Source organism: Ambystoma mexicanum, chromosome 6q, assembly GCF_040938575.1.
Source record: "Ambystoma mexicanum isolate Mex_15411 chromosome 6q, UKY_AmexF1_1, whole genome shotgun sequence".
In the NCBI taxonomy this organism is placed as follows: Eukaryota; Metazoa; Chordata; class Amphibia; order Caudata; family Ambystomatidae; genus Ambystoma; species Ambystoma mexicanum.
Genome location: NC_090937.1, coordinates 660,411,088 through 660,483,176, shown reverse-complemented (window position 1 = coordinate 660,483,176; position 72,089 = coordinate 660,411,088).

The following is a 72,089-nucleotide window of genomic DNA, read 5'->3' as shown; positions in this document are numbered from 1 at the left end:
TTGCAGCCAGAGGCAAGCAGAAACAAGGCATCCAGCCAAGGATAAGTGGAGATGGGAAAGTTCCAGTTACGAAGGCAATGAGCCACCTGCAGTAAATCAGACTAAAATCCTCATAATTACAGGAAGAAGAGCTTCATTTCGTGGTCTTGATACACGTGACCCAGTCAAATGGGACAATGCCCATTCAACCAAGGTAGATGGAGAGGACTGCTCCCATCGAACCAGAGGGGAAAGGTTACAAGTGTTGCCCACGAACCGCCAACTGAATGCACTCTCACAGGCTTAGTTGATCAGAGATGGCAATATTAGGGAACATATCGCACCTCCATGTTCATTCTCATTGCCTTGAAAAGTTACACACAGTCTGGTAAACGTCCAGGGTCCCAGGGCTGGGAGGGCACATTCTGCCCAATCCAGAGTCACCTTTCATGTGGGGATATAATTTGTTGGAAGGACCAATGGTCTCTCTGCAACCCTTCAAAATTGCATATTGGCACTAGTAGAGGTGGTCCGAGGAGGAGCCACCAGATACAGCTATCCAATGGTAGAATGAACCCCTATTGCTCCTTTATGTAGCTCACCCAAACTGACCAATTTTAATGTCTGATAGGTTTCTGGATGGAACCTTTACTTGTGACATCACACATGATAAAACCGGGTTACACATGCTCAGAAGATGAGAGCTCAGAGGATACTTGTTTGTCTGGTGTGATCCCTGTCATTTTTGTCTGCTAATAAAAGACAGCAACTTTGCCCTATGGCTGAGTCTTCTGTTCTTGTGGCTGGGAGTCTTTTATGGGCCCAATTGTTCTCTGCTGATAGTTGGGGTGACTGCTAGAGAGCCCCGGCCACACCTATACAACGTGGTAGTAGAGGACGGTCGCTAGGATCTTTCAGCGAGAAACCGCCCTGTCCCGCTGCATGCCCGAGGGGCTGTGTGGCATCCCACGGGAATCGATGCTTAATACCACACATGGAAAAAAAAGAGGTTGACAGGAGGCGCCTTTGGAGGGAATTCCTGTTCGCTTCCACTGGGACGCCTATCAGACCGGACGACAGCGTGGCAGGTTGTGGGAGAGTCGGTGTCCGAGAGGATTCAGGAGACCCCGGAGTGTAAGTATAGACTCAGCTATACAGCAAATGTGGGAGGGAATGTCCACTTGGTGTTTTCTATTGAAGTTTTTGTTTGATGTAAGGATACCTGTTCATTAAGGGGTCAGTTTGGGCGGTCAGTTTGGGCGGTCAGCTTAGCTTGCGGGTGAACTTTTTTTTGTTGAAAAAAGAGAAAAAATAAATAACGGTTTCCCTGTGAGTTAGGCAATTTAGCTTGGTTCATGGTTGATTATATAATGGATTACCTGGTTATAGGTGTTAGGGGAAGAAGCTTTCTTATATCGCAGAAGGTGGTTTCCTGATTTATCTCTCTAATAAGGTGATGCTATAGAAGATGGACCACATGATTTAATGGTTTACCCTGTTAGGCAGGCAAGAATACAGCTATGTGTATGTGTTACGTTGTGTTTGTCATTGTGTTTTGGGTAGTTCATAAGTGCACATATTTGTTGAAAGATCAAATTTATTCCTCTACGATATTGGTGTAGTCACCTGTGAGGTTGGTTAATAGGACTTGAAGTATACAGAAAGCAGTGGAAATTAGTGGGTCTTTTTGCCAATTGTGTTTAAGAACCAATGTTGTGCATTGGGGTGCAACTTGAGAAGCACACAAGTGGAGTTCTGATTTGAGCCTACAGTGTGGACAGCCGCAGAGGAGGGGTGCGCAGAGCACACCTGCTTTTATTGTTCTGAGAGGGAGGGGGCTAAGGAAAAGATCTATTGCACTGTGGTGATTTAATGGAAGAGTATTTTGGAGAAAGTGCTGAATTTATGAATTATAAAAGTGCAAGGTAAAATTGGATGTGTTGAAATCCCGATTTAAGGTCAAGTAAGCATTGATAATGTTAAGGACTTGTGGATGGGACCTCACAGCATTTGTCCAGATATTTAGCAGAGACATTTGGGCCCATCAAAGACTCCTCACCGCACGAATGGAAGACTCAGCCATGGGGCAAAATATACTGTCTTTATTATCCAGAACAGAGAGGGATCGCACAGATAAAAACAATTCTCCAGCATTCTCAGCTTCTGAGCCTGTGTCACACTGTTTTATACAAGGATGAGATCAGAAAATCAGTTCCATCCAAAAAACCTACAGAGTTTCCTCGTAGGTCAGTTTGGGCTAACTACATATATGAAATCTATATTTTAGTAACTTTACTGGCTCTCCATATCAGGTGGCTCTGCCTAATACTACCCCTAAATTTTACAAACTACAATGTTTCAGGATCACAGGAAGACCATTGGCCCGTGCAACATTTTATACCATCTCACAAATGAAGCTTCTGGATTGGCTAAAGCGGGGTCCTCCCAGGCCTGGGACCCTGTCTGGTCACAGAGCTGAATGTACCTTTTCAAGGTGATGGGAAGGAACATGGAGGGCTGTGTGTTCCCTATTGTTACCACTGTCTGTTCACCTAAGCCTGAGAAAGTGTCTGCAGGTTGCAGTTTTGGTGGGCAATACTTGTATAGTTCTACTCTGTCCCGCTGGGAACAGCTTCTCCTCCCACCACCAGTAAATGAGCTTTGGTCGGTTCTGCAGGTTCACATGTGAGAGGAACACAAAACTGAGCCACAAAAAGTTTAATGAGCCCTTCTGTCTACAATTATGAGGATTGTATCAGAATTATTGCAGGTGGCTTGCTGCCTCAGGAACCAGGAACTTTCCACCCACCACTGTCTTTGAGCTGTGAACACAAGCTTTGTGCCTCATGCTGCAGGGATCATGTCTCCCTTTCCATGTATCGGAGGCCTATCTTTCCTACTGGATTCACTTCAGTCACCCTATAGGTTCCCTATTTGTCTTCATGGCCTCTTGTAGTTGGCTGCAAAAGCATATTCAAGCTCGGTCCATGTACATTCTCCATCTTGAAGTTTCACTTTGGTGAAAGAAAGGAAAGGTTCTTAGCATTATGTAAATATTACCGTCCTCTACCAACAGGAGCAAGCCATTAATATCACTGTATACCAGCGTGTTTTTCATGTCTACAAGCAATAAACCAGTGCATGTTTGTGTAGCTTCTTGAAAGGATGCATATTTGCTTCATGACTGATGCGCCTATGTCGTGATGTCCCTAATGACATCATCGATAGCTGGCTTTATTGTCAGTCGACCTGGTCCATTAATGAGACCTCTGTCTCCTAGAAAGCATCAACTGGATACAGTTGAAATGGCTGTCTGAGAGAATATCTCTTGTCATATTCATCATAAATTGGTGCAGTCAGTTACCAGCCAAAAAGCCAGTTATACCTTTCTTTCTTCATTTTGCGAGTCGACAATCACATAGGGATCATAAGGGCCTTTCCTGGGACCCTCTCTTCAATCCCCTGTCTGGTCGACTTGTCAACCATACATCCAGCCTTATTCAGCTTCATCTTTGGGAGCCAGATCTTTGTCACTCCCCCTAGGTGTCTGTAGTATCTTGCATGATCATCCAAGTTTTATGTCACGTAAATGCAGTCTCTTCCAGGGTTGCACAATAACACAAAAGGGGGCCCTAATTGTCAGTAAACAGGGTTTGCTCTTACTTGTCAGGTTTATAACACACAAGAAGGCACAACACATCTGTACATAAGTGCTCTGCAAAAACACTTCTTCTCAATCATCCTGTGGTCATAGGATGAACCAAAAGCTACAACCACTCAGAAGGACACAAGTATAGAACAATTTTCTATCTATAACTACCTAGGGATAAACTAATAGTAGGAAGCTCTGATGTGCCGCTTATCTAAAAGTAGATAGGACAAGAAAGAAAAGCCCTAATCAACTTATCAGGTTGTTCGCTATAATCTCACTAATGTGGTGAGAGAATTACCAAACATTCCCTCCTAGACCACTATCTTTCATTCACGTCAAATTTGTCATGCCTTCCGGACATACCCCTGGACCAGGAACAATTTCTCCATACAAGATGAGTTACGCCCACAGAACCAGTAGACCTTTTTACTCAAAATGGAGGTTGTTCGATACATTGCCCGGAAAACGACGTCTGCATTTTTCACGTCGTTAATTTTCACGTGACTTAGGTCCGTCACGTGTATCACGGCAGTGCGTACATAAGCAGCGTGGAAACTCCATTCGCTGCTTCTGATTAAGTCAATTTTGGCGTTTGTAGCTGAACCCCGGACCTGCGTTCTCGCATTCCTGTCAGCAAACTTCTTTGGCCTAATTTGAGCTTGTTTTCCTCCACACGCTAATTCCTGGGTTGCGTGTATCCTGTTCGCGTGCCAAATCTCCACGCGGACGCTGTCTGCAAGCGCGGCTGTCCTGAGCTGCGTGAATCCTGTTTGCGTGCCAAATCTCCACGCGGACGCTGTCTGCAAGCGCGGCTGTCCTGAGCTGCGTAAATCCCGTTCGCGTGTCAAATCTCCACGCGGACGCTGTCTGCAAGCGCGGCTGTCCTGAGCTGCGTGAATCCTGTTCGCGTGCCAAATCTCCACGCAGACGCTGTCTGCAAGCGCGGCTGTCCTGAGCTGCGTGAATCCTGTTCGCGTGCCAAATCCCCACGCGGACGCTGTCTGCAAGCGCGGCTGTCCTGAGCTGCGTGAATCCAGTTGGCGTGCCAAATCTCCACGCGGACGCTGTCTGCAAGCGCGGCTGTCCTGAGCTGCGTGAATCCTGTTCGCGTGCCAAATCTCCACGCAGACGCTGTCTGCAAGCACGGCTGTCCTGAGCTGCGTGAATCCTGTTCACGTGCCAAATCCCCACGCGGACGCTGTCTGCAAGCGCGGCTGTCCTGAGCTGCGTGAATCCAGTTGGCGTGCCAAATCTCCACGTGGACGCTGTCTGCTAGCGCGGCTCTCCAGAGCTGCGTGAATCCTGTTCGTGTGTCTAATTCTTCACGCGGAAACGCTGTCTACAGGCGCGGCTGGCTTGGCTGCGTGTATGCTGTCGCGTGCAATCCTGTACCTGTTTTTCTGAACTTCTTCGAACTTTTGGTACCTGTGATAGTCAACAGGTGAGATTCTTATTTTGTTCTTTGTGGGAAAGGAAGTATTTCATGAACTATTGGAAGGTGAATGTGCACAGTACATTGGACGCTACCCTGTGGTGCACCAACCCGGTATCTAGCGAGAGCCTCGTGCTGTTCGGGATAAGTCTCCCTTACTAATCTTCCCTTCCTTTGTCGTTTGTTCAACTCTTGGAACTCTTCAAGATATTGTCCTGGAATTCTTCAGTTTAGCCTTAAGGTCAGTGTTTGAATTAATCCCAATTCTGTGTTTCTGAGTATTTAATTTGGGATAGTGTCTTATGATACTTATCTATTTTAGGCTTACTTCCTGTACAATTCCCACGCCCTTTCCAGTGATCCATCTCTCTGCCTGTTTTATTCAGTCAGAGAGTTGTATCATTTGGAAGGTCTAATTTGACCTGCCTTCAATCAAGTCGTGTGAAGATAGGATCCGGAAAAGCCCTACCAAATTGTATCCTTTTTTTGGTTACTGTATCCTTTTCAGTTGATACTTTGGTGATTTATGACAAAATTAAATTAAAGGAAAGAAAGAAAGAAAGAGGAACACCTATGGCATACGGTCAGCAATCTATTTCAGGGTACACACAATTTATTATCCTATAGACTTACTGACATTTCCTAGGTTCTCTCTAGTTAAAAAAATTAGTGGCTGTATGATATTTGTATGAAAAAGACATTGTACATAATCTAGGTGTGTATAAATGATTTGCCCTAACTCTCTTGCTCTAGAGCATGTGAGTCTTGTTTGTAACTCTCCTTCTTGTCTTCCCTTGGTGGGGTATTTGGCTCTTCCCTTTGCCTGAAATGGCCCTCTTCTTCTTCGTGGCTGTGAGAGGTCTCTGCCCAACAAGGTTTCATATCCCCAATACTAGACATCAAAGAAGCTACATATTCATACATCTCAGTACAGAAAACATTGGACACAGAGTTTGCATTAGTTAAAGCCCTCGTGCAAGGAGCCAAAGGGAGTCGCATGCGCCATCCAGTTACCACCTTGTGTGGCGTTAAATGGTGGTCGGACCCAGGCTGGCTCCGCGATGCGAACCAGGCGAAGGGCAGGCAATAGAGCCAACTCTTACTTAGAGTTGCTCTTATTTTAGCCATTATTTATTTCAATAGGCTGTTTAGGCATTCACACACCCCATTTGCTTGTGGGTGATAAGCATAGGAAAACGTAGGCTGTATCTCCAGTAAAGTTGTAATGTGCTGGAATACTTCATTAACACAGTGAGGACCATTGTCAGATTGCAGGACCTCACACTGCCCCCCTGGTTCCCAGCGTGGGAAAACCTCTCTAACCAGGAACCTTGCAGCTCCAAGAGCATCGGGTGTGAACAAAGACCGGCCTTGATCCAACGGGAAAATGGGCACACAACCATGATTAAATAGCGGTAGCCCTAACATACTTGAATCACATTGCTTTAATCTACATTTAGATGTTGGAAAGGACCTAGTGGACGAGGCATGGCTCCTCTCACTACCCGCAAGGTATGCCCCACAATGAAATGTTTACAGGTAATACGATTCTCTACAAAGGCGGCTACATATTCCACCAAATTGGGACAAAACCACTCTTCCCCAATGTGAGCAGCTAGTACATCCTTCCCCATGTGGGTTTGATGGTGTAGTTGGATGAGTGCAGTATGTAATAATGATAGTGTAATCACCAACTTGCCTGTACTCTCCTGTCACCAAAGGGCTTCTGATGAAGATATGGAGCATCCCCTTCCCACCCATAATTCCTTTTCTTCCATTGGTGCACTTCACTGTAATTCCATTATCCGTGTCACTGGCTGCGTGCTATGCCTTTCCTGTAACACCAATGTACGCACACAAATATGTGTGTGGGGTGAGGTATCAAAGTTGGAAATATCAAAAAAATATGCTGTATGCTTTTCTTCTGTGTCTGCAGCTTTGTTGTCCCTGGAGACGGCGCCCTCCCCTCACATGTGGGTCTGGCACTTCACGACCGCTATGTCTGCTGGGAGTTGAAACGCCCCTATCAGTCTGCCCAAAAGTTGCGCGTGCTGCACTGGCATGCCTTCAGCTTTTCGGAAGCCCCTCCTCTGCCATCGTGACAACCCAGAGTGTACTGTAGACATCACATAGGTGGAGTCCGAAAACACTGTCACTTCCTGGTCATTGCTCTGCTCTAATGCCACTATGAAAGCCACTAACTCTGCCATTTGCGCTGAACAATGCAACGGCAACTGTGCACTTGCTACTACTTCAGCTGTCCCGTCTGCCTTTATTTTCACTACTGCCGTCCCGTGAGTCTCTCCCCCTTGGTCTGGTCTGTCGTTGAAGAACCTTCAATCTAAAGCATTTCCCCTCTCAAGTGGCTTTTCTACCACTTTTTGAAGGTCGGCATGCTGCTCCATGTATGTGGTGCAATCGTGCATGTAGTCTCCCTCCTCTATTGGTTTGGCTAAAAATGTCACTGGGTTCCCGGTCCTGCATCTTATTATCTTTATAGCTGGATTTGGGAGCATTATCTTGTACCCTGAAGCCCTGTGTGGTCAGAGTATTCTTGGGTGTTTGGGTATTGCAAAGAGAGCATGCTCCACATTAAGAGTGGTGGTACACCCCATTGTGATACTCACTGAATTCTCTGCTGCAAATGCAGCAGCAGCCAGTGCTTGCTCGCAAGGGTAATGTCCCCTCATTACTGGATCTAATTTCCCACTATAGTATGCCAAAGTAGCCTTCTGTGTGAGTACCACAGTCATCACTACTCCATTGGAGTGTGAAAACAAATGAAGTTTGCCCTGATAATCTGGAATCCCAAACACAGGAGTTGTGCATATTGCTTTCTTTAGATCCTCAAATGCATCTGTCATCTCTTATGTCCATTGTAGTGTGCCCACCCCTCTTTGTGCTTCTTTGAGTGCGCTTAAAAAAGGTATTGTGTATGTGCTGTAGTCAAACAGCCAAGCTCTGCAATCATTACAGAGACATACAAACTGTTGCATCTATCTCACTGTTGTAGGTGTCGGCATCGTATGGTTTGCCTCCACCCTTTCTGGTATCATTCTCCACACTTCCTGAGATATTACCTGCCCAATAAACAGCACCTCCTTCTGGCAATACTATAATTTTGCCTTATCTACCTTGTACACCTTCTCTGCAAATACTGTCAACATGTGCGCTGAGTCATTTCTGCACTGCATTTCTGACTTGCTGCAGATCAAAATGTTGTCTACATACTGTATGTTGGTACGTTCCAATTGTACGTTGCCTAGGTCCATCTGGAGGACTTTATTGAATATGGAAGGTGACTCACATTACCCTTGTGGGAACCTTGTGTGTTTACACTTCCATTTTCTATATAGGAAGGAAGTAAAGTCATGTGGCTCTATGTGAAGTGGTCTAGAGAAGAAAGCATTCTTCAAATCTATTACCGTGAAGTGGGTAACTTACATCGGAATGCTACACAAAATTGTCGCTGGATTTGGACCTAAAGGAAATTCTGCCTCAACAATCTTGTTTAAAGGGTGCAAGTCCTGTATAAAATGCCATGACCCCCTGTTGCTTTTTCACAGGGTACAATGCACAATGATTCTGATGGCACTAGAATGTCTTATTTCACTAATGCTGCAATTGTCTCATAGATGCCGTCATCTGCCTCTCTTGACAAGGGATACTGTTTTGCCCTAGGTAAAATTGACATTGGGTCACTTCTCAAAATCTTACTTGAGAACCGGTGATGGTAATTTCTGTACCATAGCCATTCTCTGTGGTACTTTCCTGTAGTGCATTCTCACCCAATATGTAATGCTAATGCCAAACACCACTTCGTGATCTGATTAATTGTCCTGCAACAGTTTTTTTCAGTCACGTCAGTCAACCTGTACCCTTCCACCACTGCAATCACTGTCCTCCAGGATCGTCCTGTGTCATCTGTCCCATGTAATGTTATTGATATGATATGATATGATCGTTTATTTATATAGCGCCTATACACAATGTGTTTCAAAGCGCTTCAAGGCAAGGGAGGGAACAAGGGAAAACACAATGACATTCTTACAGGCCATGAACAGTAAGGATGTGAAATTAACTATCGTACTCGGCCTGACGACATTTTAGATGGTTCAAGAGCTAAGACATAGATAAGGAAGGGAGGGGGAGAGTGGGAAAAAAATGGAAACAGACAGGCGACTACCGTACTAGGCCTGACGACATTTCTGGTAGATCCAGAGAAAAACAAAAGGTGTGGGAGAGGGGTGCAGAAAGGGAGGGGTGGACTAAAACAAGTGACTATCATACTAGTCCTGACGACATTTCAGATAGTGCTGGAGGGAAGTGGGGAGGAAAAAAACAGTAATGGGAGGGTGGAGGAAACAGACGAGGTTGCTATCATATTAGGTCCAGGGACAATTCTGATAGAGTAAGTGCATCGAAGAAAGTAAGGAGAGGAGATAGGAAAAGGGAGAAGGGAAAGGAGGAGAGAACAGAGAGTAAGCAGTCAAAAAGAGTGAAGATGCAAGAGTGGAGAGTGAATACAATTGCAGAAGTCCGTAGTAACACATAATGTTGCAAGCCAGGATACAAGAGGAAGATGGGAACAGCATGATTCAGAGCCACCATGAGTAGAAGATGCAAAGGAAGTCCAGCATGAGACTTGAGAAAGAGTGACACACCATGAATGAATGAAGTCCATAAAAGTCAAATCCAGCATTGGCCACAAGACGGTGATGGTGAAACCACAATGTATCAGGACAGACTCCTGCAGAAGTAGGCTGGAGGAAGTTGAGGGGGAGCAGGGTATAAGAATCAAGCAAAACAGGCAACACCTGTGTGCGAGAAGGGGGGGCACAAGGGAACATCACAGGGGGACCAGAGGAGGTGGGGATGGCCTGTGGTGACAGAGGGGGTAACACATGTTGGTGCATGCTTACCTGCTGTCTGAGCAGGGGGTCAGGCCCTGGGTCCTCCTGGTCCAAACAGGAATTGCCCTTTTCTTCGTTTGCTCTTCACTGCAGACGCCTGGGCGAGAGACGCCCTTGATCTAATAGTTAAGAGCATGAAGGAAGAGGCAGGGCTAAGAAGGTGGGTGGTGCTTAGACCAGGTGAACTAGATCCACTTGCACCTGCTCCCCATCTGCAAAGGAAAAGAGGCTGGAGGGCTCTTTAAGTAGGGAAACAGAACGGCAAGCAGTAAGGCACCAGGTGGGCGGGGCTTGCTAAGTGGTGAAAAAGAGCGTCAAGCAGTAAGGCACCAGGTGGACGGGGCTTTCTAAGTGGTGAAAAAGAGTGGCAGGCAGGAAGGCACCAGGTGGGCAGGGCTTAGGCCAGGTGACCTCGATCCACTTGCACCTGCTCCCCAACTGCAAAGGAAAAGAGGCTGGATTGCTCCTTAAGTAGGGAAACAGAGCGGCAAGCAGGAAGGCACCAGGTGGGCGGGGCTTGCTAAGTGATGAAAAAGAGCGGCAAGCAGGAAGGCACAAGGTGGGCGGGGCTTGCTAAGTGGTGAAAAAGAGCAGCAAGCAGTAAGGCACCAGGAGGGTGGGGCTTGGTAAGTGGTGAAAAAGAGTGGGAAGCAGGAAGGCACCAGGTGGGTGGGGCTCGCTAAGTGGTGAAAAAGAGTGGCAGGCAGGAAGGCACCAGGTGGGCAGGGCTTAGGCCAGGTGACCTAGATCCACTTGAACCTGCTCCCCATCTGCAAAGGAAAAGAGGCTGGAGGGCTCCTTAAGTAGGGAAACAGAGCGGCAAGCAGGAAGGCACCAGGTGGGCGGGGCTTGCTAAGTGGTGAAAAAGAGCAGCAAGTAGGAAGGCACCAGGTGGGCGGGGCTTGCTAAGTGGTGAAAAGGAGCGGCAAGCAGGAAGGCACAAGGTGGGCGGGGCTTGCTAAGTGGTGAAAAAGAGCAGCAAGCAGTAAGGCACCAGGTGGGTGGGGCTTGGTAAGTGGTGAAAAAGTGGGAAGCAGGAAGGCACCAGGTGGGTGGGGCTTGCTAAGTGGTGAAAAAGAGTGGCAGGCAGGAAGGCACCAGGTGGGCAGGGCTTAGGCCAGGTGACCTAGATCCACTTGAACCTGCTCCCCATCTGTTTTTACCCACTATTACCGCCTCAAGTTCTATTGGAACCACTTTCCCTTCAGGCTCATCTAATGGAACTTCTGGCCTGACTATATACTCATTTGGTAATTGCCATAACTTTCCCTGAATCCCTGGAAGTAAAAGCTATCAATACTTCCACCCTGTTTTGGACAGTTTAATGTCTGCTGGCACCCACCCTCTGTACAGTATGCCCACAATATACCTAGATAATCTCCCTCACATTCATGTAATTCATTCATGGTGTCGAACATGAATGCCCCTACCGTGTTGAAAAAGAGCAATTCAGGTACCTCGGCATACAGATCACGAATAATCTAACGGACTATTTGCCCAAAAACGTACACCCAATAACGGTGAGGTTCAAAGAAGTCGTCCGACACTGGATGTCCCTATCACTAACATTACTAGGATGCGCAGCACTTTTCAAGATTATGGCTCTCCCCCGCTTTCTTTATATATTACAAAACGCTCCGTTACCTATAGCGACTAGTGAATTTAACCCACGTCGAGCACTCACCACCCTCCAAAGATCCGTATGGGAGGGTGGGATTGGACTCCCCCGGCTACAAACCTACTATTGGCCCAGACAAATGGCAATAGTGAATGACAAAATTCATGGGGACACCACACTGTTGCACAACAGAACACAAGACTCAAATTCACAAGAAAGGCCCATCATGAAATACCTCTACCGCAAAAAGGACTGGCTAGCTGCACCGTCCACGTTGACACACATAACCCAAGTATGAACGGATACACATAAACACTTAGGTTGGGATAAAAAGCTAACCCTGGTACAACCACTGTGGGGCAATAAACACCTCCCAGAAGTGAACAAACTACCTAAATGGCCCTCTTGGTCACAACTAGGCATAACGAAAATTGGAGATGTTGTGAGGGAAAACAAGATAATACCATTCGCAGACCTAGTCACCACCTTTGAACTCCCTCCAAATGAGCAGTATCACTACGTGCAACTTAACCATGCCCTGCAGGCCCACCTCCCTGACATGACTGATATGCCTGATTATACCCTCTAGAACGCAACCTATTCCCAGAAATTATCAAACACAAAGTCAAGTCAACTATGTACAGTGCCATAACCTCTTTTGCCACCAATGAACTGAATGGGAGAGGGATGTGGGCTCCTTCATTCACATGCTGTGGGAATGTATTCTTATTCAGCAATACTGGCAGCAGTGCTGCGATGAACTGTCACGGGGAATGGGCAAAGTGATTTACAGAAACCCAAAACAGTTGTTTTTGGGGATAGAGGAAGATAGTGAACTGTTACGATATAAAAAATTGTTTATATCCACCACCACTGCATTGATCAAGAGGAACATAGCGCAACTTTGGGGTTCTGAGACGACACCGAGCTATGCGCAATGGACCACAGATGTGGACATTTGTATTGCAATGGAAAAAAGATTTATACTGCTAGGGGGTGTCCCGAAAAAAGCCCAGAGAATATGGCAGAAGTGGGAAGATGCACACTGAGGGGAGGTTTATACCAGCAGACCGAACTGTCGCCTGAGGTCATGTGAAGGGAATCAAGTTTATGAGACAATGGTGTAGTGAAATGTAACTAGACGTGTTAAGGGACCATATTAAGCTGTAGCCATGGTGTGAAGTCGATGTTTGGTGGGTAGGAGAAGAAATTGTTACCCCGTAGTGTGAGGTTGTATGTTTTTATGTTATTGGGAAACCATAAAATGTTAAATAAAAAAAAATCAATCACCCCCACTTACTTCCGAATGGGAGTCAATCCGATGGAGTCTGCGAGTGTTGGTGTCCCAGCATCCTGCTGTGCTGCTTGTGGTGGCTGCATGTGTCTCTGCATCTGTGGTGCAGTTGGTGCATGTGGGTATGACTGTATGGGTCCTTGCATTTGTGGTGTTGTGTCATAGGCTGAAATGCTTGCGTGTACAAGTCTTAGGTCTGTGCCTGTTGCTGTGTTTGGCTCAGGCATAATAGACAGTCTGTTCTGCCTGGTATGTGGGTTGGCACGACATTCCCCCATTCTGTTGCATCCCACCTCTACTCCTACACTCTCAAGAAATGTGCACTATCTATCTGCACACCTACCACTTTGGTTGTCCCCCCCTGGTCTCTGATAGCCCCTCTGAAGCCCTTCTGGTGCTTGCTGTACTTGAAGTTCATACCCTCTTCTCTGGGTGCTTCTCCACCCCCTCTAAACCTTTGGTGCATGTCTCCTCGCCCCGGTGGCAGTATGTACTGCGCACGCGGCATACCTGCTCCTTCCCCGCTGGTAAACATCGCTCCTTCCATTGTGTATTTTGATAAATCTTTTCTACACTAGTTTTGCTTCCTCCTGCTTTCTATCTGCAGGCTTTTTTCTTGCGTGTCTTGCATTAGCCCACAATAGTGTACTATAATAAGCTACATTTCTGACCAAGGTTTGGCCTCCATCCGCACTAGTTTCTTAAGCTGCTTTTGCACCTGTTCAGGTTACCCTTGACACCATATATCATAAAATAATCTCAGTTTTGTCCCACGGTTCACACGTCTCCAACTTCCATTTCTCTTGAATAACTTGAATATATTGAATGGGATCCTCGTCCCCCCTCATCTCACGTGCCATAATCGCGCTAATGTCCAAGGTATCTGGGTACTGTATCCTTAGTGCGTGCCACACAACTGCTCGACAGTTTTTGAACGGCAAACCATCATGTGCCATGTTCTCTACTGTTACTACTACGGGGTAACCGCTCCTTTTCCACATATTGTCTGCTACCTCCACGAGAATTGCTAAAAGCAAACTCTTCCTGTCACCCACTGCCAATGTTGTCCCTGCTGTCAGTCTCTCTAGCACCTAATACCACTTCACAACCCCAGCAGTCTACAACGGTAACTTACAACTAAAATTGTCTTTGTCCATCTGCTGCCAGAGTATATATTGAGGTCACCCTCCTACCTTCTCTAATAGTGGACACTGTGTCAGTCATATCCCTCTGCCTTGTTTTCTAATGTCTTTGGTGGTGGGAAACACCCTTGTCATTTCTCCTTTCCTCCACCCCGGCAGATCCATAAGCCTTAGCACATATGGGGTAATATTGCCTGTGCTGCACAATATACCTTTAGGACGCTGCAGCCGTTTCCCCCGTCTCCCCTTAGTCTGTCCATGTCTTTGTCGTCTTCCCATACTATGTCCATATCTGGACTTTTCCCTCGTGAGCAGAGAGAGTGTCTCTCCTCTTCATCATCCTCACTTCCCAAAAAATCATCATCTGACCCTGTGCCCCCATTGGTACTGTCACTGTCCTCCTCAAAGCTAAGCCTCCTCAATACTGCATCTCCCTACTGCTTTCCTCCTTTTTGGCCTGTACTTCTGCGTTCCCCCCATTAAGGAATCAACCTCATCTCTGTCTTTCCAATGGGGTAGTCGTGCTGCTTTTCCGACTTCTGTCTCGTTCTCTCCGCCCTTGTGATTCCTCTTCCTTGTTGTCCCTTAGACGTGCTAAATCCCCCTTAATTTCTGCTGCACTTAGAGAGCGGCCCTCTTCTTCTCTGTGCCGTTGCTCCCTAAGGAGTCATTCGACTTCTAACTTACTTTTGTCATTCATTATTTTCACTTTCCTTGCTTTCTCTTCTTTTGCCTTTCTTCTTGCTATATCCTCAAGCTCTCTCTTTCTTCTCGTTTCGTTTTCCTCTCACTCTCGTGCTTCTGCTTTCTGTTTCTCTCTGTGCATCCTTTCATTCTGTTCCGTCTCTTCCCTTTCCCATCTTTCTACTTCCTCCATTATTTCACCTCTTCTGTGTACTTGTTACTTGCGACTTCCATGTTCGCGCACGCTGTCTCTCCTACAACCTTCCCGTCCAGCTTAAGCAATATCTGTCCGCCTACCCATTCATTCGGCACTATTTGCTCTTGCCCCTCAATGCTTCCCCCTTTTCCTTGGTCATTTTCTTTCAACCTCGCCTGGATCTTGCTGCGCTCCTTGCATTCACCGCCTGCGTTCTGCGCTCCGTAGTCGATGCTGGAGGTGCAAAGGTGGGATGGGTCTACCCTGTTGCTGCTTTTAACTCCCTCGTGGGACATAATCCCTGTGTTCCAGCTGCTGCTCCTTCGTTCTCTATTTGAGATGGAGGGGGTTGGCGAGGGCGACTCACTTTCTGCCTCTCGTTGACGCAGCATCCATTGTTGCTTGCCAGGTCCCCTTCCTCGTCTTGAAACATTTTCCACAACTCTAGTATGGCCATCCATTTGCTTAACATTTTCCCTTTGTAAGTTTCTTGTATGTACGTGTGTAATTGTTGCTACACACATTTGGAAAAGCTCCTCTCTTTAAGCCAGGTCTTTACCAATTCGCCCTCTGTGCCGCAAGTCAATTCTGTGCTATATTTACGGATGTTGTCCTTATATCATGGTAGGGACTTGCATGTGTGCTGTAGGGGTCTGTCCCTCATGATTGTACCTGAATACATCATATATCAATACTTACTTAACATCAAATCAGGATTTTGACACATCCACCTTTTAAGATGCACTTAATTTTCTCACCTCTATATCATATAACAAGTACCACTTATGATCATTAAATCACCACATTAACCTCAGCCTCTTCGGCTTTCGACCAATGCCATGAGTGGGCTCCGTGCACCGCCCTTCTACAGCTCTCCGCCCCAAAGGCTCAACTGACAACTCTGTTCACATGCTTTTTCCACGCTCCGCCCCAAATGTGCAGCCATTGTTTCAAAACTTGATTATAGCTTTCATCCACTTAAAAGCTCTGCACCTCTCATGCACCTTAAGTCCTACACAACAACCTCACTGGTGACATCACCTTTACAATGAGGAAGAAATTGCTGATGCCTGTCCTTCCAATATGTCCACCTATTCACTCCCAAACACAATGACAGACCTGACAGAACATGAATGACATATACGCTGCCCCTTCCTGCCTAACATCAGGGAAAACCAATAATTCACGTGATCCCCCTGTACCTATAGTGTCCCCTTATAGACAAAACATATCTCTGCAAGACCTAACCAGGAGAGCACCTTCCGTGATACAAGCTAGCTTCATCTGCTAAGCCCTATACACAGAATGAACCCACAGGAATTCTGATATTTACATATCTTTTGTCATCCGTATCCTTAAGTTAATCATCTAAGCTGACTGCCCAAACTGATCGCCGCAAAGCCGAATGTTCCCTAGCCGAGAACAAAAGTTCAGCAACACTCCTTACCAAACCAAAACTCCAACATGAACATCCAGTGGAAACTTAACACACCCACCCCTTTTTGCCATTTAGCTGAGTCTATACTTACACTCGATGGTCCTCTGACGTCGTTCAGGCTCCGACTCTCCCCCAACCTGCCACTCTGCCTTTCCGGTCTGCTGGGCGTTCCACAGAAAGCGGGCAGGAATTTCTCTGTGTCTGGGGTTGTTGTTGGTACTCTTGTTCAGAAAAGAATTGCCATAGCATTTTGGTGCAGGTCTGCCCATGTGGACAGGACAAAGACTGATGTTCAAATGGATATTTCTCTTCTTTGAAAGGTAAAGTGAGCTACAGTGTGGCTGCGGTCTATCAAGTGGGTACTTTCCCAAAGAACAGGTCCTTTAGTCGTGTTCGTTCTCGCAGAAGGGCGACTATGATTATTTTTTGATTGTTTAAGGGACTTAGGTTTATAGTCACCCTAGGTTTCCTGGTGTCATCCAGACGCGGGCCCTTTACTCACTGTGCACTGCCTGGGGTTGTGGTTGGTACTCTTGTTCAGAAGAGAATTGCCTTAGAATTTCGGTGCTGGACTGCCCATGTGGGCGGGACAATAACTGATGTGCAAATGGATATTAACCTCCTGTGAAATGTACAATGAGCTAAAGTGTGGTTGCAGACTTCCGTGTGGGTACCTTCCCAAGGAACATGTAATTTAGCCATGTTCGTTCTTGCAGAGTGACGCCTATAACTATTTTTTGATTGTTTAAGGGACTTAGGTTTAGTCAGTCTAAGTTTCCTAGTGGTCATCCAGACGTGGACCCCTTGCTCACTGTTCTCAGAGAGGCACAGCTCTACCTCACTGATGGATCCCAACACGGCTGAAACACGTGTCTGGGGATGCTGTTGGTACTCCAGTTCAGAAGAGAATTGCCATTGCATTTCGGTGCTGGAATGCCCATTTGAGAGGGAAAAAGACTGATGTGCAAATGGATATTTCCCTGTTGTGAAAGTTACAGTGAGCTAAAGTGTGGCTACGGACTCTCGAGCGGGTACTTTCCAAAGAACAGGTCATTTAGCCGTGTTTTTTCTTGCAGAGGGGCACCTATGACAATTTTGTGAAGAATTTATTTTTTATGGGTGCTCCCAAGGCCAGAGTGCAGAAAACAAAAGCACAACTGTTAGTAGGAATGCAGGTTTTGAAGGGGCATTAACTGTTGGCAGATCGCGCAGTGCAATGCTACCCATTTTTTTTTAAAAAAGTTTTAAAAACATGCCCAAGAGATTCCGGACATTGGATAAGAACTCAAGTCTCCAGCATTCCAAAACCAATCACTTACCACTTGAGGCTGTGCTTCTGAGAGTAGCTTTTGGGCATATATATCTTTCTTCTGCATGCCCCTGTGAGCATACCCATTTGCATTATGAAACATGTTCACTGAAGAAAATGAGGATAGAACATCTGGCCCCCGCTCCACCAAATACCAGCTAACTGCAGTGGCCTAGAGGTTCACTGAAGAAAATGAGGATAGAACATCTGGCCCCCGCTCCACCAAATACCAGCTAACTGCAGTGGCCTAGAGGTTAAGTGCTTGTGTTACAGGGCTCGAGTCCTGCTTTCGGCACATAATCTCCTTGTACAGTTGTGGGAACCCACACTCCTTCTAAAAGGTTCTGTGGGTATGAAAAGAACGCAGAAAGGCAGGACTGTGGAGGAGAGGAAGTGCAGGGTAACAAAGTGTGGGGCAGGCTGAAGAGGGAGGTGTTAACCACAGATGCGGTCATAAAATAAAGACAAGAACCAGCAGGTGATATACAGTGTGATTTATTGGAACTCCACGCGTTAACTGACTCCTCCAACTTCCCCCATGGCAGAACGTCACTTCCCTTAAAGGGGCAGCCCACTGTAACAACACCCCCAGACAAATGTCCTTGCAACCGTATTACTGAAATGTCCTTGCAACAACATCTCTAAGCTATTTGCTAACACTTAACACTCCTCCACTAACCTTGGAGGTTTCTTGATTGTCTTTTGGGACCATCCTCGGGACCCTGGGTTGTGGTCGCTACCAACCTCCAAGGAGAGGCTTGGTTGGCGAAGAGCTTGTGGCTCGAGGGGGACCCACTCTTCATCACAAGAGTCGATCTCTTCTGGCTCTGGGTCGACAGGTGGTGGCATTTCCTACGCTTCCTTTGTAACATGTTTGAATAGCGAACTGTTCTTCGTCACCTCCTTTTCGTCATTTGCAGCTGTTACCATTGTCCCTTTCACTGCTATGACTTGAAGCGGATTCGGAGAGAATAAGGGGTCCGTCTTTTTGTGCACAGCTTGTTGCACCCACACCTCATCTCCAATGTGGAAATCTTTTAGTTGGGCTCTCCTTCGCTTGTCGGCTTGTTATCGGCTTGTTCTCGAGCCTTCTCTTTCCTCGCTTCACCTCAGCGGATGACTTCCTGGTCTGGTTTTGGCCTCAACGCCGGATTGTTGACGATCCTGATTCTAACTCGGTATTTGACCATGAGTTCGGCTGGAGTTTTATTGGTTGCTTCGTGGGGCGTATTTCGATAGACTCTCAGCATTCTGCACAAGGCTTGGTGGGGGTCAGACCCTTCTAGGCATGCTCTTTGCATGGTCTTTCTGATGGAGGTCCTGAACCTTTCTGCCATGCCATTGGCCTGGGGCCACCTGGGGGTTACTTTTTGATGTCGAAACCCCATGTGCTTGGCAAATACTCCAAATTCATGCCCACTGTTGACTTTACTCTTTTCATGATAGGAAACCAGGAATGTTCATCAATCAGTAGAAGTAAGTAATCTCCTGATTCCGTTGGTCCATAGAAGTCTATCGCGACCCGTTCCCACAGGCGATCGGGAATTGTTGCTGTTCTAAGTGGCAGTGGAAGTTCTGGTTTAGCGGTGCATTGGTATGCTGTGCAGTTTCGTACCCACCGGACGACCATGTCGTCCATGAAGGGGAACCAAACGTGGCACCGTAGCTGTCTGTTCGTATTTTCCGCTCCTCTGTGGCCTTCATGAGCTGTTTTAATGACCTCTGCTCGTAGTGTGTTGGGAATAACTATCTTGCAGCCCCTTAGCAAAATGGAGTTGACCTGAACTGCAAATTCAGTGTGCACTCTGGCCAGTCTTTCGAGCTCATCTCGGCTTGTCCCTGGGTGTGTTTGTACTGATCTCCTGAAGTCTTTCCATTTGTCCTTTCCTGTCAGACTAATGGCTAGAGCCATCGATGGATCTGCCCCTGAAGCTGCAGCCACCGTTTCGATAGAGATGGCTGGGGGCAGGGCGTTGGCTGTGACGTAGCTAATGTATTCTGAGTCTCCAGTCCTCTGAGCCGGGACACTGACAGGGTGGCGCGAGAGGTAGTCTGCCGGGTTGTTCTCACCCCCCGGTCTGTGGATGATGTCGAAGTTGTATTCTTGCAAGTGGATTCCCCACCGCTCGATTCAACCAAATAGAGACAGGAGGGCCTGATGATCAGTAATCAGAGTAAACTTTTTCCCATTGATGAAATGGTGAAAATGTTTGCAGGCCCAGATGGCTGCCAGGCTCTCCTTTTCTGCTTGGGAATAAGCAGACTCTGGGGGGCCCAAGGCTCTGCTGGCATATGCAACTACATGACGTGGATGTGTGTCCTGGCCACTGATCTGGGCGAGGATCGCACTTAGGCCCACCGGGCTGGCCTCTATGATGATTTCAGTGTGCCAATCCGGTCAAAGTAGGCTAGTTTCCTGGCTCCCGCAAGGGAGTGTTTGATGTAATTGAATGCGCCCTGGCACTCGTCGGTCCACTGGAATGGGACGTCTTTTTGCAACAGCCGTCTAAGAGGTTCGGTGATGGTTACAAATTGCGGTATGTAGCGGGCACAATATCCAGCCATGCCCAGGAACGATCGGATTTCTGCTGCTTGGCAGGGTTTCTCAAGATGGAGGAGGTTGAGACTTTGTCGGGGTCAGGGGTTATCCCTTTCGCCGAAAAAATGTGTCAGAAAAACCTAATTATTATTATTGAGTTTAGCTCTGCTGAACCGACATTTGTCTACGTTTAGGGTCAGACCTGCTTCTTGTAACGCACAGCAGGTAGCTCTGAGGGCGTCATCATGTTCGCGACAGGTCTTCCCAAGCACGAGAATGTCATTGCTATAATTAAGCGTTCCTTTGATAGGCCTTATTAATTGCCGCACTGTTTCATGGAATATTTCAGCAGCTGAGGAGATTCCAAAGTTAAGTCTTTTGTATTGGAATAGCCATTCATATGAGGCAAACGTGGTGAGTGGGCTTGAGTCCGGATGGAGCACAAGCTGGTGGTAACCTTGATTGAGGTCCAGCTTTGAGAACAGGACTGCTTTGTTTAGTTGGACTATCATGTCCTCGATCTTCGGACCTGGGTTCCGTTTCCGTTGTATGGCTGTGTTAGCCACTCTCATGTCCACACATAGCCTGAGCCGCCCCTCTTCTTTAGGTACAATTACAAGAGAGGATAGCCATGTCGTGGGGCCCGTTGCGGGTTCAATAATGTCATCTCTCTGAAGTTGGTTCAGTTCCTTCGAGACTGCTTCTTGTAGGTGAAACCCGACCCTCTGTGGGTGTTGAGGGACTGGGCGGACCGCAGGGTCTATATGTAACTTGATTGGTGGGCTTTTCAGTCTGCCTAAGCCATGACAGATGTCCGGAAACTCTTTGATGATGTTGTCTTTTGTGAGAGCAGCAGCATTAGGGACTCTCTGGTCTATGTTGCATATTTGAGCTTGACGCAGACTTTGCGGTTCAGTCGAGTTGATGAGGTCACTGTCTCGCACCAGTATGTTGATCAAGCCGAGGTGTGACGCAGTTTTATAGCTCAGTAGACATCGTACTTTTGTGGGGCTTCTAATGACATGGATGATGGTGGTTGTCAACTTGCCATCGAATGTGAGGTGTCTTCTGAATGATCCTATGCTGCATAAAGGCATATCGGCACCCCATTGGTATATTTTGGACGCAGTCTGAGCCAGCAGGGGTTTGCTCTGGAGTTGTTGGAACTCTTTCTCACACATGATGTTTACCGTTGCCCCAGAGTCTATTAGAAAGCAAAATTGTTGGTTCCAGATCTCCATTTGAATCTTGGGTGCTTCACGTGCCACTTCTTCATGCAATGTAAGATTTGCAAATTCATCATGGTTGTGGGAGTCATATTGACTTCCATCATATTCTGTGTAGCCTTGCGAGACTGTGTACGAGACTTGCCTGGGCGGCGGTGGACCATCGTACTCGTCTTGCAGTTGTGGTTCGGCTTCTAGAGTTTCGTATTGCGGATAGTCATCTTCCGGATATACTTCTTCCACCACTCTCACGTATCTACGTGGTCCCAGCTGGAATGGGCGGGTTTGGTATGGTTGATTTGGAGTGGGTCGTTGAGGTGGTCTGTAAGATGGGGCGGTGGACATTCGGGGCATCGGGAATGGCCTTCCTTCTCTGCACAGGATTTGGAAGTGTCCCTCTCTGCCACAATTTCCGCATTTTTGTGTGAGGGCAGGGCATGAGCCCACATGTGGGAATGCCATTCCACATCTGTAGCATTGCCTCTGCAATTTTGGAGTCGCTGTGGTACTTGATCCGCTGTTCCTTTCGCCACTCTTGCCGTTGGCCGCTTGGATTGCCGCAATGATGTTACTCTTATCTTGTTTGATGGCCGCCGTACCGGACATGTGCGTTACCTGCTTGTCCACTCTCTCTCGAGTATACGTGCCATCTCACTCACCTCCTCAATGGTGATGGGCTTTTTAAGTAGCTGTTTTTTCAGTGCTGGTGAAACACATCCCTCAATTACTCTCAACCGGATGGCTTCGTCCAGTGAAAACGCATCAAACTGGCAATGGGCACCCTTTATCCTGAGTCTTGTGATGAATTCATCGACTCTTTCTTCGATACGTTGCGTGCACTGGTTAAAAAAGTACCTTTCATAATCCCTGTTGGGGGCGATAACAAGCCGTTTGTTTAGGGCCGTTATTAAGCTTGCAAAGTCAGTGAGTTCTGACGGAGGAATAGTTTTGATTAGCGTTTTTATCTTATTCCCTGCCGTGTTAGTGAACATGCTGCGCAGGCGTGGGGAGGTTTCTTCTCCAGCTGCATCTATGAAATTATTGAAGTCCTCTAGCCATTCCACCCATCTTACCTTTGTCGGCCTGAAGGGTCATGGAGAAGGGGGGAGGCATGCGCCATGCTGTGGCAGTTGATCTTGTGACTAGCGGCACTGGTGGCGCACTCTGGCCTGCTTGGTCATCTGACGTGCTCATGGTGGGCTTGGGTGTGTGCCTGGCGGGCTGTGGAGCGGGTGTCGCTTGTGGATTGGGCACTAGTGAGTTCTGCGCAGGTTTTGCAGGTTTGTGCGGTCATGCAGTCTCTGGATGGCAATTTGGGGTGACCCACCTGTGGGAGGCTTTGTATCCTTGAGGGTGCTGAAGGCCGTGTTGTGGGTGGTGTTCCTTGGTTGTGCAGCCCGTGTTTCAGGGTCTTTTGTGTTGTATGGCTGCTTGAATGGCGTCACGTGTCTTCCTACAGACGTTCTTGGTGGGTTGTTTCCCCATATATATATTTAAGTTATTTGTTTTGTTTTTTTTTTGGCGGCCGTGGCGGGCTACACATCCTCTGGTGCCCGGAGTATGTACGCTGAGAGGGAGGGCTTCAGTTTCCTGCTCTGAGAGGAAGGAGGGTCGACAGCCCAATGGGTTAATGCACCTACTGCAGCCTCCTATGTGTAGCCTGCAGGCGACAAAGTCAGATGCTGGTGAGATGCTGATACAGGTTTGCTTGCTATGCAGGGGCCGGTGGTCACCTCACAGCGCCTCGAAAAGGTGTCCTGTTTGAGTCCCAGTGCAAATATCGTATCAACCATGACCCGTAGATTACACTTTTTCCCCTCGTATTTCCAGACAGTTGGGGCCAGAGAGACAAGCTTTTGTATGGGTGTTCCCAAGGCAAGAGTGCAGAAAACAAAGGCACAACTGTTAGTAGGAATGCAGGTATTGAAGGGGCATTAACTGTTGGCTGATCGTGCAGGGCAATGTATACACATTTTCAATAAAAACATTTCTTTTAAAAAAGTGCCAAGGAGATACCAAACATTGGATTAGAACTCAGGTCTACAGCATCCCAAGACCAAGCACTTAGCATTTGAGCCACTGATGGATGTGCTTCTGAGAGTAGATTTTGGGCTTATATATCTTTCTTTTGCATGCCCCTATGAGTATACCCATGTGCATTGAGAAACATGTTCACTGAAGCCAACAAGGATAGAACATCTGGCCCCCCGCTCCACTACATGCCAGCTAAGTGCAGTGGCCTAAAGGTTAAGTGCTTGCATTACAGCACTGGGGTGCCTGGGTTCGGGTCCTGCTTTCGGCACATAATCTCCTTGTACAGTTGTGAGAACCCAAACTCCTCCTAAAAGGTACAGTGGGTATGTTTTTTTTAATGCTTTGTAGCGCAACAGCCTCAGCTTACACACCTTCCAGGCTCTCGAATAGTCTCTCAACCCTCAAATCAATACATTCTATACATTCCCTTCCATTCACTATCACATTTTACATTCCGATAGAAGCTTCTTCCAGCTATTCATTCCACCGAAGCGACTTTACCTTATCATCACTCCACTACCTAATGACATTGTACGTGTTCCTAGATACAACACATCCCCTTTCCTTCACCTGAACACAGGACAGACCTGTGTAGGGACATGTGGCAAATACCTTTTATTTTCCATACCTCAACTTTCTTCTCTCATTCACACTCAGCAACTTGGCCACTCTCTCTTTGCTCCAGGCTTCTTCATTTTTTAACTTCACTGAGTTTCCCAAATCTTCCTTGACTACCATTGACTACCATTCATCTTGAATAATTAGATAATCCATACTGAACATGCCTTCCCAGTTTCACTTGCAGTACCGCTACTTTCGGCATAGGAATGACTTGAACACAAGAAAAGAGGTGCCTGGTAAAGGGAGAGTGGAAGAACGCAGAGAGGTGGGACTGAGGAAGTGCAGGGTAAAGGAGGAGGTGGGAGGTGGGGCAGGCTAAAGGGAGAAGATGGGCTGGATGAATGGGTCCCTGTGGAGAGAAGGAAGGGCTGGGTGAGTGGGGGTAGGTCTAGAAGGGCATGGCATGGGTTCCCTGGTGGGGGGGGGGGGTGGAAGAAAACAGAGAGGTGGGACTGTGGAGGAGAGTATGTGCAGGGTAAACAAAGGTGGGGCAGGCTAAAGAGGGAGGTAGCACTGGAAGGAAAAAAAATGTCAGCCCATTGTGGAGTCCATTCCACCCTCTTTCCCTCCTCAATGCCCCCTATCCCCACATTAGGACCCTTTTTACACCCCCCCACAATTCAGGGTCCTCCTCCCCCAGAGACACCTCCCTGTCTGCCCCCAGGCCTCCTTTCTCCTACATCCCTAGGCCCCTCTTGACCTATCCCCCACTCCTCTCCCCAGGTACCCTTTCATCTGGCCCTACCTCCCCCTTTACCCTGCACTTCCTGGCCTCCACAGTCCCACCTCTCTGCTGTCTTCCACCCTCTCTTTACCAGGTACCCCTTTTCATACCCACTGAACCTTTTAGAAGGAGTTTGGGTTCCCACAACTGTACAAGGCGATTATGTGCCGAAAGCAGGACTCGAAGCGCTGTAACCCAAGCACTTAACCTCTAAGCCACTGCAGTTAGCGGGAGTTTGGTGGAGCGGGGGGGCCAGATGTTCTATCCTCGTTGGCTTCAATGAACATGTTCCACAATGCAAATGGGTATGTTCACAGGGGCATGCAGAAGAAAGATATATACGCCCAAAAGCTTCTATTAGAAGCACAGCCACCAGTGGCTCAAGTGGTAAGTGATTGGTCTTGGAATGCTTGAGACCTGAGTTCTAATCCAATGTTGGGGATGTTTAAAAAAATATATGTTTTTATTGAAAAATGGAGATGCATTGCCCTGCGCGATCAGCCAACAGCTAGCGCCCCTTCAATACCTGCGTTGCCACTAACAGTTGTTCCTTTTCTTTCTGCACTTTGGCCTTGGTAACACCCATACAAAAGCTTGTCTCTCTGGCCCCAACTGACTGAAAAAAACGAGGGGAAAAAGTGCAATCTACGGGTCACGGTTGATACGATATTAGCACTGGGACTCAAACAGGACACCTTCTCGAGGTGCTGCGAGGTGACCACCGGCCCCTGCATAACAAGTAAACCTGTATCAGCATCTCACCAGCATCTGACTTTGTCGCCTGCAGGCTACACATAGGAGGCTGCAGTAGGTGCATTAACCCATTGGGCTGTCGACCCTCCTTCCTCTGAGAGCAGGAAACTGAATTTCCATGTGTAACGCTCACCTGGCTCCCACGGAGGCGCTGGTCTGGTCTGGGTTGCTGTGGCCTCTTCAAGCGTGATGCACAGAATTTGGACCACCGATTGAACAGGACCCCCAAATCTTGCTTGTCTGGCCCGTAGGAATATACTTCTTCAGATGAGAAAGGGGATTAACTGTCTGCTGAATAGTGTGCTTGCTCCCCCCTTTCCCCCTTCGTTCTTCTCTGACTTCCTCCAAAACCCCCGGTTTAAGCTCACCTTATCCATCCTGCTTCTGGTGCAGGGACGCGCGTTCGTCCAGTTACTTCACTGGTTTTCAGAATGGCGCGGCACATCCGCTTGACTTTTCTGAGCGATACGCCGTAAGTATGAAGATGCAAAAGTTCAAGTGTGAGCCTCCTTTTATGTTGTTTTTTCTGTCCTTTATTTCAGATGCAGAACAAAGGCGATGCGTTGAGGGGTTAAATTGCCGGTGGTAAAATCAGGTGAGTTAGTGATGAGGGCGACCCCTCTAAATGTCTTTATAATTCCCCAGTAATGTCTTTTGTCCTTTCCCCATAGGGGCCGGGTTGCGGTACCTGCCAAAGATGCGGCGCCGACCCGAGAAGTGGAATGGTTCACCAAGAAAAGCCGGTAAGTAATATGGCTGAAAATTCGCAGGAGCAGACACGGTGAGCGTTCAGCTGCTGGGATGCAGAACAACGCGAAGCACGTGTGGCTGTCCGGGCGTGGCTTAAATAGCTTTGGAATAAATTCCAGGTGAGTATTCTTCCACAGCCCCACCCAAGTAACAAAATAGTTCCTTCAGAAAAATAGTCCCTCCTAAGCCTCATTTGGCTTGGTTCTTCATGCAGCATGGTCTGCATCAGGTGAGTGTGCAGCATGGTCTGCTTCAGGTAAGTGCACCAAACACTTCCCCTTATGAGCCTGGCGCCTATGGCACCAGGACTGATGTCCAACATGAGCCTGGCGCCAACGGCGCCAGGACAGAGTCCAAAGAGCCCCTATAAAGGGCCGCTGGGCTTTTACCCGGGGGCGTGATGCCTGCTCCCGGGGGTGCTGGGCCTGGCCTGGTGCTCCTGGGGTAGGCATCATGACAGCACTCCCCCCCAAGGTCGTTTCCCCAGGAGGTTTCGGTTTGTTCGGTAAATTCCGATGGAACCTTTTTACTAGCCGCGGTGCATGTACGTGGTCGCTGGGTTCCCAAGATCTTTCCTGAGGCCCGTACCCCTTCCAATCAATTAGATAGAAAAGTTTTGATTTTGAGATCTTAGAGTCCAAAATGTTCTTCACCTCGAATTCAGGCTCCCCATCTATCTGGATTGGTTCTGGTGGCTTTATTAATCTGGTTCCTGGTTGCACTGGTTTCAAAAGCGACACATGAAAAACGGGGTGAATCCGCATGTTAGCTGGTAGATCTAGCTTGACTGCCACTGGGTTAATTATAGCTTTGATCAAGTAAGGGCCTAAATACCTTGGATTAAAAGTCCGAGGTCCCTTAAGCGATAAGTGTTTGGTAGCCAACCATACTTGATCCCCTATTTGGTATGGAGGCGCCTCCTTTCGATGCAGATCTGCATTCTTTTTGTATTTCCCTTTCGCATGTTGTAAGTGTGCAGTAGCATCCTTGAAGGCTTGAGTAATCGTAGAATGCAAATGGTCCACTGCGGGCATTTTGAGGCTCAAAGGTGAGTCCAAGTCTGAAGTACGAGGGTGATGTCCATATAGGGTATAAAAGGGGCTCTGACCAGTTCCAGAGTGTATCGAGTTATTGTATGCATATTCAGCCACCCACAAAATATCCTTCCAATTACCCTCCGATTGGTGCAACATACATCGTAGATATTGTTCAAGGGTCTGGTTTGTTCTCTCCGTCTGACCATCGGTCTGTGGGTGGTGGCTGGTTGAGAGTCTTACGTCGATTTGTGCCAGTTGACAACACTTTTTCCAAAAATGAGAAATAAACTGGCTTCCCCGATCGGAGATTAGTATGGACGGGAATCCATGCAGACGGATGATATTTTCGAGGAATTCCTTGGCAAGAACAAAAGCTGAAGGTAATCCTTTCAACGGAATAAAATGGGCCATCTTGGAAAATAAATCCACCACAACCAGAATAGTATTGTATCCATTACAAGAGGGCAGGTCCGTGATAAAATCTAGTGACAAGGTGTGCCAAGGTGCTGGTGGAATGTCTAAGGGTTGAAGAAGACCGGCGGGTTTTGTTTTTTGACCTTTGTTTTGGGCGCAAACTCCACAGGACATCACGAAAGATTTAATATCCTTTCGCCAGGACGGCCACCAGAATTGTCGTTTAATTTTTTCCTCTGTTTTGGCAATGCCAGGATGTCCTTCCATCAGAGTATCGTGATGACGGGAAATAACCAGTTCTTGCAATTCCTTTTCTGGCAAAAATAAACGTCCTTGGAAGTAAGGTAAGCCATCGTTGATTTAAAAGGCAGACCCCCTTTTGATCCAATCCTGCAAGGCTGAAGAGTCCAGGAATAGTTTTACCCGTGCTTAAATGTCTTCAAGAGTTTGTAAAGTGGTTATCCCCAAGATTCTTTGTTCGGGAATTATCGGCACAGGTTCTGAGTTTGTGTCCATTTCTCCCATTCCAATTTGAGATAGCGCGTCCGCTTTGCCATTCTTACAGTCGGGACGGTAGGTGATTACAAAATCGAACTCCGCAAAGAATAAAGCCCATCGGAGCTGTCGTGAAGACTGAGCCTTGGCAGTTTTTAAATATTGTAAATTTCGGTGATCAGTGATCACGGTGATGGTATGCCTGGTGCCAAGAAGATAATGCCGCCAAGCCTTAAAGGCGGACTTAATGGCTAATAATTCCTTATCGGTGATTGCATAATTTATCTCCGGCGGCGAGAACTTTCTGGACCAAAATGCTACGGGGTGCAGTTGGTTGGTTTCGGGGTCTCTCTGAGACAGGACAGCTCCCATGACTAAGCTGGATGCGTAGGTTTCGACTATATATGGGAGATCAGGACGCGGGTGTTTCAAAATAGGTGCGGATGTAAATTTAGCTTTTAATTCCTGAAAGGCCTGTTCAGCTTCCTCGGTCCATTCAAAACGTTTATTCTTCCGCGAGAGTGCAGTGATGGGTTGCACCACCCGTGAAAATTCTGGGATAAACCAACGATAAAAATTGGCAAAACCAAGCATGCTTTGGACACCTTTCACCGAACTAGGTGATGGACATTTGAGGATGGCATCCACTTTCCGTGAGTCCATTCGGACCCCTTTAGGTGTCAGGATAAATCCAAGAAACTCTACCTCGGTGGTATGGAAAACGCATTTTTCCAGCTTTGCAAACAGTTTGTGCTGGCGCAATTTCTCAAGGACGGCCCTGACATGTTTTCTGTGATCAGATTCCGAAGAGGAGTACACCAGAATGTCATCGATATACACGACAACACAGACATCGATGAGTTCCCGAAGGACATCGTTCATGAAGTATTGGAAGGCAGCAGGCGCGTTGCACAACCCGAAAGGCATCACCTGGTATTCGAATAGTCCATATTTTGTACGGAAGGCCGTTTTCCATTCGTCGCCTTCTTTTACTCGTACCAGATGATAAGCCCCCCGGAGATCTAACTTGGTGTATATGCAAGCGTCCTTCACCTGGTCAAGAAGTTCAGGGATCAAAGGCAGAGGGTAACGATTTTTAACAGTTATCTGGTTCAATGCGCGGTAATCGATACAAGTTCTAAGGTCACCTTCTTTTTTTGGCACGAAGAACAAAGCGGAGGATACCGGAGACTTTGACGGGCGAATGAAACCATTGGCTAGGTATTGATCTAAATATTGTCTGAAATGCAGAATCTCCGGCTCAGTAAGGGCATAAATCCTGCTACAAGGGGGTTGTGCACCGGGCACCAGATCGATTTGGCAGTCGTACGATCTGTCAGGAGGTAATGTGTTGGCCTGTTCTTTTTGGAAGACGTCCTGAAAGTCTTGGTATTCCGGAGGTAGTTGCATGGAGACAGAGGTTACTGATGCTAGACTGATCTTCAGATTTTCTGGGTAGCAGGTTCGTGCAAACTCCGGAAAGGTTATTCTCTTCGCTCGCCAATCAATTCGAGGATTATGTGTCTCTAACCAAGGGATTCCGAGAATAACCTGAAACTGTGGAGCCTTGATTACATCAAACACAACTGCCTCCCGATGGCTGTCCGGACCAACAAGTGTCACCTCAGCTGTGGAATGTGTTACCGGTCCCGAGGCAATTTCGGTTCCATCAACTGTGGTGATGACATCTTTGCTGGTTTTAGGACGCAGGGGAAGGTTAATCCTGGAGACCAATTCACGATCCACGTAGTTTCCTATAGCCCCACTATCGATGTATGCTTTTATTGCATGCAACCGCTTAGGCTGTTCCGGATCTACGAGGGCCATTGGCACAGTGAAATGTGAGGTCTGAGAGTTCGTTTTCAAGCTCGGCAAGCGGACCCCTACGCTTGTCGGCCGAGGTCGTTTCCCGATACAGAGGTTTCATGGATTTTATCAGCGGCTCCTACCACCTGCCTGGGCAGCCTTGACGGGCAATCTCGTAGAAAGTGTCCAGAGGATCCACAAAAAAGACATAAGTGCATCTGCCATCTTCTTTCACGTTCCTTTTGCGTTAAAGGTCCTTTAACTCCTCCGATTTGCATTGGCTCAGAGGCTTCAGTCCCCTTGAGGTTAGCGTGGGTCTTGACTAACACCCGGGTCTCAAACTTGGACCGATCTGCTTTTCTGTTTTGCAGTCTGTGATCCAATTGGACCACTAAGTCTATATAGTCTGAGCATTCTTGGGGCGGATTTACAACTTGGGCCAGGACATCTTTAAGTTCTCCGCGTAGACCTCGATAAAATAACGTGATTCTTTTATCCTCTGGCCACCCAGTTTCCACAATTAGTCTTTTAAAGGTTGCAATGTAGGAAAGGAGGTCTTGATTGCCCTGTTGCAGAGATAGATGTTCGTCATCTAGAGCCTGCCCCTGGGAGTGACGAGCAAATAACCTTTCCATGCTTGCTTGAAATCCTTGAAAATCACGAAGAATCGGGTCATCTTGAGTTACCAGTGGAACTGAGCAATCGGCAGCACTGCCGCTGAGATATGACAATACAAAGGCTACCTTGGTCTGGTCATTAGGGAAGGCCCCAGGTCTGCACAGGAAATGCAAACGACACTGATTCATGAATACGGCGAATCGTTTGGGGTCCCCAGCAAAGCGTGCGGGTGGGGCCAGCGGCATGTTTCCAGGTAGATTAATCTGCACCGGGTTACTGGAAAGCATAGGAGCGGGGTTCCCTCCGGAACCGGGTAAAGGAGTTTGTCCAGCTTGACCTTGCAAAAGCTGTCTAGCCAGGTTATCAGCTCTTTCCTTTGTTACAATCACTTCCCTCCTGAGAGCATTAGTCTCTTGACGAGCGGCGTGTACTTCGGCCCGTAATTCCCCCAGTAGTTGGGCCAACTGGTCAGTCTCGGAAGTTTCCATAGCGCCTGGGTGGGAATTTGTAGGAAGGCTTCGCGTTCTGTAACGCTCACCTGACTCCCACGGAGGCGCTGGTCTGGTCTGGGTTGCTGTGGCCTCTTCAAGCGTGATGCACAGAATTTGGACCACCGATTGAACAGGACCCCCAAATCTTGCTTGTCTGGCCCGTAGGAATATACTTCTTCAGATGAGAAAGGGGATTAACTGTCTGCTGAATAGTGTGCTTGCTCCCCCCTTTCCCCCTTCGTTCTCCTCTGACTTCCTCCAAAACCCCCGGTTTAAGCTCACCTTATGGTTTGGAAGGATGAACTCTCCATCCTGCTTCTGGTGCAGGGACGCGCGTTCGTCCAGTTACTTCACTGGTTTTCAGAATGGCGCTGGCACATCCGCTTGACTTTTCTGAGCGATACGCCGTAAGTATGAAGATGCAAAAGTTCAAGTGTGAGCCTCCTTTTATGTTGTTTTTTCTGTCCTTTATTTCAGATGCAGAACAAAGGCGATGCGTTGAGGGGTTAAATTGCCGGTGGTAAAATCAGGTGAGTTAGTGATGAGGGCGACCCCTCTAAATGTCTTTATAATTCCCCAGTAATGTCTTTTGTCCTTTCCCCATAGGGGCCGGGTTGCGGTACCTGCCAAAGATGCGGCGCCGACCCGAGAAGTGGAATGGTTCACCAAGAAAAGCCGGTAAGTAATATGGCTGAAAATTCGCAGGAGCAGACACGGTGAGCGTTCAGCTGCTGGGATGCAGAACAACGTGAAGCACGTGTGGCTGTCCGGGCGTGGCTTAAATAGCTTTGGAAGAAATTCCAGGTGAGTATTCTTCCACAGCCCCACCCAAGTAACAAAATAGTTCCTTCAGAAAAATAGTCCCTCCTAAGTCTCATTTGGCTTGGTTCTTCATGCAGCATGGTCTGCATCAGGTGAGTGTGCAGCATGGTCTGCTTCAGGTAAGTGCACCAAACACTTCCCCTTATGAGCCTGGCGCCTATGGCACCAGGACTGATGTCCAACATGAGCCTGGCGCCAACGGCGCCAGGACAGAGTCCAAAGAGCCCCTATAAAGGGCCGCTGGGCTTTTACCCGGGGGTGTGATGCCTGCTCCCGGGGGTGCTGGGCCTGGCCTGGTGCTCCGGGGTAGGCATCATGACAGCACTCCCCCCCAAGGTCGTTTCCCCAGGAGGTTTCGGTTTGTTCGGTAAATTCCGATGGAACCTTTTTACTAGCCGCGGTACATGTACGTGGTCGCTGGGTTCCCAAGATCTTTCCTGAGGCCCGTACCCCTTCCAATCAATTAGATAGAAAAGTTTTGATTTTGAGATCTTAGAGTCCAAAATGTTCTTCACCTCGAATTCAGGCTCCCCATCTATCTGGATTGGTTCTGGTGGCTTTATTAATCGGGTTCCTGGTTGCACTGGTTTCAAAAGCGACACATGAAAAACGGGGTGAATCCGCATGTTAGCTGGTAGATCTAGCTTGACTGCCACTGGGTTAATTATAGCTTTGATCAAGTAAGGGCCTAAATACCTTGGATTAAAAGTCCGAGGTCCCTTGAGCGATAAGTGTTTGGTAGCCAACCATACTTGATCCCCTATTTGGTATGGAGGCGCCTCCTTTCGATGCAGAGCTGCATTCTTTTTGTATTTCCCTTTCGCATGTTGTAAGTGTGCAGTAGCATCCTTGAAGGCTTGAGTAATCGTAGAATGCAAATGGTCCACTGCGGGCATTTCGAGGCTCAAAGGTGAGTCCAAGTCTGAAGTACGAGGGTGATGTCCATATAGGGTATAAAAGGGGCTCTGACCAGTTCCAGAGTGTATCGAGTTATTGTATGCATATTCAGCCACCCACAAAATATCCTTCCAATTACCCTCCGATTGGTGCAACATACATCGTAGATATTGTTCAAGGGTCTGGTTCGTTCTCTCCGTCTGACCATCGGTCTGTGGGTGGTGGCTGGTTGAGAGTCTTACGTCGATTTGTGCCAGTTGACAACACTTTTTCCAAAAATGAGAAATAAACTGGCTTCCCCGATCGGAGATTAGTATGGACGGGAATCCATGCAGACGGATGATATTTTCGAGGAATTCCTTGGCAAGAACAAAAGCTGAAGGTAATCCTTTCAACGGAATAAAATGGGCCATCTTGGAAAATAAATCCACCACAACCAGAATAGTATTGTATCCATTACAAGAGGGCAGGTCCGTGATAAAATCTAGTGACAAGGTGTGCCAAGGTGCTGGTGGAATGTCTAAGGGTTGAAGAAGACCGGCGGGTTTTGTTTTTTGACCTTTGTTTTGGGCGCAAACTCCACAGGACATCACGAAAGATTTAATATCCTTTCGCCAGGACGGCCACCAGAATTGTCGTTTAATTTTTTCCTCTGTTTTGGCAATGCCAGGATGTCCTTCCATCAGAGTATCATGATGACGGGAAATAAACAGTTCTTGCAATTCCTTTTCTGGCAAAAATAAACGTCCTTGGAAGTAAGGTAAGCCATCGTTGATTTAAAAGGCAGACCCCCTTTTGATCCAATCCTGCAAGGCTGAAGAGTCCAGGAATAGTTTTACCCGTGCTTAAATGTCTTCAAGGGTTTGTAAAGTGGTTATCCCCAAGATTCTTTGTTCGGGAATTATCGGCACAGGTTCTGAGTTTGTGTCCATTTCTCCCATTCCAATTCGAGATAGCGCATCCGCTTTGCCATTCTTATAGCCGGGACGGTAGGTGATTACAAAATCGAACTCTGCAAAGAATAGAGCCCATCGGAGCTGTCGTGAAGACTGAGCCTTGGCAGTTTTTAAATATTGTAAATTTCGGTGATCAGTGATCACGGTGATGGTATGCCTGGCGCCAAGAAGATAATGCCGCCAAGCCTTAAAGGCGGACTTAATGGCTAATAATTCCTTATCGGTGATTGCATAATTTATCTCCGGCGGCGAGAACTTTCTGGACCAAAATGCTACGGGGTGCAGTTGGTTGGTTTCGGGGTCTCTCTGAGACAGGACAGCTCCCATGACTAAGCTGGATGCGTCGGTTTCGACTATATATGGGAGATCAGGACGCGGGTGTTTCAAAATAGGTGCGGATGTAAATTTAGCTTTTAATTCCTGAAAGGCCTGTTCAGCTTCCTCGGTCCATTCAAAACGTTTATTCTTCCGCGAGAGTGCAGTGATGGGTTGCACCACCCGTGAAAATTCCGGGATAAACCTACGATAAAAATTGGCAAAACCAAGCATGCTTTGGACACCTTTCACCGAACTAGGTGATGGACATTTGAGGATGGCATCCACTTTCCGTGAGTCCATTCGGACCCCTTTAGGTGACAGGATAAATCCAAGAAACTCTACCTCGGTGGTATGGAAAACGCATTTTTCCAGCTTTGCAAACAGTTTGTACTGGCGCAATTTCTCAAGGACGGCCCTGACATGTTTTCTGTGATCAGATTCCGAAGAGGAGTACACCAGAATGTCATCGATATACACGACAACACAGACATCGATAAGTTCCCGAAGGACATCGTTCATGAAGTATTGGAAGGCAGCAGGCGCGTTGCACAACCCGAAAGGCATCACCTGGTATTCGAATAGTCCATATTTTGTACGGAAGGCCGTTTTCCATTCGTCGCCTTCTTTTACTCGTACCAGATGATAAGCCCCCCAGAGTTCTAACTTGGTGTATATGCAAGTGTCCTTCACCTGGTCAAGAAGTTCAGGGATCAAAGGCAGAGGGTAACGATTTTTAACAGTTATCTGGTTCAATGCGCGGTAATCGATACAAGTTCTAAGGTCACCTTCTTTTTTTGGCACGAAGAACAAAGCCGAGGATACCGGAGACTTTGACGGGCGAATGAAACCATTGGCTAGGTATTGATCTAAATATTGTCTGAAATGCAGATTCTCCGGCTCAGTAAGGGCATAAATCCTGCTACAAGGGGGTTGTGCACCGGGCACCAGATCGATTTGGAAGTCGTACGATCTGTCAGGAGGTAACGTGTTGGCCTGTTCCTTTTGGAAGACGTCCTGAAAGTCTTGGTATTCCGGAGGTAGTTGCATGGAGACAGAGGTTACTGATGCTAGACTGATCTTCAGATTTTCTGGGTAGCAGGTTCGTGCAAACTCCGGAAAGGTTATTCTCTTCGCTCGCCAATCAATTCGAGGATTATGTGTCTCTAACCAAGGGATTCCGAGAATAACCTGAAACTGTGGAGCCTTGATTACATCAAACACAACTGCCTCCCGATGGCCGTCCGGACCAACAAGTGTCACCTCAGCTGTGGAATGTGTTACCGGTCCCGAGGCAATTTCGGTTCCATCAACTGTGGTGATGACATCTTTGCTGGTTTTAGGACGCAGGGGAAGGTTAATCCTGGAGACCAATTCACGATCCACGTAGTTTCCTATAGCCCCACTATCGATGTATGCTTTTATTGCATGCAACCGCTTAGGCTGTTCCGGATCTACGAGGACCATTGGCACAGTGAAATGTGAGGTCTGAGAGTTCGTTTTCAAGCTCGGCAAGCGGACCCCTACGCTTGTCGGGCGAGGTCGTTTCCCGATACAGAGGTTTCATGGATTTTATCAGCGGCTCCTACCACCTGCCTGGGCGGCCTTGACGGGCAATCTCGTAGAAAGTGTCCAGAGGATCCACAATAAAGACATAAATGCATCTGCCATCTTCTTTCACGTTCCTTTTGCGTTAAAGGTCCTTTAACTCCTCCGATTTGCATTGGCTCAGAGGCTTCAGTCCCCTTGAGGTTAGCGTGGGTCTTGACTAACACCCGGGTCTCAAACTTGGACCGATCTGCTTTTCTGTTTTGCAGTCTGTGATCCAATTGGACCACTAAGTCTATATAGTCTGAGCATTCTTGGGGCGGATTTACAATTGGGCCAGGACATCTTTAAGTTCTCTGCGTAGACCTCGATAAAATAACGTGATTCTTTTATCCTCTGGCCACCCAGTTTCCACAATTAGTCTTTTAAAGGTTGCAATGTAGGAAAGGAGGTCTTGATTGCCCTGTTGCAGAGATAGATGTTCGTCATCTAGAGCCTGCCCCTGGGAGTGACGAGCTAATAACCTTTCCATGCTTGCTTGAAATCCTTGAAAATCACGAAGAATCGGGTCATCTTGAGTTACCAGTGGAACTGACCAATCGGCAGCACTGCCGCTGAGATATGACAATACAAAGGCTACCTTGGTCTGGTCATTAGGGAAGGCCCCAGGTCTGCACAGGAAATGCAAACGACACTGATTCATGAATACGGCGAATCGTTTGGGGTCCCCAGCAAAGCGTTCGGGTGGGGCCAGCGGCATGTTTCCAGGTAGATTAATCTGCACCGGGTTACTGGAAAGCATAGGAGCGGGGTTCCCTCCGGAACCGGGTAAAGGAGTTTGTCCAGCTTGACCTTGCAAAAGCTGTCTAGCCAGGTTATCAGCTCTTTCCTTTGTTACAATCACTTCCCTCCTGAGAGCAATAGTCTCTTGACGAGCGGCGTGTACTTCGGCCCGTAATTCCCCCAGTAGTTGGGCCAACTGGTCAGTCTCAGAAGTTTCCATAGCGCCTGGGTGGGAATTTGTAGGAAGGCTTCGCGTTCTGTAACGCTCACCTGGCTCCCACGGAGGCGCTGGTCTGGTCTGGGTTGCTGTGGCCTCTTCAAGCGTGATGCGCAGAATTCGGACCACCGATTGAACAGGACCCCCAAAATCTTGCTTGTCTGGCCCGTAGGAATATCCTTCTGCAGATGATAAAGGGGATTAAGTGTCTGCTGAATAGTGTGCTTGCTCCCCCCTTCCCCCTTCGTTCTTCTCTGACTTCCTCCAAAACCCCCGGTTTAAGTTCACCTTATGGTTTAGAATAATGAACTCTCCATCCTGCTTCTGGTGCAGGGACGCGCGTTCGTCCAGTTACTTCACTGGTTTTCAGAATGGCGCTGGCACATCCGCTTGACTTTTCTGAGCGATACGCCGTAAGTATGAAGATGCAAAAGTTCAAGTGTGAGCCTCCTTTTATGTTGTTTTTTCTGTCCTTTATTTCAGGTGCAAAACAAAGGCGATGCGTTGAGGGGTTAAATTGCCGGTGGTAAAATCAGGTGAGTTAGTGATGAGGGTGACTCAGGTCTCCAGCATCCCAAGACCAAGCACTTACCACTTGAGCCACTGGTGGGTGTGCTTCTGAGAGTAGATTTTGGGCGTATATATCTTTCTTCTGCATGCCCCTATGAGCATACCCATTTGCATTGGGAAACATGTTCACTGAAGCCAACGAGGATAGAACATCTGGCCCCCCGCTCCACCAAATACCAGCTAACTGCAGTGGCCTAGAGGTTAAGTGCTTGCATTACAGCACTGGGGGGCCTGGGTTCGGGTCCTGCTTTCGGCACATAATCTCCTTGTACAGTTGTGAGAACCCAAACTCCTCCTAAAAGGTTGAGTGGGTACGTTTTTTTTAATGCTTTGTTAGTGCAACAGCCTCAGCTTCCACACCTTCCAGGCTCTCGAATCGTCTCTCAACCCTCAAATCAATACATTCTATACATTCCCTTCCATTCACTATCGAATTTTACGTTCAGGTAGAAGCTTCTTCCAGCTATTCATTCCACCGAAGCGACTTTACCTTATCATCACTCCACTACCTAATGACATTGTCCGTGTTCCTAGATACAACACATCCCCTTTCCTTCACCTGAACACACAACAGACCTGTGTAGGGGCATGTGGCAAATACCTTTTATTTTCCATACCTCAACTTTCTTCTCTCATTCACACTCAGCAACTTGGCCACTCTCTCTTTGCTCCAGGCTTCTTCATTTTCTAACTTCACTGAGTTTCCCAAATCTTCCTTGACTACCATTCATCTTGAATAATTAGATAATCCATAATGAACATGCCTTGCCAGTTTCACTTGCAGTAACGCTACTTTCGGCATAGGAATGACTTGAACACAAGAAAAGGGGTCCCTGGTAAAGGGAGAGTGGAAGAACGCAGAGAGGTGGGACTGAGGAAATGCAGGGTAAAGAGGGAGGTGGGAGGTGGGGCAGTCTAAAGGGAGAAGAAGGGCTGGATGAATGGGTCCCTGTGGAGAGGAGGAAGGGCTGGGTGAGTGGGGGTAGGTCTAGAAGGGCATGGCATGGGTTCCCTGGTGGGGGGGTGGAAGAAAACAGAGAGGCGGGACTATGGAGGAGAGTATGTGCAGGGTAAACAAAGGTGGGGCAGGCTAAAGAGGGAGGTAGCACTGGAAGGAAAAAAAAATGTCAGCCCATTGTGGAGTCCATTCCACCCTCTTTTCCTCCTCAATGCCTCCTTTCCCCACATTAGGACCCTTTTTGCACCCCCCCACAATTCAGGGTCTTCCTCCCCCAGAGACGCCAACTTACTCCCTGTCTGCCCCCAGGCCTCCTTTCTCCTACATCCCCAGGCCCCTCTTGACCTAACACCTACTCTTCTCCCCAGGGACCCATTCATCTGGCCCTACCTCCCTCTTTAGCCTGCCTCACCTCCTCCTTTATTTACGCTGCACTTCCTCGCCTCCACAGTCCTACCTCTCTGCTGTCTTCCACCCTCTCTTTACCAGGTACCTCTTTTCATACCCACTGAACCTTTTAGAAGGAGTTTGGGTTCCCCAACTGTACAAGAAGATTATGTGTGTGAAAGCAGGACTCGAACCCAGGACCCCAGCGCTGGAACCCAAGCACTTAACCTCTAGGCCACTGCGGTTAGCTGGAGTTTAGTGGAGCGGGGGCCAGATGTTCTATCCTCGTTGGCTTCAATGAACATGTTTCACAATGCAAATGGGTATGTTCACAGGGGCATGCAGAAGAAAGATATATATGCCCAAAAGCTTCTCTCAGAAGCACAGCCACCAGTGGCTCAGGTGGTAAGTGCTTGGTCTTGGAATGCTTGAGACCTGAGTTCTAGTCCAATGTTTGGTATCTCCTGTGGGATGTTTAAAAAAAAATATGTTTTTATTGAAAAATCGGGATGCATTGCCCTGCGCGATCAGCCAACAGCTAGCGCCCCTTCAATACCTTCGTTGCCACTAACAGTTGTTCCTTTTCTTTCTGCACTTTGGCCTTGGTAACACCCATACAAAAGCTTGTCTCTCTGGCCCCAACTGACTGAAAAAAACGAGGGAAAAAGTGCAATCTACGGGTCACGGTTGATACAATATTAGCACTGGGACTCAAACAGGACACCTTCTCGAGGCGCTGCGAGGTGACCACCGGCCCCTGCATAGCAAGTAAACCTGTATCAGCATCTCACCAGCATCTGACTTTGTCGCCTGCAGGCTACACATAGGAGGCTGCAGTAGGTGCATTAACCCATTGGGCTGTCGACCCTCCTTCCTCTCAGAGCAGGAAATTGAATTTCCATGTTGCCTTCCTTTGGCACCTTAGATCTGTCTTTCACCCTAATTCAGAGGATGTTTTGCTTCACGGAAAGATGATAATCATTGTGCGGTGTGAGACACTTATAGCTAAGCAGGTCAGTTAAATCTTTGCCTTTGTCATTTGGGTGTATTGATATGCGCAGGGCAGTCTTCTGTCCTCTGCTTCTATATGTTTTCTCATTGCTGCTTGGTCATGATTCTTAAATGTAAGCACTCTGCTCTCAAAAGTGAAAGATTTGAAAGACTCTTGATGTAACAAGCCTTTCCCACTCTTTGCCCTTGGAGTGAGAGGGCTGCTTTCTGCCTTTAACTTCCTCAATTTTGGAGTGTCTGGCTCCACCACTGACAATAAGGGCCTAATCCTGGAGGGAAATGGACAGAGGTCTGCGCCCTGCGTCCTCCACGCGTCCCTAACGCTCCCAAACGCGACCACAGCCCTTACGGGCACAGCCCTATGTCCTATGCAGCCCAACTGGTACAGCCACCCACACAACTTAGGGTTAGGATCTGTGCTCTCCCACGTGGGCCTCAGAAAGTGTCACAGCCTGCTTTGCAAACCTTAGTGACGGTGGCCTAGGTGAAGATGATCTTGGTGGAATACTGATGCCTTTTTCCTCCCAGAAGCCACCCCAGGAGCATAGTAAAATGAAGGGGTGTGCCTGCTCAGCTGCCCTCTGTTTAGCCTCTGACTGAGTGACATTAGTTCTGGTCTCTCCAGGCAAATGTATCCATCCGGGAGTAGCTGGGAAAAGGGAGTCTCTTTCTGCAGGCACAGTGGGGAAGACTCAGAGAGCTGCATGCCTGAGACATCTTTCCTTGTCCCTCGCTCATTGTTGTGTTCCCTAACTTCTAACTCTCTGCAAGGCCAGGCCCTGTTTCTTTTACTGCCAACCCCCTGCCCCATCGTCTTCCACCTACTTCCCGCTCTATTATGCCTTTTCCTTTTTTGCTCTCTTTTACGGCCCTTTGAAAAGGAATGCAGGCCTAGCTAAGCCTCGTGAAGGAAATCTACCAACAAAAGATGCATTCCTCACTTATGGGAGGTGCTGTGAGATGAGTAAGAATGGCTGAAGGGGCAATTGGGTTGTTGAGGTGGGAGGCACCAGAGGCATAGCCAGGATTGTCTAGCAAATGGGGCCCAAAGCTAATGTAGTTGGGCCCACTGCATTGACAAAAGTATCTGTAAATGTCCACCCAGCGCTGCTGAGTGGGCATTTACAGATTTTGGGTGGGCCTTTTCCCCTCAGGCCCTACCCTGCCTCTGCTCTCACCCCCAGGGCAAAGAGTGGGAAAGGCTCGCTACAGCAAGAGTCTTTCAAATCTTTCACTTTTGAGAGCACAGTGGTTACATTTAAAAATCATGAACAAGCAGCAAAAGAAGAACATAGAGTAGCAGAGGACAGAAGACTGCCCTGTGCATATCAATACACCCCAATGACAAAGGCAACGATTTAACGGAACTACATAGCTATTAGTGGCTCACACCTCACAATGATTATCATCTCTCTGTGAAGCACAACATCCTCGGAATTAGGGTGAAAGACAGATCTAAGGTGCCAAAGGAAGGCAACATGGAAATTCAGTTTCCTGCTCTGAGAGGAAGGAGGGTCGACAGCCCAATGGGTTAATGCACCTACTGCAGCCTCCTATGTGTAGCCTGCAGGCGACAAAGTCAGATGCTGGTGAGATGCTGATACAGGTTTGCTTGCTATGCAGGGGTCGGTGGTCACCTCACAGCGCCTCAAACAGGTTTCCTGTTTGAGTCCCAGTGAAAATATCGTATCAACCATGACCCGTAGATTACACTTTTTCCCCTCATATTTCCAGACAGTTGGGGCCAGAGAGACAAGCTTTTGTATGGGTGTTCCCAAGGCAAGAGTGCAGAAAACAAAGGCACAACTGTTAGTAGGAATGCAGGTGTTGAAGGGGCATTAACTGTTGGCTGATCGTGCAGGGTAATGCATACACATTTTCAATTAAAACATTTTTTTAAAAAAAATGCTTAGGAGATACCAGACATTGGATTAGAACTCAGGTCTTCAGCATCCCAAGCCCAAGCACTTACCACTTGAGCCACTGGTGGGTGTGCTTCTGAGAGTAGATTTTGGGCATATATATCTTTCTTCTGCATGCCCCTACGAGCATACCCATTTGCATTGGGAAACATGTTCAGTGAAGCCAACGAGGATAGAACATCTGGCCCCCCGCTCCACCAAATACCAGCTAACTGCAGTGGCCTAGAGGTTAAGTGCTTGCATTACAGCACTGGGGGGCCTGGGTTCAGGTCCTGCTTTCGGCACATAATCTCCTTGTACAGTTGTGAGAACCCAAACTCCTCCTAAAAGGTTGAGTGGGTACGTTTTTTTTAATGCTTTGTTAGTGCAACAGCCTCAGCTTCCACACCTTCCAGGCTCTCGAATCGTCTCTCAACCCTCAAATCAATACATTCTATACATTCCCTTCCATTCACTATCGAATTTTACATTCAGGTAGAAGCTTCTTCCAGCTATTCATTCCACCGAAGCGACTTTACCTTATCATCACTCCACTACCTAATGACATTGTCCGTGTTCCTAGATACAACACATCCCCTTTCCTTCACCTGAACACACAACAGACCTGTGTAGGGGCATGTGGCAAATACCTTTTATTTTCCATACCTCAACTTTCTTCTCTCATTCACACTCAGCAACTTGGCCACTCTCTCTTTGCTCCAGGCTTCTTCATTTTCTAACTTCACTGAGTTTCCCAAATCTTCCTTGACTACCATTCATCTTGAATAATTAGATAATCCATACTGAACATGCCTTCCCAGTTTCACTTGCAGTACCGCTACTTTCGGCATAGGAATGTCTTGAACACAAGAAAAGGGGTGCCTGGTAAAGGGAGAGTGGAAGAACGCAGAGAGGTGGGACTGAGGAAATGCAGGGTAAAGAGGGAGGTGGGAGGTGGGGCAGTCTAAAGGGAGAAGAAGGGCTGGATGAATGGGTCCCTGTGGAGAGGAGGAAGGGCTGGGTGAGTGGGGGTATGTCTAGAAGGGCATGGCATGGGTTCCCTGGTGGGGGGGTGGAAGAAAACAGAGAGGCGGGACTATGGGGGAGAGTATGTGCAGGGTAAACAAAGGTGGGGCAGGCTAAAGAGGGAGGTAGCACTGGAAGGAAAAAAAATGTCAGCCCATTGTGGAGTCCATTCCACCCTCTTTTCCTCCTCAATGCCTCCTTTCCCCACATTAGGACCCTTTTTGCACCCCCCCACAATTCAGGGTCTTCCTCCCCCAGAGAGGCCAACTTACTCCCTGTCTGCCCCCAGGCCTCCTTTCTCCTACATCCCCAGGCCCCTCTTGACCTAACCCCTACTCTTCTCCCCAGGGACCCATTCATCTGGCCCTACCTCCCTCTTTAGCCTGCCTCACCTCCTCCTTTATTTACGCTGCACTTCCTCGCCTCCACAGTCCTACCTCTCTGCTGTCTTCCACCCTCTCTTTACCAGGTACCTCTTTTCATACCCACTGAACCTTTTAGAAGGAGTTTGGGTTCCCCAACTGTACAAGGAGATTATGTGTGTGAAAGCAGGACTCGAACCCAGGCCCCCAGCGCTGGAACCCAAGCACTTAACCTCTAGGCCACTGCGGTTAGCTGGAGTTTAGTGGAGCGGGGGGCCAGATGTTCTATCCTCGTTGGCTTCAATGAACATGTTTCACAATGCAAATGGGTATGTTCACAGGGGCATGCAGAAGAAAGATATATATGCCCAAAAGCTTCTCTCAGAAGCACAGCCACCAGTGGCTCAGGTGGTAAGTGCTTGGTCTTGGAATGCTTGAGACCTGAGTTCTAGTCCAATGTTTGGTATCTCCTGTGGGATGTTTAAAAAAAAATATGTTTTTATTGAAAAATCGGGATGCATTGCCCTGCGCGATCAGCCAACAGCTAGCGCCCCTTCAATACCTTCGTTGCCACTAACAGTTGTTCCTTTTCTTTCTGCACTTTGGCCTTGGTAACACCCATACAAAAGCTTGTCTCTCTGGCCCCAACTGACTGAAAAAAACGAGGGAAAAAGTGCAATCTACGGGTCACGGTTGATACAATATTAGCACTGGGACTCAAACAGGACACCTTCTCGAGGCGCTGCGAGGTGACCACCGGCCCCTGCATAGCAAGTAAACCTGTATCAGCATCTCACCAGCATCTGACTTTGTCGCCTGCAGGCTACACATAGGAGGCTGCAGTAGGTGCATTAACCCATTGGGCTGTCGACCCTCCTTCCTCTCAGAGCAGGAAATTGAATTTCCATGGTGCCTTCCTTTGGCACCTTAGATCTGTCTTTCACCCTAATTCAGAGGATGTTTTGCTTCACGGAAAGATGATAATCATTGTGCGGTGTGAGACACTTATAGCTAAGCAGGTCAGTTAAATCTTTGCCTTTGTCATTGGGGTGTATTGATATGCGCAGGGCAGTCTTCTGTCCTCTGCTTCTCTATGTTTTCTCATTGCTGCTTGGTCATGATTCTTAAATGTAAGCACTCTGCTCTCAAAAGTGAAAGATTTGAAAGACTCTTGATGTAACGAGCCTTTCCCACTCTTTGCCCTGGGAGTGAGAGGGCTGCTTTCTGCCTTTAACTTCCTCAATTTTGGAGTGTCTGGCTCCACCACTGACAATAAGGGCCTAATCCTGGAGGGAAATGGACAGAGGTCTGCGCCCTGCGTCCTCCACGCGTCCCTAACGCTCCCAAACGCGACCACAGCCCTTACGGGCACAGCCCTATGTCCTATGCAGCCCCACTGGTACAGCCACCCACACAACTTAGGGTTAGGATCTGTGCTCTCCCACGTGGGCCTCAGAAAGTGTCACAGCCTGCTTTGCAAACCTTAGTGACGGTGGCCTAGGTGAAGATGATCTTGGTGGAATACTGATGCCTTTTTCCTCCCAGAAGCCACCCCAGGAGCATAGTAAAATGAAGGGGTGTGCCTGCTCAGCTGCCCTCTGTTTAGCCTCTGCCTGAGTGACATTAGTTCTGGTCTCTCCAGGCAAATGTATCCATCCGGGAGTAGCTGGGAAAAGGGAGTCTCTTTCTGCAGGCACAGTGGGGAAGACTCAGAGAGCTGCATGCCTGAGACATCTTTCCTTGTCCCTCGCTCATTGTTGTGTTCCCTAACTTCTAACTCTCTGCAAGGCCAGGCCCTGTTTCTTTTACTGCCAACCCCCCTGCCCCATCGTCTTCCACCTACTTCCCGCTCTATTATGCCTTTTCCTTTTTTGCTCTCTTTTACGGCCCTTTGAAAAGGAATGCAGGCCTAGCTAAGCCTCGTGAAGGAAATCTACCAACAAAAGATGCATTCCTCACTTATGGGAGGTGCTGTGAGATGAGTAAGAAGGGCTGAAGGGGCAATTGGGTTGTTGAGGTGGGAGGCACCAGAGGCATAGCCAGGATTGTCTAGCAAATGGGGCCCAAAGCTAATGTAGTTGGGCCCACTGCATTGACAAAAGTATCTGTAAATGTCCACCCAGCGCTGCTGAGTGGGCATTTACAGATTTTGGGTGGGCCTTTTCCCCTCAGGCCCTACCCTGCCTCTGCTCTCACCCCCAGGGCAAAGAGTGGGAAAGGCTTGCTACAGCAAGAGTCTTTCAAATCTTTCACTTTTGAGAGCACAGTGGTTACATTTAAAAATCATGAACAAGCAGCAAAAGAAGAACATAGAGTAGCAGAGGACAGAAGACTGCCCTGTGCATATCAATACACCCCAATGACAAAGGCAACGATTTAACGGAACTACATAGCTATTAGTGGCTCACACCTCACAATGATTATCATCTCTCTGTGAAGCACAACATCCTCGGAATTAGGGTGAAAGACAGATCTAAGGTGCCAAAGGAAGGCAACATGGAAATTCAGTTTCCTGCTCTGAGAGGAAGGAGGGTCGACAGCCCAATGGGTTAATGCACCTACTGCAGCCTCCTATGTGTAGCCTGCAGGCGACAAAGTCAGATGCTGGTGAGATGCTGATACAGGTTTGCTTGCTATGCAGGGGTCGGTGGTCACCTCACAGCGCCTCAAACAGGTTTCCTGTTTGAGTCCCAGTGAAAATATCGTATCAACCATGACCCGTAGATAACACTTTTTCCCCTCATATTTCCAGACAGTTGGGGCCAGAGAGACAAGCTTTTGTATGGGTGTTCCCAAGGCAAGAGTGCAGAAAACAAAGGCACAACTGTTAGTAGGAATGCAGGTGTTGAAGGGGCATTAACTGTTGGCTGATCGTGCAGGGTAATGCATACACATTTTCAATTAAAACATTTTTTTTAAAAAAATGCTGAGGAGATACCAGACATTGGATTAGAACTCAGGTCTCCAGCATCCCAAGACCAAGCACTTACCACTTGAGCCACTGGTGGGTGTGCTTCTGAGAGTAGATTTTGGGCGTATATATCTTTCTTCTGCCTGCCCCTATGAGCATACCCATTTGCATTGGGAAACATGTTCACTGAAGCCAACGAGGATAGAACATCTGGCCCCCCGCTCCACCAAACACCAGCTAACTGCAGTGGCCTAGAGGTTAAGTGCTTGCATTACAGCACTGGGGGGCCTGGGTTCGGGTCCTGCTTTTTGAGCACATAATCTCCTTGTACAGTTGTGAGAACCCAAACTCCTCCTAAAAGGTTGAGTGGGTACGTTTTTTTTAATGCTTTGTTAGTGCAACAGCCTCAGCTTCCACACCTTCCAGGCTCTCGAATCGTCTCTCAACCCTCAAATCAATACATTCTATACATTCCCTTCCATTCACTATCGAATTTTACATTCAGGTAGAAGCTTCTTCCAGCTATTCATTCCACCGAAGCGACTTTACCTTATCATCACTCCACTACCTAATGACATTGTCCGTGTTCCTAGATACAACACATCCCCTTTCCTTCACCTGAACACACAACAGACCTGTGTAGGGGCATGTGGCAAATACCTTTTATTTTCCATACCTCAACTTTCTTCTCTCATTCACACTCAGCAACTTGGCCACTCTCTCTTTGCTCCAGGCTTCTTCATTTTCTAACTTCACTGAGTTTCCCAAATCTTCCTTGACTACCATTCATCTTGAATAATTAGATAATCCATACTGAACATGCCTTCCCAGTTTCACTTGCAGTACCGCTACTTTCGGCATAGGAATGACTTGAACACAAGAAAAGGGGTGCCTGTTAAAGGGAGAGTGGAAGAACGCAGAGAGGTGGGACTGAGGAAATGCAGGGTAAAGAGGGAGGTGGGAGGTGGGGCAGTCTAAAGGGAGAAGAAGGGCTGGATGAATGGGTCCCTGTGGAGAGGAGGAAGGGCTGGGTGAGTGGGGGTATGTCTAGAAGGGCATGGCATGGGTTCCCTGGTGGGGGGTGGAAGAAAACAGAGAGGCGGGACTATGGGGGAGAGTATGTGCAGGGTAAACAAAGGTGGGGCAGGCTAAAGAGGGAGGTAGCACTGGAAGGAAAAAAAATGTCAGCCCATTGTGGAGTCCATTCCACCCTCTTTTCCTCCTCAATGCCTCCTTTCCCCACATTAGGACCCTTTTTGCACACCCCCACAATTCAGGGTCTTCCTCCCCCAGAGACGCCAACTTACTCCCTGTCTGCCCCCATGCCTCCTTTCTCCTACATCCCCAGGCCCCTCTTGACCTAACACCTACTCTTCTCCCCAGGGACCCATTCATCTGGCCCTACCTCCCTCTTTAGCCTGCCTCACCTCCTCATTTATTTACGCTGCACTTCCTCGCCTCCACAGTCCTACCTCTCTGCTGTCTTCCACCCTCTCTTTACCAGGTACCTCTTTTCATACCCACTGAACCTTTTAGAAGGAGTTTGGGTTCCCCAACTGTACAAGGAGATTATGTGTGTGAAAGCAGGACTCGAACCCAGGACCCCAGCGCTGGAACCCAAGCACTTAACCTCAAGGCCACTGCGGTTAGCTGGAGTTTAGTGGAGCGGGGGGCCAGATGTTCTATCCTCGTTGGCTTCAATGAACATGTTTCACAATGCAAATGGGTATGTTCACAGGGGCATGCAGAAGAAAGATATATATGCCCAAAAGCTTCTCTCAGAAGCACAGCCACCAGTGGCTCAGGTGGTAAGTGCTTGGTCTTGGAATGCTTGAGACCTGAGTTCTAGTCCAATGTTTGGTATCTCCTGTGGGATGTTTAAAAAAAAATATGTTTTTATTGAAAAATGGGGATGCATTGCCCTGCGCGATCAGCCAACAGCTAGCGCCCCTTCAATACCTTCGTTGCCACTAACAGTTGTTCCTTTTCTTTCTGCACTTTGGCCTTGGTAACACCCATACAAAAGCTTGTCTCTCTGGCCCCAACTGACTGAAAAAAACGAGGGAAAAAGTGCAATCTACGGGTCACGGTTGATACAATATTAGCACTGGGACTCAAACAGGACACCTTCTCGAGGCGCTGCGAGGTGACCACCGGCCCCTGCATAGCAAGTAAACCTGTATCAGCATCTCACCAGCATCTGACTTTGTCGCCTGCAGGCTACACATAGGAGGCTGCAGTAGGTGCATTAACCCATTGGGCTGTCGACCCTCCTTCCTCTCAGAGCAGGAAATTGAATTTCCATGTTGCCTTCTTTTGGCACCTTAGATCTGTCTTTCACCCTAATTCAGAGGATGTTTTGCTTCACGGAAAGATGATAATCATTGTGCGGTGTGAGACACTTATAGCTAAGCAGGTCAGTTAAATCTTTGCCTTTGTCATTGGGGTGTATTGATATGCGCAGGGCAGTCTTCTGTCCTCTGCTTCTCTATGTTTTCTCATTGCTGCTTGGTCATGATTCTTAAATGTAAGCACTCTGCTCTCAAAAGTGAAAGATTTGAAAGACTCTTGATGTAACGAGCCTTTCCCACTCTTTGCCCTGGGAATGAGAGGGCTGCTTTCTGCCTTTAACTTCCTCAATTTTGGAGTGTCTGGCTCCACCACTGACAATAAGGGCCTAATCCTGGAGGGAAATGGACAGAGGTCTGCGCCCTGCATCCTCCACGCGTCCCTAACGCTCCCAAACGCGACCACAGCCCTTACGGGCACAGCCCTATGTCCTATGCAGCCCCACTGGTACAGCCACCCACACAACTTAGGGTTAGGATCTGTGCTCTCCCACGTGGGCCTCAGAAAGTGTCACAGCCTGCTTTGCAAACCTTAGTGACGGTGGCCTAGGTGAAGATGATCTTGGTGGAATACTGATGCCTTTTTCCTCCCAGAAGCCACCCCAGGAGCATAGTAAAATGAAGGGGTGTGCCTGCTCAGCTGCCCTCTGTTTAGCCTCTGCCTGAGTGACATTAGTTCTGGTCTCTCCAGGCAAATGTATCCATCCGGGAGTAGCTGGGAAAAGGGAGTCTCTTTCTGCAGGCACAGTGGGGAAGACTCAGAGAGCTGCATGCCTGAGACATCTTTCCTTGTCCCTCGCTCATTGTTGTGTTCCCTAACTTCTAACTCTCTGCAAGGCCAGGCCCTGTTTCTTTTACTGCCAACCCCCCTGCCCCATCGTCTTCCACCTACTTCCCGCTCTATTATGCCTTTTCCTTTTTTGCTCTCTTTTACGGCCCTTTGAAAAGGAATGCAGGCCTAGCTAAGCCTCGTGAAGGAAATCTACCAACAAAAGATGCATTCCTCACTTATGGGAGGTGCTGTGAGATGAGTAAGAAGGGCTGAAGGGGCAATTGGGTTGTTGAGGTGGGAGGCACCAGAGGCATAGCCAGGATTGTCTAGCAAATGGGGCCCAAAGCTAATGTAGTTGGGCCCACTGCATTGACAAAAGTATCTGTAAATGTCCACCCAGCGCTGCTGAGTGGGCATTTACAGATTTTGGGTGGGCCTTTTCCCCTCAGGCCCTACCCTGCCTCTGCTCTCACCCCCAGGGCAAAGAGTGGGAAAGGCTTGCTACAGCAAGAGTCTTTCAAATCTTTCACTTTTGAGAGCACAGTGGTTACATTTAAAAATCATGAACAAGCAGCAAAAGAAGAACATAGAGTAGCAGAGGACAGAAGACTGCCCTGTGCATATCAATACACCCCAATGACAAAGGCAACGATTTAACGGAACTACATAGCTATTAGTGGCTCACACCTCACAATGATTATCATCTCTCTGTGAAGCACAACATCCTCGGAATTAGGGTGAAAGACAGATCTAAGGTGCCAAAGGAAGGCAACATGGAAATTCAGTTTCCTGCTCTGAGAGGAAGGAGGGTCGACAGCCCAATGGGTTAATGCACCTACTGCAGCCTCCTATGTGTAGCCTGCAGGCGACAAAGTCAGATGCTGGTGAGATGCTGATACAGGTTTGCTTGCTATGCAGGGGTCGGTGGTCACCTCACAGCGCCTCAAACAGGTTTCCTGTTTGAGTCCCAGTGAAAATATCGTATCAACCATGACCCGTAGATAACACTTTTTCCCCTCATATTTCCAGACAGTTGGGGCCAGAGAGACAAGCTTTTGTATGGGTGTTCCCAAGGCAAGAGTGCAGAAAACAAAGGCACAACTGTTAGTAGGAATGCAGGTGTTGAAGGGGCATTAACTGTTGGCTGATCGTGCAGGGTAATGCATACACATTTTCAATTAAAACATTTTTTTTAAAAAAATGCTGAGGAGATACCAGACATTGGATTAGAACTCAGGTCTCCAGCATCCCAAGACCAAGCACTTACCACTTGAGCCACTGGTGGGTGTGCTTCTGAGAGTAGATTTTGGGCGTATATATCTTTCTTCTGCCTGCCCCTATGAGCATACCCATTTGCATTGGGAAACATGTTCACTGAAGCCAACGAGGATAGAACATCTGGCCCCCCGCTCCACCAAACACCAGCTAACTGCAGTGGCCTAGAGGTTAAGTGCTTGCATTACAGCACTGGGGGGCCTGGGTTCGGGTCCTGCTTTTTGAGCACATAATCTCCTTGTACAGTTGTGAGAACCCAAACTCCTCCTAAAAGGTTGAGTGGGTACGTTTTTTTTAATGCTTTGTTAGTGCAACAGCCTCAGCTTCCACACCTTCCAGGCTCTCGAATCGTCTCTCAACCCTCAAATCAATACATTCTATACATTCCCTTCCATTCACTATCGAATTTTACATTCAGGTAGAAGCTTCTTCCAGCTATTCATTCCACCGAAGCGACTTTACCTTATCATCACTCCACTACCTAATGACATTGTCCGTGTTCCTAGATACAACACATCCCCTTTCCTTCACCTGAACACACAACAGACCTGTGTAGGGGCATGTGGCAAATACCTTTTATTTTCCATACCTCAACTTTCTTCTCTCATTCACACTCAGCAACTTGGCCACTCTCTCTTTGCTCCAGGCTTCTTCATTTTCTAACTTCACTGAGTTTCCCAAATCTTCCTTGACTACCATTCATCTTGAATAATTAGATAATCCATACTGAACATGCCTTCCCAGTTTCACTTGCAGTACCGCTACTTTCGGCATAGGAATGACTTGAACACAAGAAAAGGGGTGCCTGTTAAAGGGAGAGTGGAAGAACGCAGAGAGGTGGGACTGAGGAAATGCAGGGTAAAGAGGGAGGTGGGAGGTGGGGCAGTCTAAAGGGAGAAGAAGGGCTGGATGAATGGGTCCCTGTGGAGAGGAGGAAGGGCTGGGTGAGTGGGGGTATGTCTAGAAGGGCATGGCATGGGTTCCCTGGTGGGGGGTGGAAGAAAACAGAGAGGCGGGACTATGGGGGAGAGTATGTGCAGGGTAAACAAAGGTGGGGCAGGCTAAAGAGGGAGGTAGCACTGGAAGGAAAAAAAATGTCAGCCCATTGTGGAGTCCATTCCACCCTCTTTTCCTCCTCAATGCCTCCTTTCCCCACATTAGGACCCTTTTTGCACACCCCCACAATTCAGGGTCTTCCTCCCCCAGAGACGCCAACTTACTCCCTGTCTGCCCCCATGCCTCCTTTCTCCTACATCCCCAGGCCCCTCTTGACCTAACACCTACTCTTCTCCCCAGGGACCCATTCATCTGGCCCTACCTCCCTCTTTAGCCTGCCTCACCTCCTCATTTATTTACGCTGCACTTCCTCGCCTCCACAGTCCTACCTCTCTGCTGTCTTCCACCCTCTCTTTACCAGGTACCTCTTTTCATACCCACTGAACCTTTTAGAAGGAGTTTGGGTTCCCCAACTGTACAAGGAGATTATGTGTGTGAAAGCAGGACTCGAACCCAGGACCCCAGCGCTGGAACCCAAGCACTTAACCTCAAGGCCACTGCGGTTAGCTGGAGTTTAGTGGAGCGGGGGGCCAGATGTTCTATCCTCGTTGGCTTCAATGAACATGTTTCACAATGCAAATGGGTATGTTCACAGGGGCATGCAGAAGAAAGATATATATGCCCAAAAGCTTCTCTCAGAAGCACAGCCACCAGTGGCTCAGGTGGTAAGTGCTTGGTCTTGGAATGCTTGAGACCTGAGTTCTAGTCCAATGTTTGGTATCTCCTGTGGGATGTTTAAAAAAAAATATGTTTTTATTGAAAAATGGGGATGCATTGCCCTGCGCGATCAGCCAACAGCTAGCGCCCCTTCAATACCTTCGTTGCCACTAACAGTTGTTCCTTTTCTTTCTGCACTTTGGCCTTGGTAACACCCATACAAAAGCTTGTCTCTCTGGCCCCAACTGACTGAAAAAAACGAGGGAAAAAGTGCAATCTACGGGTCACGGTTGATACAATATTAGCACTGGGACTCAAACAGGACACCTTCTCGAGGCGCTGCGAGGTGACCACCGGCCCCTGCATAGCAAGTAAACCTGTATCAGCATCTCACCAGCATCTGACTTTGTCGCCTGCAGGCTACACATAGGAGGCTGCAGTAGGTGCATTAACCCATTGGGCTGTCGACCCTCCTTCCTCTCAGAGCAGGAAATTGAATTTCCATGTTGCCTTCTTTTGGCACCTTAGATCTGTCTTTCACCCTAATTCAGAGGATGTTTTGCTTCACGGAAAGATGATAATCATTGTGCGGTGTGAGACACTTATAGCTAAGCAGGTCAGTTAAATCTTTGCCTTTGTCATTGGGGTGTATTGATATGCGCAGGGCAGTCTTCTGTCCTCTGCTTCTCTATGTTTTCTCATTGCTGCTTGGTCATGATTCTTAAATGTAAGCACTCTGCTCTCAAAAGTGAAAGATTTGAAAGACTCTTGATGTAACGAGCCTTTCCCACTCTTTGCCCTGGGAGTGAGAGGGCTGCTTTCTGCCTTTAACTTCCTCAATTTTGGAGTGTCTGGCTCCACCACTGACAATAAGGGCCTAATCCTGGAGGGAAATGGACAGAGGTCTGCGCCCTGCATCCTCCACGCGTCCCTAACGCTCCCAAACGCGACCACAGCCCTTACGGGCACAGCCCTATGTCCTATGCAGCCCCACTGGTACAGCCACCCACACAACTTAGGGTTAGGATCTGTGCTCTCCCACGTGGGCCTCAGAAAGTGTCACAGCCTGCTTTGCAAACCTTAGTGACGGTGGCCTAGGTGAAGATGATCTTGGTGGAATACTGATGCCTTTTTCCTCCCAGAAGCCACCCCAGGAGCATAGTAAAATGAAGGGGTGTGCCTGCTCAGCTGCCCTCTGTTTAGCCTCTGCCTGAGTGACATTAGTTCTGGTCTCTCCAGGCAAATGTATCCATCCGGGAGTAGCTGGGAAAAGGGAGTCTCTTTCTGCAGGCACAGTGGGGAAGACTCAGAGAGCTGCATGCCTGAGACATCTTTCCTTGTCCCTCGCTCATTGTTGTGTTCCCTAACTTCTAACTCTCTGCAAGGCCAGGCCCTGTTTCTTTTACTGCCAACCCCCCTGCCCCATCGTCTTCCACCTACTTCCCGCTCTATTATGCCTTTTCCTTTTTTGCTCTCTTTTACGGCCCTTTGAAAAGGAATGCAGGCCTAGCTAAGCCTCGTGAAGGAAATCTACCAACAAAAGATGCATTCCTCACTTATGGGAGGTGCTGTGAGATGAGTAAGAAGGGCTGAAGGGGCAATTGGGTTGTTGAGGTGGGAGGCACCAGAGGCATAGCCAGGATTGTCTCGCAAATGGGGCCCAAAGCTAATGTAGTTGGGCCCACTGCATTGACAAAAGTATCTGTAAATGTCCACCCAGCGCTGCTGAGTGGGCATTTACAGATTTTGGGTGGGCCTTTTCCCCTCAGGCCCTACCCAGCCTCTGCTCTCACCCCCAGGGCAAAGAGTGGGAAAGGCTCGCTACAGCAAGAGTCTTTCAAATCTTTCACTTTTGAGAGCACAGTGGTTACATTTAAAAATCATGAACAAGCAGCAAAAGAAGAACATAGAGTAGCAGAGGACAGAAGACTGCCCTGTGCATATCAATACACCCCAATGACAAAGGCAACGATTTAACGGAACTACATAGCTATTAGTGGCTCACACCTCACAATGATTATCATCTCTCTGTGAAGCACAACATCCTCGGAATTAGGGTGAAAGACAGATCTAAGGTGCCAAAGGAAGGCAACATGGAAATTCAGTTTCCTGCTCTGAGAGGAAGGAGGGTCGACAGCCCAATGGGTTAATGCACCTACTGCAGCCTCCTATGTGTAGCCTGCAGGCGACAAAGTCAGATGCTGGTGAGATGCTGATACAGGTTTGCTTGCTATGCAGGGGTCGGTGGTCACCTCACAGCGCCTCAAACAGGTTTCCTGTTTGAGTCCCAGTGAAAATATCGTATCAACCATGACCCGTAGATTACACTTTTTCCCCTCATATTTCCAGACAGTTGGGGCCAGAGAGACAAGCTTTTGTATGGGTGTTCCCAAGGCAAGAGTGCAGAAAACAAAGGCACAACTGTTAGTAGGAATGCAGGTGTTGAAGGGGCATTAACTGTTGGCTGATCGTGCAGGGTAATGCATACACATTTTCTGGCTCCACCACTGACAATAAGGGCCTAATCCTGGAGGGAAATGGACAGAGGTCTGCGCCCTGCGTCCTCCACGCGTCCCTAACGCTCCCAAACGCAACCACAGCCCTTACGGGCACAGCCCTATGTCCTATGCAGCCCCACTGGTACAGCCACCCACACAACTTAGGGTTAGGATCTGTGCTCTCCCACGTGGGCCTCAGAATGTGTCACAGCCTGCTTTGCAAACCTTAGTGACGGTGGCCTAGGTGAAGATGATCTTGGTGGAATACTGATGCCTTTTTCCTCCCAGAAGCCACCCCAGGAGCATAGTAAAATGAAGGGGTGTGCCTGCTCAGCTGCCCTCTGTTTAGCCTCTGCCTGAGTGACATTAGTTCTGGTCTCTCCAGGCAAATGTATCCATCCGGGAGTAGCTGGGAAAAGGGAGTCTCTTTCTGCAGGCACAGTGGGGAAGACTCAGAGAGCTGCATGCCTGAGACATCTTTCCTTGTCCCTCGCTCATTGTTGTGTTCCCTAACTTCTAACTCTCTGCAAGGCCAGGCCCTGTTTCTTTTACTGCCAACCCCCCTGCCCCATCGTCTTCCACCTACTTCCCGCTCTATTATGCCTTTTCCTTTTTTGCTCTCTTTTATGGCCCTTTCAAAAGGAATGCAGGCCTAGCTAAGCCTCGTGAAGGAAATCTACCAACAAAAGATGCATTCCTCACTTATGGGAGGTGCTGTGAGATGAGTAAGAAGGGCTGAAGGGGCAATTGGGTTGTTGAGGTGGGAGGCACCAGAGGCATAGCCAGGATTGTCTAGCAAATGGGGCCCAAAGCTAATGTAGTTGGGCCCACTGCATTGACAAAAGTATCTGTAAATGTCCACCCAGCGCTGCTGAGTGGGCATTTACAGATTTTGGGTGGGCCTTTTCCCCTCAGGCCCTACCCTGCCTCTGCTCTCACCCCCAGGGCAAAGAGTGGGAAAGGCTCGCTACAGCAAGAGTCTTTCAAATCTTTCACTTTTGAGAGCACAGTGGTTACATTTAAAAATCATGAACAAGCAGCAAAAGAAGAACATAGAGTAGCAGAGGACAGAAGACTGCCCTGTGCATATCAATACACCCCAATGACAAAAGCAACGATTTAACGGAACTACATAGCCATTAGTGGCTCACACCTCACAATGATTATCATCTCTCTGTGAAGCACAACATCCTCGGAATTAGGGTGAAAGACAGATCTAAGGTGCCAAAGGAAGGCAACATGGAAATTCAGTTTCCTGCTCTGAGAGGAAGGAGGGTCGACAGCCCAATGGGTTAATGCACCTACTGCAGCCTCCTATGTGTAGCCTGCAGGCGACAAAGTCAGATGCTGGTGAGATGCTGATACAGGTTTGCTTGCTATGCAGGGGTCGGTGGTCACCTCACAGCGCCTCAAACAGGTTTCCTGTTTGAGTCCCAGTGAAAATATCGTATCAACCATGACCCGTAGATTACACTTTTTCCCCTCATATTTCCAGACAGTTGGGGCCAGAGAGACAAGCTTTTGTATGGGTGTTCCCAAGGCAAGAGTGCAGAAAACAAAGGCACAACTGTTAGTAGGAATGCAGGTGTTGAAGGGGCATTAACTGTTGGCTGATCGTGCAGGGTAATGCATACACATTTTCAATTAAAACATTTTTAAAAAAAAATGCTGAGGAGATACCAGACATTGGATTAGAACTCAGGTCTCCAGCATCCCAAGACCAAGCACTTACCACTTGAGCCACTGGTGGGTGTGCTTCTGAGAGTAGATTTTGGGCGTATATATCTTTCTTCTGCATGCCCCTATGAGCATACCCATTTGCATTGGGAAACATGTTCACTGAAGCCAACGAGGATAGAACATCTGGCCCCCCGCTCCACCAAATACCAGCCAACTGCTGTGGCCTAGAGGTTAAGTGCTTGCATTACAGCACTGGGGGGCCTGGGTTCGGGTCCTGCTTTCGGCACATAATCTCCTTGTACAGTTGTGAGAACCCAAACTCCTCCTAAAAGGTTGAGTGGGTAGGTTTTTTTCAATGCTTTGTTAGTGCAACAGCCTCAGCTTCCACACCTTCCAGGCTCTCGAATCGTCTCTCAACCCTCAAATCAATACATTCTATACATTCCCTTCCATTCACTATCGAATTTTACATTCAGGTAGAAGCTTCTTCCAGCTATTCATTCCACCGAAGCGACTTTACCTTATCATCACTCCACTACCTAATGACATTGTCCGTGTTCCTAGATACAACACATCCCCTTTCCTTCACCTGAACACACAACAGACCTGTGTAGGGGCATGTGGCAAATACCTTTTATTTTCCATACCTCAACTTTCTTCTCTCATTCACACTCAGCAACTTGGCCACTCTCTCTTTGCTCCAGGCTTCTTCATTTTCTAACTTCACTGAGTTTCCCAAATCTTCCTTGACTACCATTCATCTTGAATAATTAGATAATCCATACTGAACATGCCTTCCCAGTTTCACTTGCAGTACCGCTACTTTCGGCATAGGAATGACTTGAACACAAGAAAAGGGGTGCCTGGTAAAGGGAGAGTGGAAGAACGCAGAGAGGTGGGACTGAGGAAATGCAGGGTAAAGAGGGAGGTGGGAGGTGGGGCAGTCTAAAGGGAGAAGAAGGGCTGGATGAATGGGTCCCTGTGGAGAGGAGGAAGGGCTGGGTGAGTGGGGGTATGTCTAGAAGGGCATGGCATGGGTTCCCTGGTGGGGGGGTGGAAGAAAACAGAGAGGCGGGACTATGGGGGAGAGTATGTGCAGGGTAAACAAAGGTGGGGCAGGCTAAAGAGGGAGGTAGCACTGGAAGGAAAAAAAAATGTCAGCCCATTGTGGAGTCCATTCCACCCACTTTTCCTCCTTTCCCCACATTAGGACCCTTTTTGCACACCCCCCCCCCCCACAATTCAGGGTCTTCCTCCCCCAGAGACGCCAACGTACTCCCTGTCTGCCCCCAGGCCTCCTTTCTCCTACATCCCCAGTCCCCTCTTGACCTAACACCTACTCTTCTCCCCAGGGACCCATTCATCTGGCCCTACCTCCCTCTTTAGCCTGCCTCACCTCCTCCTTTATTTACGCTGCACTTCCTCGCCTCCACAGTCCTACCTCTCTGCTGTCTTCCACCCTCTCTTTACCAGGTACCTCTTTTCATACCCACTGAACCTTTTAGAAGGAGTTTGGGTTCCCCAACTGTACAAGGAGATTATGTGCCGAAAGGAGGACACGAACCCAGGACCCCAGGGCTGGAACCCAAGCACTTAACCTCTAGGCCACTGCAGTTAGCTGGAGTTTAGTGGAGCGGGGGGCCAGATGTTCTATCCTCGTTGGCTTCAATGAACATGTTTCACAATGCAAATGGGTATGTTCACAGGGGCATGCAGAAGAAAGATATATATGCCCAAAAGCTTCTCTCAGAAGCACAGCCACCAGTGGCTCCTGTGGTAAGTGCTTGGTCTTGGAATGCTTGAGACCTGAGTTCTAATCCAATGTTTGGTATCTCCTGTGGGATGTTTAAAAAAAAATATGTTTTATTGAAAAATTGGGATGCATTGCCCTGCGCGATCAGCCAACAGCTAGCGCCCCTTCAATACCTTCGTTGCCACTAACAGTTGTTCCTTTTCTTTCTGCACTTTGGCCTTGGTAACACCCATACAAAAGCTTGTCTCTCTGGCCCCAACTGACTGAAAAAAACGAGGGAAAAAGTGCAATCTACGGGTCACGGTTGATACAATATTAGCACTGGGACTCAAACAGGACACCTTCTCGAGGCGCTGCGAGGTGACCACCGGCCCCTGCATAGCAAGTAAACCTGTATCAGCATCTCACCAGCATCTGACTTTGTCGCCTGCAGGCTACACATAGGAGGCTGCAGTAGGTGCATTAACCCATTGGGCTGTCGACCCTCCTTCCTCTCAGAGCAGGAAATTGAATTTCCATGTTGCCTTCCTTTGGCACCTTAGATCTGTCTTTCACCCTAATTCAGAGGATGTTTTGCTTCACGGAAAGATGATAATCATTGTGCGGTGTGAGACACTTATAGCTAAGTAGGTCAGTTAAATCTTTGCCTTTGTCATTGGGGTGTATTGATATGCGCAGGGCAGTCTTCTGTCCTCTGCTTCTCTATGTTTTCTCATTGCTGCTTGGTCATGATTCTTAAATGTAAGCACTCTGCTCTCAAAAGTGAAAGATTTGAAAGACTCTTGATGTAACAAGCCTTTCCCCCTCTTTGCCCTGGGAGTGAGAGGGCTGCTTTCTGCCTTTAACTTCCTCAATTTTGGAGTGTCTGGCTCCACCACTGACAATAAGGGCCTAATCCTGGAGGGAAATGGACAGAGGTATGCGCCCTGCGTCCTCCACGCGTCCCTAACGCTCCCAAACGTGACCACAGCCCTTACGGGCACAGCCCTATGTCCTATGCAGCCCCACTGGTACAGCCACCCACACAACTTAGGGTTAGGATCTGTGCTCTCCCACGTGGGCCTCAGAAAGTGTCACAGCCTGCTTTGCAAACCTTAGTGACGGTGGCCTAGGTGAAGATGATCTTGGTGGAATACTGATGCCTTTTTCCTCCCAGAAGCCACCCCAGGAGCATAGTAAAATGAAGGGGTGTGCCTGCTCAGCTGCCCTCTGTTTAGCCTCTGCCTGAGTGACATTAGTTCTGGTCTCTCCAGGCAAATGTATCCATCCGGGAGTAGCTGGGAAAAGGGAGTCTCTTTCTGCAGGCACAGTGGGGAAGATTCAGAGAGCTGCATGCCTGAGACATCTTTCCTTGTCCCTCGCTCATTGTTGTGTTCCCTAACTTCTAACTCTCTGCAAGGCCAGGCCCTGTTTCTTTTACTGCCAACCCCATCTGCCCCATCGTCTTCCACCTACTTCCCGCTCTATTATGCCTTTTCCTTTTTTGCTCTCTTTTACGGCCCTTTGAAAAGGAATGCAGGCCTAGCTAAGCCTCGTGAAGGAAATCTACCAACAAAAGATGCATTCCTCACTTATGGGAGGTGCTGTGAGATGAGTAAGAAGGGCTGAAGGGGCAATTGGGTTGTTGAGGTGGGAGGCACCAGAGGCATAGCCAGGATTGTCTAGCAAATGGGGCCCAAAGCTAATGTAGTTGGGCCCACTGCATTGACAAAAGTATCTGTAAATGTCCACCCAGCGCTGCTGAGTGGGCATTTACAGATTTTGGGTGGGCCTTTTCCCCTCAGGCCCTACCCTGCCTCTGCTCTCACCCCCAGGGCAAAGAGTAGGAAAGGCTCGCTACAGCAAGCGTCTTTCAAATCTTTCACTTTTGAGAGCACAGTGGTTACATTTAAAAATCATGAACAAGCAGCAAAAGAAGAACATAGAGTAGCAGAGGACAGAAGACTGCCCTGTGCATATCAATACACCCCAATGACAAAGGCAACGATTTAACGGAACTACATAGCTATTAGTGGCTCACACCTCACAATGATTATCATCTCTCTGTGAAGCACAACATCCTCGGAATTAGGGTGAAAGACAGATCTAAGGTGCCAAAGGAAGGCAACATGGAAATTCAGTTTCCTGCTCTGAGAGGAAGGAGGGTCGACAGCCCAATGGGTTAATGCACCTACTGCAGCCTCCTATGTGTAGCCTGCAGGCGACAAAGTCAGATGCTGGTGAGATGCTGATACAGGTTTGCTTGCTATGCAGGGGTCGGTGGTCACCTCACAGCGCCTCAAACAGGTTTCCTGTTTGAGTCCCAGTGAAAATATCGTATCAACCATGACCCGTAGATTACACTTTTTCCCCTCATATTTCCAGACAGTTGGGGCCAGAGAGACAAGCTTTTGTATGGGTGTTCCCAAGGCAAGAGTGCAGAAAACAAAGGCACAACTGTTAGTAGGAATGCAGGTGTTGAAGGGGCATTAACTGTTGGCTGATCTTGCAGGGTAATGCATACACATTTTCAATTAAAACATTTTTTTTTAAAAAATGCTGAGGAGATACCAGACATTGGATTAGAACTCAGGTCTCCAGCATCCCAAGACCAAGCACTTACCACTTGAGCCACTGGTGGGTGTGCTTCTGAGAGTAGATTTTGGGCGTATATATCTTTCTTCTGCATGCCCCTATGAGCATACCCATTTGCATTGGGAAACATGTTCACTGAAGCCAACGAGGATAGAACATCTGGCCCCCCGCTCCACCAAATACCAGCTAACTGCAGTGGCCTAGAGGTTAAGTGCTTGCATTACAGCACTGGGGGGCCTGGGTTCGGGTCCTGCTTTCGGCACATAATCTCCTTGTACAGTTGTGAGAACCCAAACTCCTCCTAAAAGGTTGAGTGGGTAGGTTTTTTTTAATGCTTTGTTAGTGCAACAGCCTCAGCTTCCACACCTTCCAGGCTCTCGAATCGTCTCTCAACCCTCAAATCAATACATTCTATACATTCCCTTCCATTCACTATCGAATTTTACATTCAGGTAGAAGCTTCTTCCAGCTATTCCTTCCACCGAAGCGACTTTACCTTATCATCACTCCACTACCTAATGACATTGTCCGTGTTCCTAGATACAACACATCCCCTTTCCTTCACCTGAACACACAACAGACCTGTGTAGGGGCATGTGGCAAATACCTTTTATTTTCCATACCTCAACTTTCTTCTCTCATTCACACTCAGCAACTTGGCCACTCTCTCTTTGCTCCAGGCTTCTTCATTTTCTAACTTCACTGAGTTTCCCAAATCTTCCTTGACTACCATTCATCTTGAATAATTAGATAATCCATACTGAACATGCCTTCCCAGTTTCACTTGCAGTACCGCTACTTTCGGCATAGGAATGACTTGAACACAAGAAAAGGGGTGCCTGGTAAAGGGAGAGTGGAAGAACGCAGAGAGGTGGGACTGAGGAAATGCAGGGTAAAGAGGGAGGTGGGAGGTGGGGCAGTCTAAAGGGAGAAGAAGGGCTGGATGAATGGGTCCCTGTGGAGAGGAGGAAGGGCTGGGTGAGTGGGGGTATGTCTAGAAGGGCATGGCATGGGTTCCCTGGTGGGGGGGTGGAAGAAAACAGAGAGGCGGGACTATGGGGGAGAGTATGTGCAGGGTAAACAAAGGTGGGGCAGGCTAAAGAGGGAGGTAGCACTGGAAGGAAAAAAAAATGTCAGCCCATTGTGGAGTCCATTCCACCCTCTTTTCCTCCTCAATGCCTCCTTTCCCCACATTAGGACCCTTTTTGCACCCCCCCCCACAATTCAGGGTCTTCCTCCCCCAGAGACGCCAACGTACTCCCTGTCTGCCCCCAGGCCTCCTTTCTCCTACATCCCCAGGCCCCTCTTGACCTAACACCTACTCTTTCCCCAGGGACCCATTCATCTGGCCCTACCTCCCTCTTTAGCCTGCCTCACCTCCTCCTTTATTTACGCTGCACTTCCTCGCCTCCACAGTCCTACCTCTCTGCTGTCTTCCACCCTCTCTTTACCAGGTACCTCTTTTCATACCCACTGAACCTTTTAGAAGGAGTTTGGGTTCCCCAACTGTACAAGGAGATTATGTGCCGAAAGCAGGACTCGAACCCAGGACCCCAGGGCTGGAATCCAAGCACTTAACCTCTAGGCCACTGCAGTTAGCTGGAGTTTAGTGGAGCGGGGGGCCAGATGTTCTATCCTCGTTGGCTTCAATGAACATGTTTCACAATGCAAATGGGTATGTTCACAGGGGCATGCAGAAGAAAGATATATATGCCCAAAAGCTTCTCTCAGAAGCACAGCCACCAGTGGCTCAGGTGGTAAGTGCTTGGTCTTGGAATGCTTGAGACCTGAGTTCTAATCCAATGTTTGGTATCTCCTGTGGGATGTTTAAAAAAATATATGTTTTATTGAAAAATGGGGATGCATTGCCCTGCGCGATCAGCCAACAGCTAGCGCCCCTTCAATACCTTCGTTGCCACTAACAGTTGTTCCTTTTCTTTCTGCACTTTGGCCTTGGTAACACCCATACAAAAGCTTGTCTCTCTGGCCCCAACTGACTGAAAAAAACGAGGGAAAAAGTGCAATCTACGGGTCACGGTTGATACAATATTAGCACTGGGACTCAAACAGGACACCTTCTCGAGGCGCTGCGAGGTGACCACCGGCCCCTGCATAGCAAGTAAACCTGTATCAGCATCTCACCAGCATCTGAATTGGTCGCCTGCAGGCTACACATAGGAGGCTGCAGTAGGTGCATTAACCCATTGGGCTGTCGACCCTCCTTCCACTCAGAGCAGGAAATTGAATTTCCATGTTGCCTTCCTTTGGCACCTTAGATCTGTCTTTCACCCTAATTCAGAGGATGTTTTGCTTCACGGAAAGATGATAATCATTGTGCGGTGTGAGACACTTATAGCTAAGTAGGTCAGTTAAATCTTTGCCTTTGTCATTGGGGTGTATTGATATGCGCAGGGCAGTCTTCTGTCCTCTGCTTCTCTATGTTTTCTCATTGCTGCTTGGTCATGATTCTTAAATGTAAGCACTCTGCTCTCAAAAGTGAAAGATTTGAAAGACTCTTGATGTAACAAGCCTTTCCCCCTCTTTGCCCTGGGAGTGAGAGGGCTGCTTTCTGCCTTTAACTTCCTCAATTTTGGAGTGTCTGGCTCCACCACTGACAATAAGGGCCTAATCCTGGAGGGAAATGGACAGAGGTCTGCGCCCTGCGTCCTCCACGCGTCCCTAACGCTCCCAAACGCGACCACAGCCCTATGTCCTATGCAGCCCCACTGGTACAGCCACCCACACAACTTAGGGTTAGGATCTGTGCTCTCCCACGTGGGCCTCAGAAAGTGTCACAGCCTGCTTTGCAAACCTTAGTGACGGTGGCCTAGGTGAAGATGATATTGGTGGAATACTGATGCCTTTTTCCTCCCAGAAGCCACCCCAGGAGCATAGTAAAATGAAGGGGTGTGCCTGCTCAGCTGCCCTCTGTTTAGCCTCTGCCTGAGTGACATTAGTTCTGGTCTCTCCAGGCAAATGTATCCATCCGGGAGTAGCTGGGAAAAGGGAGTCTCTTTCTGCAGGCACAGTGGGGAAGATTCAGAGAGCTGCATGCCTGAGACATCTTTCCTTGTCCCTCGCTCATTGTTGTGTTCCCTAACTTCTAACTCTCTGCAAGGCCAGGCCCTGTTTCTTTTACTGCCAACCCCATCTGCCCCATCGTCTTCCACCTACTTCCCGCTCTATTATGCCTTTTCCTTTTTTGCTCTCTTTTACGGCCCTTTGAAAAGGAATGCAGGCCTAGCTAAGCCTCGTGAAGGAAATCTACCAACAAAAGATGCATTCCTCACTTATGGGAGGTGCTGTGAGATGAGTAAGAAGGGCTGAAGGGGCAATTGGGTTGTTGAGGTGGGAGGCACCAGAGGCATAGCCAGGATTGTCTAGCAAATGGGGCCCAAAGCTAATGTAGTTGGGCCCACTGCATTGACAAAAGCATCTGTAAATGTCCACCCAGCGCTGCTGAGTGGGCATTTACAGATTTTGGGTGGGCCTTTTCCCCTCAGGCCCTACCCTGCCTCTGCTCTCACCCCCAGGGCAAAGAGTAGGAAAGGCTCGCTACAGCAAGAGTCTTTCAAATCTTTCACTTTTGAGAGCACAGTGGTTACATTTAAAAATCATGAACAAGCAGCAAAAGAAGAACATAGAGTAGCAGAGGACAGAAGACTGCCCTGTGCATATCAATACACCCCAATGACAAAGGCAACGATTTAACAGAACTACATAGCTATTAGTGGCTCACACCTCACAATGATTATCATCTCTCTGTGAAGCACAACATCCTCGGAATTAGGGCGAAAAGACAGATCTAAGGTGCCAAAGGAAGGCAACATGGAAATTCAGTTTCCTGCTCTGAGAGGAAGGAGGGTCGACAGCCCAATGGGTTAATGCACCTACTGCAGCCTCCTATGTGTAGCCTGCAGGCGACAAAGTCAGATGCTGGTGAGATGCTGATACAGGTTTGCTTGCTATGCAGGGGTCGGTGGTCACCTCACAGCGCCTCAAACAGGTTTCCTGTTTGAGTCCCAGTGAAAATATCGTATCAACCATGACCCGTAGATTACACTTTTTCCCCTCATATTTCCAGACAGTTGGGGCCAGAGAGACAAGCTTTTGTATGGGTGTTCCCAAGGCAAGAGTGCAGAAAACAAAGGCACAACTGTTAGTAGGAATGCAGGTGTTGAAGGGGCATTAACTGTTGGCTGATCTTGCAGGGTAATGCATACACATTTTCAATTAAAACATTTTTTTAAAAAAAATGCTGAGGAGATACCAGACATTGGATTAGAACTCAGGTCTCCAGCATCCCAAGACCAAGCACTTACCACTTGAGCCACTGGTGGGTATGCTTCTGAGAGTAGATTTTGGGCGTATATATCTTTCTTCTGCATGCCCCTATGAGCATACCCATTTGCATTGGGAAACATGTTCACTGAAGCCAACGAGGATAGAACATCTGGCCCCCCGCTCCACCAAATACCAGCCAACTGCTGTGGCCTAGAGGTTAAGTGCTTGCATTACAGCACTGGGGGGCCTGGGTTCGGGTCCTGCTTTCGGCACATAATCTCCTTGTACAGTTGTGAGAACCCAAACTCCTCCTAAAAGGTTGAGTGGGTAGGTTTTTTTCAATGCTTTGTTAGTGCAACAGCCTCAGCTTCCACACCTTCCAGGCTCTCGAATCGTCTCTCAACCCTCAAATCAATACATTCTATACATTCCCTTCCATTCACTATCGAATTTTACATTCAGGTAGAAGCTTCTTCCAGCTATTCATTCCACCGAAGCGACTTTACCTTATCATCACTCCACTACCTAATGACATTGTCCGTGTTCCTAGATACAACACATCCCCTTTCCTTCACCTGAACACACAACAGACCTGTGTAGGGGCATGTGGCAAATACCTTTTATTTTCCATACCTCAACTTTCTTCTCTCATTCACACTCAGCAACTTGGCCACTCTCTCTTTGCTCCAGGCTTCTTCATTTTCTAACTTCACTGAGTTTCCCAAATCTTCCTTGACTACCATTCATCTTGAATAATTAGATAATCCATACTGAACATGCCTTCCCAGTTTCACTTGCAGTACCGCTACTTTCGGCATAGGAATGACTTGAACACAAGAAAAGGGGTGCCTGGTAAAGGGAGAGTGGAAGAACGCAGAGAGGTGGGACTGAGGAAATGCAGGGTAAAGAGGGAGGTGGGAGGTGGGGCAGTCTAAAGGGAGAAGAAGGGCTGGATGAATGGGTCCCTGTGGAGAGGAGGAAGGGCTGGGTGAGTGGGGGTATGTCTAGAAGGGCATGGCATGGGTTCCCTGGTGGGGGGGTGGAAGAAAACAGAGAGGCGGGACTATGGGGGAGAGTATGTGCAGGGTAAACAAAGGTGGGGCAGGCTAAAGAGGGAGGTAGCACTGGAAGGAAAAAAAAATGTCAGCCCATTGTGGAGTCCATTCCACCCTCTTTTCCTCCTTTCCCCACATTAGGACCCTTTTTGCACCCCCCCCCCACAATTCAGGGTCTTCCTCCCCCAGAGACGCCAACGTACTCCCTGTCTGCCCCCAGGCCTCCTTTCTCCTACATCCCCAGGCCCCTCTTGACCTAACACGTACTCTTCTCCCCAGGGACCCATTCATCTGGCCCTACCTCCCTCTTTAGCCTGCCTCACCTCCTCCTTTATTTACGCTGCACTTCCTCGCCTCCACAGTCCTACCTCTCTGCTGTCTTCCACCCTCTCTTTACCAGGTACCTCTTTTCATACCCACTGAACCTTTTAGAAGGAGTTTGGGTTCCCCAACTGTACAAGGAGATTATGTGCCGAAAACAGGACTCGAACCCAGAACCCCAGGGCTGGAACCCAAGCACTTAACCTCTAGGCCACTGCAGTTAGCTGGAGTTTAGTGGAGCGGGGGGCCAGATGTTCTATCCTCGTTGGCTTCAATGAACATGTTTCACAATGCAAATGGGTATGTTCACAGGGGCATGCAGAAGAAAGATATATATGCCCAAAAGCTTCTCTCAGAAGCACAGCCACCAGTGGCTCCTGTGGTAAGTGCTTGGTCTTGGAATGCTTGAGACCTGAGTTCTAATCCAATGTTTGGTATCTCCTGTGGGATGTTTAAAAAAAAATATGTTTTATTGAAAAATGGGGATGCATTGCCCTGCGCGATCAGCCAACAGCTAGCGCCCCTTCAATACCTTCGTTGCCACTAACAGTTGTTCCTTTTCTTTCTGCACTTTGGCCTTGGTAACACCCATACAAAAGCTTGTCTCTCTGGCCCCAACTGACTGAAAAAAACGAGGGAAAAAGTGCAATCTACGGGTCACGGTTGATACAATATTAGCACTGGGACTCAAACAGGACACCTTCTCGAGGCGCTGCGAGGTGACCACCGGCCCCTGCATAGCAAGTAAACCTGTATCAGCATCTCACCAGCATCTGAATTGGTCGCCTGCAGGCTACACATAGGAGGCTGCAGTAGGTGCATTAACCCATTGGGCTGTCGACCCTCCTTCCTCTCAGAGCAGGAAATTGAATTTCCATGTTGCCTTCCTTTGGCACCTTAGATCTGTCTTTCACCCTAATTCAGAGGATGTTTTGCTTCACGGAAAGATGATAATCATTGTGCGGTGTGAGACACTTATAGCTAAGTAGGTCAGTTAAATCTTTGCCTTTGTCATTGGGGTGTATTGATATGCGCAGGGCAGTCTTCTGTCCTCTGCTTCTCTATGTTTTCTCATTGCTGCTTGGTCATGATTCTTAAATGTAAGCACTCTGCTCTCAAAAGTGAAAGATTTGAAAGACTCTTGATGTAACAAGCCTTTCCCCCTCTTTGCCCTGGGAGTGAGAGGGCTGCTTTCTGCCTTTAACTTCCTCAATTTTGGAGTGTCTGGCTCCACCACTGACAATAAGGGCCTAATCCTGGAGGGAAATGGACAGAGGTCTGCGCCCTGCGTCCTCCACGCGTCCCTAACGCTCCCAAACGCGACCACAGCCCTTACGGGCACAGCCCTATGTCCTATGCAGCCCCACTGGTACAGCCACCCACACAACTTAGGGTTAGGATCTGTGCTCTCCCACGTGGGCCTCAGAAAGTGTCACAGCCTGCTTTGCAAACCTTAGTGACGGTGGCCTAGGTGAAGATGATCTTGGTGGAATACTGATGCCTTTTTCCTCCCAGAAGCCACCCCAGGAGCATAGTAAAATGAAGGGGTGTGCCTGCTCAGCTGCCCTCTGTTTAGCCTCTGCCTGAGTGACATTAGTTCTGGTCTCTCCAGGCAAATGTATCCATCCGGGAGTAGCTGGGAAAAGGGAGTCTCTTTCTGCAGGCACAGTGGGGAAGATTCAGAGAGCTGCATGCCTGAGACATCTTTCCTTGTCCCTCGCTCATTGTTGTGTTCCCTAACTTCTAACTCTCTGCAAGGCCAGGCCCTGTTTCTTTTACTGCCAACCCCATCTGCCCCATCGTCTTCCACCTACTTCCCGCTCTATTATGCCTTTTCCTTTTTTGCTCTCTTTTACGGCCCTTTGAAAAGGAATGCAGGCCTAGCTAAGCCTCGTGAAGGAAATCTACCAACAAAAGATGCATTCCTCACTTATGGGAGGTGCTGTGAGATGAGTAAGAAGGGCTGAAGGGGCAATTGGGTTGTTGAGGTGGGAGGCACCAGAGGCATAGCCAGGATTGTCTAGCAAATGGGGCCCAAAGCTAATGTAGTTGGGCCCACTGCATTGACAAAAGCATCTGTAAATGTCCACCCAGCGCTGCTGAGTGGGCATTTACAGATTTTGGGTGGGCCTTTTCCCCTCAGGCCCTACCCTGCCTCTGCTCTCACCCCCAGGGCAAAGAGTAGGAAAGGCTCGCTACAGCAAGAGTCTTTCAAATCTTTCACTTTTGAGAGCACAGTGGTTACATTTAAAAATCATGAACAAGCAGCAAAAGAAGAACATAGAGTAGCAGAGGACAGAAGACTGCCCTGTGCATATCAATACACCCCAATGACAAAGGCAACGATTTAACGGAACTACATAGCTATTAGTGGCTCACACCTCACAATGATTATCATCTCTCTGTGAAGCACAACATCCTCGGAATTAGGGTGAAAGACAGATCTAAGGTGCCAAAGGAAGGCAACATGGAAATTCAGTTTCCTGCTCTGAGAGGAAGGAGGGTCGACAGCCCAATGGGTTAATGCACCTACTGCAGCCTCCTATGTGTAGCCTGCAGGCGACAAAGTCAGATGCTGGTGAGATGCTGATACAGGTTTGCTTGCTATGCAGGGGTCGGTGGTCACCTCACAGCGCCTCAAACAGGTTTCCTGTTTGAGTCCCAGTGAAAATATCGTATCAACCATGACCCGTAGATAACACTTTTTCCCCTCATATTTCCAGACAGTTGGGGCCAGAGAGACAAGCTTTTGTATGGGTGTTCCCAAGGCAAGAGTGCAGAAAACAAAGGCACAACTGTTAGTAGGAATGCAGGTGTTGAAGGGGCATTAACTGTTGGCTGATCTTGCAGGGTAATGCATACACATTTTAAATTAAAACATTTTTTTAAAAAAAATGCTGAGGAGATACCAGACATTGGATTAGAACTCAGGTCTCCAGCATCCCAAGACCAAGCACTTACCACTTGAGCCACTGGTGGGTATGCTTCTGAGAGTAGATTTTGGGCGTATATATCTTTCTTCTGCATGCCCCTATGAGCATACCCATTTGCATTGGGAAACATGTTCACTGAAGCCAACGAGGATAGAACATCTGGCCCCCCGCTCCACCAAATACCAGCTAACTGCAGTGGCCTAGAGGTTAAGTGCTTGCATTACAGCACTGGGGGGCCTGGGTTCGGGTCCTGCTTTCGGCACATAATCTCCTTGTACAGTTGTGAGAACCCAAACTCCTCCTAAAAGGTTGAGTGGGTAGGTTTTTTTTAATGCTTTGTTAGTGCAACAGCCTCAGCTTCCACACCTTCCAGGCTCTCGAATCGTCTCTCAACCCTCAAATCAATACATTCTATACATTCCCTTCCATTCACTATCGAATTTTACATTCAGGTAGAAGCTTCTTCCAGCTATTCATTCCACCGAAGCGACTTTACCTTATCATCACTCCACTACCTAATGACATTGTCCGTGTTCCTAGATACAACACATCCCCTTTCCTTCACCTGAACACACAACAGACCTGTGTAGGGGCATGTGGCAAATACCTTTTATTTTCCATACCTCAACTTTCTTCTCTCATTCACACTCAGCAACTTGGCCACTCTCTCTTTGCTCCAGGCTTCTTCATTTTCTAACTTCACTGAGTTTCCCAAATCTTCCTTGACTACCATTCATCTTGAATAATTAGATAATCCATACTGAACATGCCTTCCCAGTTTCACTTGCAGTACCGCTACTTTCGGCATAGGAATGACTTGAACACAAGAAAAGGGGTGCCTGGTAAAGGGAGAGTGGAAGAACGCAGAGAGGTGGGACTGAGGAAATGCAGGGTAAAGAGGGAGGTGGGAGGTGGGGCAGTCTAAAGGGAGAAGAAGGGCTGGATGAATGGGTCCCTGTGGAGAGGAGGAAGGGCTGGGTGAGTGGGGGTATGTCTAGAAGGGCATGGCATGGGTTCCCTGGTGGGGGGGTGGAAGAAAACAGAGAGGCGGGACTATGGGGGAGAGTATGTGCAGGGTAAACAAAGGTGGGGCAGACTAAAGAGGGAGGTAGCACTGGAAGGAAAAAAAAATGTCAGCCCATTGTGGAGTCCATTCCACCCTCTTTTCCTCCTCAATGCCTCCTTTCCCCACATTAGGACCCTTTTTGCACCCCCCCCCCCCACACAATTCAGGGTCTTCCTCCCCCAGAGACACCAACATACTCCCTGTCTGCCCCCAGGCCTCCTTTCTCCTACATCCCCAGGCCCTTCTTGACCTAACACCTACTCTTCTCCCCAGGGACCCATTCATCTGGCCCTACCTCCCTCTTTAGCCTGCCTCACCTCCTCCTTTATTTACGCTGCACTTCCTTGCCTCCACAGTCCTACCTCTCTGCTGTCTTCCACCCTCTCTTTACCAGGTACCTCTTTTCATACCCACTGAACCTTTTAGAAGGAGTTTGGGTTCCCCAACTGTACAAGGAGATTATGTGCCGAAAGCAGGACTCGAACCCAGGACCCCAGGGCTGGAATCCAAGCACTTAACCTCTAGGCCACTGCAGTTAGCTGGAGTTTAGTGGAGCGGGGGGCCAGATGTTCTATCCTCGTTGGCTTCAATGAACATGTTTCACAATGCAAATGGGTATGTTCACAGGGGCATGCAGAAGAAAGATATATATGCCCAAAAGCTTCTCTCAGAAGCACAGCCACCAGTGGCTCAGGTGGTAAGTGCTTGGTCTTGGAATGCTTGAGACCTGAGTTCTAATCCAATGTTTGGTATCTCCTGGTGGATGTTTAAAAAAATATATGTTTTATTGAAAAATGGGGATGCATTGCCCTGCGCGATCAGCCAACAGCTAGCGCCCCTTCAATACCTTCGTTGCCACTAACAGTTGTTCCTTTTCTTTCTGCACTTTGGCCTTGGTAACACCCATACAAAAGCTTGTCTCTCTGGCCCCAACTGACTGAAAAAAACGAGGGAAAAAGTGCAATCTACGGGTCACGGTTGATACAATATTAGCACTGGGACTCAAACAGGACACCTTCTCGAGGCGCTGCGAGGTGACCACCGGCCCCTGCATAGCAAGTAAACCTGTATCAGCATCTCACCAGCATCTGAATTGGTCGCCTGCAGGCTACACATAGGAGGCTGCAGTAGGTGCATTAACCCATTGGGCTGTCGACCCTCCTTCCACTCAGAGCAGGAAATTGAATTTCCATGTTGCCTTCCTTTGGCACCTTAGATCTGTCTTTCACCCTAATTCAGAGGATGTTTTGCTTCACGGAAAGATGATAATCATTGTGCGGTGTGAGACACTTATAGCTAAGTAGGTCAGTTAAATCTTTGCCTTTGTCATTGGGGTGTATTGATATGCGCAGGGCAGTCTTCTGTCCTCTGCTTCTCTTTGTTTTCTCATTGCTGCTTGGTCATGATTCTTAAATGTAAGCACTCTGCTCTCAAAAGTGAAAGATTTGAAAGACTCTTGATGTAACAAGCCTTTCCCCCTCTTTGCCCTGGGAGTGAGAGGGCTGCTTTCTGCCTTTAACTTCCTCAATTTTGGAGTGTCTGGCTCCACCACTGACAATAAGGGCCTAATCCTGGAGGGAAATGGACAGAGGTCTGCGCCCTGCGTCCTCCACGCGTCCCTAACGCTCCCAAACGCGACCACAGCCCTTACGGGCACAGCCCTATGTCCTATGCAGCCCCACTGGTACAGCCACCCACACAACTTAGGGTTAGGATCTGTGCTCTCCCACGTGGGCCTCAGAAAGTGTCACAGCCTGCTTTGCAAACCTTAGTGACGGTGGCCTAGGTGAAGATGATCTTGGTGGAATACTGATGCCTTTTTCCTCCCAGAAGCCACCCCAGGAGCATAGTAAAATGAAGGGGTGTGCCTGCTCAGCTGCCCTCTGTTTAGCCTCTGCCTGAGTGACATTAGTTCTGGTCTCTCCAGGCAAATGTATCCATCCGGGAGTAGCTGGGAAAAGGGAGTCTCTTTCTGCAGGCACAGTGGG